General features: G+C 38.4%; 3 protein-coding genes across 6 annotated transcripts; 2 read left to right on the forward strand and 1 right to left on the reverse strand.

Annotated features, from left to right (window-relative positions):
- Positions 1 to 23661: 23661 nt before the first annotated feature.
- LOC138907812 (uncharacterized) lies at positions 23662 to 24311 on the forward strand. Its single transcript, XM_070198428.1, has 2 exons — positions 23662 to 24051; positions 24231 to 24311. The coding sequence occupies exons 1-2, from the start codon at positions 23662 to 23664 to the stop codon at positions 24309 to 24311; spliced, it is 471 nt and encodes a 156-aa protein (XP_070054529.1).
- A 750-nt stretch (positions 24312 to 25061) lies between these two features.
- On the reverse strand, positions 25062 to 25784 carry LOC138907813 (uncharacterized). Its single transcript, XM_070198429.1, has one exon. It carries the CDS (start codon positions 25782 to 25784, stop codon positions 25062 to 25064), a length of 723 nt encoding a protein of 240 aa, XP_070054530.1.
- Positions 25785 to 31422: 5638 nt separating this feature from the next.
- Positions 31423 to 35903, forward strand: LOC104102608 (uncharacterized). 4 transcript variants are annotated; one of them, XM_009610366.4, is made up of 3 exons: positions 31423 to 31627; positions 34325 to 34467; positions 35026 to 35903. In XM_009610366.4, exons 1-3 carry the CDS (start codon positions 31423 to 31425, stop codon positions 35704 to 35706), a joined length of 1029 nt encoding a protein of 342 aa, XP_009608661.1. In that variant the 3' UTR covers positions 35707 to 35903. The 4 variants fall into 4 exon arrangements, with proteins under 4 accessions (XP_009608661.1, XP_070053056.1, XP_070053057.1 ...); XM_070196955.1 differs by having other exon boundaries at positions 35029 to 35903; XM_070196956.1 differs by having other exon boundaries at positions 31423 to 31621; positions 34310 to 34467.
- The last annotated feature ends 36186 nt before the right edge of the window (positions 35904 to 72089 follow it).

The raw sequence follows: 72089 nt of genomic DNA on the forward strand, positions 1-72089 counted from the left end.
TTGTTTCCAGGCCATCAAATCACTATCCCGTCTTACCATGCACGTACCCGGGGGTGATCTCACGTCACCCTATTCTATATAGGCCTGACCACACAACATAACTGAAAATTATTAATTTAACCTTAGCCCAAAAACCTTGGAGCCAAATTTCTAACATCCATAATTCCGTTCAAGACCCGAATCTCACATCTACATATTGTATAAGTCTAAACGAGCTGCATCGAGCCATAACTATAACCACAGATATAATCAACTAATATTTTACACAACTCGCATGCTCGTGGTACCATTCCTGGTCACAGTAACTACTCCAAAACCAACCAAGTACTAGTATTAAACCCCATATCAAACCAAACATCACCCCAAAAACTTCGTACATTGTCGATAATAAAAGAAACACGCAGAATCTCATAATCTCTCATCAGATCAACACGTCATGGAGCTCTCTCGTCCCAACTAGAACCATAATCCCTTTCTTAGTCGACTTTCAATGTCATATTCCCAAATATACTGTAATCAAACCTGGCAGTACCCATTCTGGGTCCAATGACCTTATATTACTAAACACAACTATCACATAGACATGCCATACTAATATAACTCAAGGCCACAAACCGTGCCATCTGTGCACCATTACGCAACATGGGATAGCATTCAGTCATGGAAAATGTCTCAAATGAGAGAACTGCCCTGCCAGATTAACAAGTACCGCCACAAAAAAATGTTGAAAATCCATCACACACCGAAGAACCATCACACGATTCTAATCGCAAGGTTCATACCTTAACATAACTCCGCTGCAATACGTGACCCCATCCAAAAGCTGGTCCATATTATATACCTCGAGCCACCCTGCTCAAAATCAATAATGACGGAGATGCAAATGAAAAAAATGCCACACAAAACCTGAAAGAACATAATCAATACGCAATCGATCATGCAATACCCAAATACTCATATCACTCAAATTTTGCCATAAGGCCCCCAATAGGACCGCACCATGTATGCATATAACCAATGAAACACAATTTCTTGTAGCATAGAAGAGTAACTCATAGGTCATTTCAGACCACGAATATGTTGAACATCAACCGAATGGCACATCACTCAATAATAGCAGTATGGAGCCAACCAGTCAGACTCGGTGTAGAATACACATCCTAATTGGCCTATCATTGGACCTCAAATCAACTCTGGTTACCCACAAATAGATAAATAATCCTCCGAAAGTCAAGAATGACTGAATCATAACACATACCATCATCTGGCTAACTTCGGCCATGACTTCACAGTCCAAAACCATGAAACAATATTCTCCTGAGAAGTCCTAGTCTCCAAATCCATATCACACACGAATCACCATATCTGATCCTAACTCCACTGCCGAATGTCTAACACATCTCTCATATACGATCATCCCACGAGGAATACTTCTAAACTTCTCCCGTGCCATTTAGCAAAATTTGAATATCAACAGTCGATCAACCAGGGGAGTGCCGCAATATCAATGAAGTATCCATGAATCAAAATACATTACCCCTTCTGAAATGTATACTCTCATTAGGCCATACCGATTAGAAAAATCATTTACCTAGTCATCTGAAATCATCCATGCTGCCTACGAATTTATGTCCTTCCCTTCAAAACTGAACTGTGACCTTGCACATGCAAATCTCAATCCCACACAATACACTGCATCTACCATGACATCCTGTGAAGAGTACAAAAATCTCATATTCACTCTGAGTCACAAGTAGAATACATACCCGATCAATCAAATCCTTCCATTTGATCTCCTCCAGGAGAAAATCCCAATATGCAACATTTTCCTTACGCCGACAGGAAATATACTCCTCGAACCCTGGTAAAAACTATTAAGAACTCTTCGAAACCCATTTGCACACCACCAAGCTATTAGAACCGAATCTCTCTAACTCAACCCAGCCACGCAGGTCGCCAAATCCAAGAGTACTGCCATAAAGCACCTGTAGAAAACCCTCACATCATAAGTACCCAAAAGAATCGATCATGTTTATTACCCTACTGATCCAACCTACTACCAAGCTGTCCTATTTCCCTGAGTCCCTTCCGAATTTATCTTCAGATTGATACTTCTCCTTGCTAAATCGCCACACTCTTTAGCCACAACTCACCCTACAAACCTTAGCATAGAACCACAACGCCCTACGACCCTTAAGCAACTGTATTCTTCTTAAGCACCTCCATAAATACCACAACTATAACACTCACTCTGAAAATACCTTATGTGAATTTAAAATTTTTCTTCTTACCTTCCTTATACAAAAATGTAGAATCCATAGTCATACAGAATTTCCGTAAGTTCAGGCACGATCAAATGCAAATCTCAGATTTTATCCATACACAAGTTTGGAGAAATTCTGAATTGCTATATATAAATCTTGAATCCATTAGAACCTTCTAGAGAGTCCTCCACTCTGCTCAAATCTAAATTGCACTACCTGAACGAGTCGAAAGACACGTGCTCCCTTAGCTTGACCACACTTAAAGAAGTAACCATGCCTTAACATCACCAATCAAATTTATACTTCGTGCGTACTACATCCAACAATAACAACTCGATCCTCCCATGATTGTCATATACTCATAAAGTGAAATATAACCTGTATTTAGGAATTTCTTTACTCGAGTCATCCTCGATCTCAACCTCTGCAAGTCATAACTAATCCACAAGTATGCCTCGTACCAAGACTAAAATTTAGCACCTCCCCCACTTACCTTTAAGCTACAATTATATAAAATTAGAACCCGCAAGGATTTCTCCTTCTTAATTACCAAGATCTTGTACCGTTAATCCGCCAGACTTCTCGAAGTCTTTTGTTAAGATTTTCATGAACATTCTGAATCACCAGCCACAGTCACGCACTCGATCTCTAACCGGGTAGCAAGTAGTATTCCTCGTAAAAGCTTCATCAACATCACACCACTGCTAACTGCTCATAGGAGATAACCTACCTGTGGAATTCCTTACCGACATCTTCCAACGATGCTGCACTGGGTGCAACAACTACGTAATTAGTAAATTCTCCTGAGCTCATGCTCGCCCACCATTTGTATAAGTCTACACTTTCCCCATTGACATCAACTGAAATTTCAACAATACGTTCGAACTCAAGTCATATTGCGCCTGAAATGATAATCAGATCTTTATATCCCCCTTCATTTCAAACAAACTCCTTTCTACCATATTCAATCTTTCTTCGTACAATAACCATCATTCCAAATAAAGTCTATAGGACAAATCATATTCTATCACGATTCCAAACCGTTATACACTTTCTCAAGGTGCACGACTACCCTACCATTTAATTTATATGCCAATCTGCCACTCTTACTTCGGTTAAATCATCTCCTTTAAGAAACTTCTCAACCTCTACTTCTCCTACTTGACCTGCTAGTACTTCAACCACCGCGAAACACTTTCCGGCATGTCTTCCCTCATACGTTGCTACCCAACTACCTCATCAAATCAAAATGCATCTTTGTCGCACCTGAACCAATAAAATATTACGGACTCTAAGTCTCTTCGAAGATCATCTTTCTCGAGCCATCAACATCAGAAATACCCATTCGCAACCATAATTACTACACAATCACTTACTCTTCTTAAGTCCAAACTCATTGACAAGACATGAGAATTTAATTTATCCCAAAATTTAACAACGTGAAAGATCCTTCAAAGCATTCACACTCGAGACCGTACGTCACATCAAAACGAAAATCAAGCGCCCAATGGCCTTCCTTTATATTTCAAGGAAACACTTCTCGTCACATTCAAATCGTCTTAACACATCCCGCAGGTACATCATACTCATCACAAATCCATTCCACCGCTCATCGAGTCACAAATTCCACTCGTAGGGGCATTATCGGACATATGAGTCCAAATGTAAAGGTTACAACTGAAGCTACCGAGCCAAAGCTGCGGTCTAAACCTTGCCTCAAGTCCTACAGACTGGCCCATCACTAAAACACATAATACACATCTCGAACCTCGTTCATAAAATCACAAGCCGGCGATGCACAACTGATATCGAGCGCTCATATGCGCATACGAAATGTGTGGAAGGAATTCAAAGAGTTATGTTTCAAGCTGAATCAATTCCGCATGATAGAATACAAGAAAGTGAAATTTTCCTAAGGGTTTTGCAGCCTTTCGAAGATAACTACGGACGTCTCTGTACCGATCCACAAGACTCTGCTAACCCGCCCATGACTCATGAGACCTATGTAACCTAGGATCTGATACCAACTTGTCACGACCCAAAATCTCACCTGTCGTGATGGCGCCTATCGTGGAACTAGGAAAGCCGACTCATTTCCAAAACAAATCGATATTTTCATTTCAAAGATAATTTCAAGGCTATTTAACATAAAACCTTCGTAAAGGAGTTCAAATAAAAACAAAAGTGCGGAAAAAGAAAAGCCCGACATCGGGGTGTCACTAGTCATAAGCATCTACTATAATTTGTCTGACAATATCAAGACTAACATAGTATGGAAAATAGATAAATACAACTAAAGGAAGATAAGAGGGAGAAGAGCAGGGCTGCGATCGCCAGACAACCACCTTGCTATCCCCGAGAAAATCTGCAACCGGAATAGTCAACAGTCGCTATCATGTCCAGCTACACCTGGATCTACACACAAGGAGCAGGGAGTAACATGAGTATGTCAACTCAGTAAGTAACAACAATAAATAAAGACTGAGCAGTAGTGACGAGCAATAAAGCATATAAAGTTCATATCATGAAATCTCAGTAAAAAACAACATGCTTTAAAAATCAGTGTTTGAATCAAATCATCTCGTTTAAAACCCAATTACAGTAAAAATCATTTAAAGATATTTTTCAATAGTTTCAAATAGACGCTCAATGCAAAGATGAGCAAAATGATGAAATCATAAACAATCCCTCGGGCAAAACATCACTCATATATAGCCCCTCGGGCAAACCTCGCAGTCACTCATGCCTCCCGGGCATACCTCACAATCACTCTTGCCACTCGGGCATACTTTACAATCACTCATGCCTCCCTGTCACTCAGCACTCGGCACTCGCACTCAGTAGGTACCTACGCTCAATGGGGGAGTTGTACAGACTCCGGAGGAGCTCCTTCAGCCCAAGTGCTATATCAAGACAAATCATGGCATAAATCACTCAGGCCCTCGGCCTATATCATACATGTTGTGGCGCACAGTCTGATCCCATAAATATCTTCACAAATCAGTACCTCGGCCTCACTCAATCATAAACCTCTCAAGCCACTCGGGCATTTCAGTAAAAACAGGATAATCAGCCCAAAATAACATTTATATGCATCAAAATATATACTGAGTTATGTAGTAAACATATATAACTTTGACTGAGTATAGATTTTCAATCGAAACAGTGAGAGGATAGTAAGAAAAGGCCCCTAAGGGTCCAAACAGCACTGGCACAAGGCCGAAAATATGGCATTCAGCCTAATTTACAGAAACTCTTTCTAAAACATATAAGTATCACATAGTTTCAGCAAACTATGCAACTTTACAGTTGCTACGAGACGGGCCAAGTCACAATCCCAAACAGTGCACGCCCACACGCCCGTCACCTACCATGTGCGTCACCTTAAAATAGTAGAATGATACGAAATCTGGGGTTTCATACCCTCGGGACTAGATTTACAATCGTTACTTACCTCAAACCGATCAAGTCCCTACTCCGCGATGCTCTTGCCTCTCGACTCAGCCTCCAAATGCTCCGAATCTATTCACAATCAGTACAGTACCATCAATATATGCTAATGGAATGAATTCCATAAGCAAAACTACAAAATTAGGCCAAAACCCGAAATTGGCCAAAATCCGGACCCCGGGCCCACGACTCAGAATCGGGTAAAAGTCACAAATTATGAACACCCATTCACACACGAGTCCAACCATACTAGTTTCACTCAAATCCGACTTCGAATCGACATTCAAATTCCAAATATTTATTTTATAAAGTTTCTACAATTTTCCCCAAATTTCCACCTCAAAGTACTAATCAAATGATGAAATCATTGATATATTCATGTATATTGACCAAATGCAAGTTAGAATCACTTACCCCGATGAATTTCATGAAAAACCCACGAACAATAGCCACAAACCGAGCTCCCTAGGTCCAAAATATGAAATAATTCCCTAAACCCCGTTTATATAGTGCACCCTCTGAACTCCCACTATGCGGTCAGCGAAATTCCAAGCGCGGCCACGCCTCCCAGGTTCTACGGTCGCGAAACAATAGTGCGGACACACTTTTTGGTGGCTGCACTGCCAAGCTTTAGTATTTTGTCCATATCTTTCTCTACAGATGTCCAAATGATGACTTATGTGCCTTTTGGAAACTAGAAACAAAGGGCTACAATTTTCATTTTCGAATCATCTCAAAATGCCTTGTAGATATAAAGATATAGGCTTCCGAAGTCGGACCAGCGGATCTGCAGAACTTTTCCCCGTAGTGCGGCCGCGGCAAAATTATGCGGTCCGTGAAATTCTGCTGAGGTCCACGAAATTCAAAGCACCAGAACCATACCTGAGTTCCGGAAATGCCCGGACTCGATCAAAACTCACCCCGAAACACACCGGAGGCCTCCGGAACCTCAACCAAAGGTACCATCAAGTCCTAAAATACCATGCAAACTCAATCGATCTCTCGAATCACATCAAACAACATCAAATCAACAAATTATCCTCGGATTCAAGCCTAAGAACTTCTAAACTTCCAAATTTGACAACCGATGCCGAAACCAACCAAACAACATCCGAATGACCTCAAATTTTGCACACACGTCAAAAATTATCCTACGAACCTACTCCAAATTTTGGAATTCCATTCCGACCCCTATATCGAATTTTCCACTGCCAACCAAAATTACCAAATTTTCAACTTTCGCCAATTCAAGCCTAATTCTACTACAAACCACCAAATCACATTTCGGACGCACTCCTAGGTCAAAAATCACCTATAAAGCTAATGGAACCGTCAGAATTAAATTCCGAGATCGTTTACATATAGGTCAACATCCGGTTGACTTTTCCAACTTAAGCTTCTACTTTATAGACTAAGTGTCTCATTCCACTCTGAAACCACCCCAGACCCAAACCAACCAACCCGATACAACACAATACAGCTAAATAACACATAAAGAAGTAGAAATGGAGGAAACGAGGTTGTAATACTCAAAATGACCGACCGGATCGTTACAGTAAGTGTATTGTATATCCCTCTAAATTCATTCCGGTCGACGATGTTCAGGTTACAGAGCATCTATCATATGAGGAAGCTTCCATTGCTATACTAGATAGACAAGTTCAGATATTAAGAACTAGGGATGTAGCTTCGGTTAAAGTACTTTGGATTAACAATGATATGGAGGAGATGACTCGGGAAGCTGAAGAAGAAATGAAGACTAGGTATCCTCTCTTGTTTCCACTTCTGGAGGAGGATCAGACTGAGACATCACAGCCTTTAGGTACATATATGATACTTGATTCTTATGTTAGTTATTGTTATTAGTCGTATGAGGCCATTTGTGTTATTGATGATTGTGGCCCTATGTGGTTTTGTATTGTTGGGTTTCTTGTGTGACAGGTTGGTAGTAGTAATGTTACAGAGGAGACTGCCAAAATTTCTATAGATTTCTGGGAGTTTAACATTCGTGGACGAATGTTTCTAAAGGGGAAAGATTATTACACCTTTTGCGTCCCAAGGTGACGAAATGAATATAAGACTTTTTAATCATGATTTAAAATATTTTAAAGTCATAATATGGCTATATATTATGTTTGGATAGAAAATATGAAGTTTGGGAAAAATCGGATTAAAGTTGCGAAAAAAGCGACTAAGGATTTGCCTTGTAATAGAGCTTTTTGAGAAATAAATTTCGTGTGCTATATGAGGTCTTTTGGAGACATATTATATACCAAATTGAAGGTCTTGGAATGTAATTTCCAACGCTCTTAACCTTTTTTTCATACGACACCCGGATAAAACGTTATAAGCATTGGAAGAATGACCAATGATAGGGTGCCAAGTAGCACCTTTTGACTTTTCAAACAAAATGGATATTTATATCCTTATCTCGTTTCTTTCTTCAATTTTCCAGAACACACAATCAAATAAGATCCCTAACTTTACTCTTAAGCTCTCTGCAAGAGCTTCAAAACAAGATTATTGTCCCGGACATGGAATCAAGAAGCGATAACATTAAAACGCTCCCTACGATGTAAGTATCGCTATATCGCCTCTCTTTTTCTTTGTAGTTTGAGTTTTGTAATGTAATTTATAGTTATGAAAATGTGTATTTTCTGTATTTAAGTGTTTAAATATCAAGGAAGGTTGATAAATTTGTTTCCTAATAGTTAGAACTCATGGGACGGTGATCGGAAGCCGTGAGTTCAAGTTATTTACTTGTAGCAGACTATTTTGTGGATTATTTTGTGCTGTTGTTGGGCTGCATGTTTTACTACTATTTTGTGGAGTTTTGGGGGAGTAAGGTTTTGGAGAAACACCACATAAATTCAGGGTGGTGGGCTGGTTGTTCGTCGTAATATTTTTTCGGGCCGTTTGACACTACTACGGTGGTCGTTTTGTGTATGAAGAGATTGGGGTGTGTTGGGCTGTTTTGTAGTATTTTGTGGTGTATATAAGGTTGGAAAATAATATATAGATGTTGATATTTTTGTATTTGGTGTTATCTTGAATTTGAAGGAAGTAAGGATTATAGGGGAGATGTTGCTCATTTTAATACAAAAGAAGCTTGTCGTTCGTTGTGCGATAGTTGTACCTTTCGTAACTTAATGATAGTATTATTATTGTTGTTGTAGATTAAGGTATGAACAGGAGAGTTCAACTTGGTGATTGAAAATATAGTGATAATGTATGTTAAGGCTATCTATCCCATCTTTCCTTTTGGCATGATTTGTACGATACAAACGAAACGAACAAATGCACAACTTTCATAAATGACTCTATTCATAGAAGTATTAGAGATACCTACGTTCTTGATTTTCCATGTGAATTATTATTGTATCTTCTGTTCATGGGTCTCATAAAAATACGTAGTTGATAAAATTTATCCGAAAGGTATATTGATCTTATTAACGTATTTCTTATGTATTTCATTTATTTATACATGTACATTGACCCATGACCAGATGGCATTATATACACATATAGTTTATGTATATAGGATATGGGAAAAGGTTACGGCATTATATACACACCACCACCTGATCAACTGGTATATGTTGAAGATTTCGCCCACAGTGGCTGAGATGATATGATGGGATGCCCTCAGAGGCTTGATGATGTTATGTACGCATATACTTATGCATGGTATGGAATTTATACGCATATGCATGACATTATAAATATTTTCATGATTCACAGAGCTATTCAGACTTATAGGTTGAGTTCCTTACTCCGTGTTTCTTTCATGCCTTACATACTCGGTACTTTATTTGTACTAATGTCTCTTTTGCCTGGGGATGCTGCGTTTCATGCCCGCAGGTCCTGATAGACAGGTTGAGAGTTCTCCTAGTAGGCTATCAGCTCAGCAGAAGGTGTTTGTGCACTCCACTTACTCCGGGATTGCCTATTTGGTCAGTATGATTTGAATATGTATTAATTGGTATGACGGGGCCCTGTCCCGACCTTTATGATATTTATGTACTCTTAAGACTTGTAGATAGATGACATGTATATGGATACTTGTATGGATTTATAGGCCTATGTATTGAGTATACAAATGATTTTGTCGGCCTTATAGGCTCGTATGTCACATGTATAAATTTCTATATCATGTTGGGTTGTCATATGTCTAGTATTCTCTTATGGTTTCTTCTAGTTATCTCATGACGGCCTTTCTGGTTCATTTACCCATGATAGTATGATGAGAATGATATGTTATGTTGGTACTCGATTGAGTTAAGCATCGGGTGCTCGTCGCGGCCCTACGGTTTGGTTCGTGACACTCTAGTTGGGGGAAGGCATCTGAGGCGCCAGTGTCCACCCCTGCACTTCAAGAGACCCTTGCATAGTTTTGAGAATGTTTGGTAATCTAGCTCAGGCGAGGTTGTTCCCACTTGCACCAGCGATATCTCAAGCTGGGGGAGGAGGTTAGACTCCCTCGGCCCGTACTCCATAGCAGCGGGTCCAAGTCGATCAGGTCCCAAAGGTTATGCCAGTGCAGCCCGTTGTTCCGGTTTAGACCGAGGTTAGGGAAATTGCATCTGAGGAAGAGTAGCATAGACTTGAGAGGTTCAAGAAGTACCATCCTCGTACTTTCAGTGTCTTAGCTTCAGAGGATGCACATGATTTTCTAGAGAAGTGCCACGATATTCTCCGCACCATGGGTATTGTGAAGACTAGCGGAGTTGCTTTTACTAATTTCTAGCTGTCAGGAGTAGCACATAAATGGTGGCAGGTTTACGAGAAGGGTAGCTCAGCTGATGCATCTTCACTTACATGGACCTAGTTTTCAGAGATGTTCTTGAGAAAGATTGTTCCCTATACACTCCGGGGTGCATGGCGCGCGGAGTTTGAGTAGCTGCACCTGGGTAATATGTAAGTGTCAGAGTATGATGTTAGATTCAGTGATTTGTCTAGACATGCACCTACTTTAGTTTCTACAGTTAGGGAGGCCGATTCATCGAGGAGCTCAACTATGGTATTAGATTCAGCATGGCTCGAGAGTTGGAGACAGATACCACATGCCAGCATGTGGTAGAGAATGAATGGAGGTTGGAGGGTATGCAGGGCCGTGAGAGAGAGGACAGGAGGCCAAAAAGTCTCGAGGTACTGGAGGATTTAGTGGTGGCCATGCTGCAACTACATCCCGTCATGGTAGAGGCTATATGAGTCATCTAGTTCACTCAACACTTCCAGCTTCTAGTGGTGCTCTTGTTATTCCAAGGTCTCGGGTTGCACACTTTGCTCAACCACTTTCTAGTGCACCTCCTGCACGGGGTGCCTTCAGCGGCCAGTCCAACCGACCAGGTCCTCGCCTGTCCCAGCAACTATGCCCATCAAGAGCTTACATTGAGTGTGGTGATACCCATCACATGGTTAGAGACTGCCCCAAACTCATTAGGGGTGCACCTCCGCAGACTACTCGAGCTCTACAGATTCAGTCAGGTCCGCAGATTTCTCAAGCCATGGTTGTTGCCCTAATTGCCGCTCCACCCGCACAGGCAGCTAAGGGTGGGGGACGGATGGGTAGAGGTCACTCTAGAGGGGGAGTGCAGGCCAGATTCTATGCTTTTCCAGGTAGGACGGAGGTAGTCTCTTCGGACGCAGTCATCACAGGTATGGTTCCGGTTTTTCATAGAGATGCATTAGTCTTATTTGATCCAGGATCTACGTATTCATATGTGTCATCTTTCTTTGCTCCATATTTAGATATATATCGTGAATCTTTGAGTTTTTCTATTTGTCTATCCACGCCTTTGGGAGATTCTATTATTGTGAACCGTGTGTATCTGTCGTATTTAGTTGTTATTGGTGGTTTTGAGACCAAAGTTAATCTATTATTACTCAGTATGGTAGACGTTGATGTGATCTTGGGTATATACTAGTTGTTGCCATATCATGCTATTCTAGATTGTCACATCAAAACTATGACATTGGCTATGCTAGGTTTGCCACAGTTAGAGTGGAGGGGTACATTAGATTATCTTCCTAGCAAGGTTGGGTCATTTCTAAAGGCTCAGCAGACGGTTGAGAAGGGGTGTAATGCATATCTAGCCTTTGTGAGAGATGTTAGTGCTGATATTCCTACCGTTGAGTCAGTTTCGGTAGTGAGAGACTTCCCAGATGTATTTCTAGCAGATCTTCTGAGCATGCCGCCCGATAGAGATATCGATTTTGGTATTGACTTATTGTCGGGCACTTAGCCCATTTCTATTCTACCATATCGCATGGCCCTAGCTGAGTTGAAGGAGTTAAAAAAGCAGTTGCAAGAGTTGCTTGATAAGGGTTTCATTCAGTCTAGTGTGTCGCCTTGGGGTGCTCCGATTTGTTTTCTAAAGAAGAAGGATGGTTCTATGCGCATGTGTATTGATTATCGGCAGTTGAACAAGGTTACAGTGAAGAACATGTATCCATTGCCGCAAATTAATGACTTTGTTTATCAGCTAGAGGGTGCCAGAGTGTTTTCAAAGATTGATTTGCGCTCGGGGTATCATCAACTGAAGATTCAGGATCCGGATATCCCAAAGACTACCTTTAGGACTCGGTATGGTCACTACAAGTTCCTTGTGATATCATTTAGGCTGACCAATGCCCTGGCATCATTTATGCACCTAATGAATAGTGTATTCCAGCCATATCTTGATTCATTCATCATTGTGTTTATTGACGACATCTTGGTGTACTCCCGCAATCAGGAAGATCATGAACAACATCTAAGGATCATGCTCCAAACCTTGAGAGAGAAGAAGTTGTATGCAAAATTCTCAAAGTGTGAATTCTGGCTCAATTTGGTGGCATTTTTGGGTCATGTGGTATCGAGTGAGGGGATCAAGGTAAATCCGAAGAAGATTGAAGCAGTTCAAAATTGGCCCAGACCGTCTTCAGCTACTGAGATTCGAAGTTTCCTTAGTTTGTCCAGGTATTATCGTCGTTTTGTAGAGGGTTTCTCATCCATTGTTGCACCTATGACTAGATTGACCCAGAAGGGTACTCCTATTAGATGGTTCGAGGAGTGTAAGTCGAGACTTCAAAATATCAAGACTGCTTTGATTATAGCCCTAGTGTTTGTGTTGCCTACGAGTTCAGGGTCTTATACTGTGTATTGTGATGTGTCACGTATTGGGATTGGCGCGATGTTGATGCAGGACAGTGGGGTGATTGCCTATGCGTCTCGGCAGTTGAAGGTCCATGAGAGCAATTATCTTGTCCACAACTTGGAATTGGCAGCTATTGTTCATGCATTGAAGATTTGGCAACAGTATTTGTATGGTGTACCTTGTGAGGTCTTTACCGACCACCAGAGTCTCCAACACTTGTTCAAAATAGAAATATCTTAACTTGCGGAAGTGGAGATGGTTAGATTTGCTTAAGAACTATGATATCATTATTCTATATCATCCCGGGAAATCCAATGTGGTGGCCGATGCCTTGAGTCGAAAGGTAGAGAGCTTGGGCAGTTTAGCATATCTCCTAGCAGTAAAGAGGCCACTAGCCGTGGATGTTCAGGCCTTGGATAACCAATTTGTTAGATTGGATGTTTCGGAGCCCATTCGAGTTCTTGCTTGTGTGGTTTTTCGGTCTTCTTTATATGATCGCATCAAAGAGGTCAGTATGATGACCCCCATTTGCTTGTCCTTAAGGACACGGTACAACACAGTGATGCCAAGGAGGTTTCTATTGGATATGATGGGTTATTGCGGACACAAGGCCGATTATGTATGCCCAATGTGGATGGGTTGCGTGAGTTAATTCTTGAGTACGCTCACAGTTCGCGGTACTCCATTCATCTGGGTACCGCTAAGATGTGTCAAGTTTTGAGGCAGCACTATTGATGGAGGAGAATAAAGAAATACATTGCAGAGTATGTAGCTTGGTGCATATATTGTCAGCAAGTGAAGTACGAGCATCAGAGGCCAGGCGGTTTGCTCCAGAGACTTGAGATTCCCGAGTGGAAGTGGGAGCGTATCACTGTGGATTTCGTTGTTAGGCTCATACGGACTCAAAAGAAATTTGACGTTGTTTGGGTGATTGAGGATAGGTTGACAAAGTCGGCTCATTTCATTCCTGTGGTGATCACCTATTCTTCAAAGTAGCTAGCTCAGATATATATCCACGAGATTATCTGACTTCATGGCGTGCTGGTATCCATCATCTCTTATCGGGGAACGCAGTTTACATCGTGTTTCTGGAGAGTTGTGCAGCATGAGTTAGGCACATGGGTTGAGTTAAGTACAACATTTCACCCCCAGACAGACGGACGGTCCGAGCGCACCATTCAGATATTAGAGAATATGTTTCACACCTATGTTATGGATTTCAGGGCTTCTTAGGATCAGTTTTTGCCGTTTGAGGAGTTTGCCTAAAACAACAGCTACCAATCGAGTATTTAGATGGCTCCTTACAAGGCCTTATATGGGAGACGGTGTCATTCTCCTGTTGGTTGGTTTGAGCCGGGAGAGGCTAAGATGTTGGGCACAGATTTGGTTCGCGATGCCTTAGAGAAAGTCAAGTTGATTTAGGATTGGCTTTCGTACAACCAGTCTAGATAGAAGAGTTATGTTGGTCGGAAGGTTTGTGATGTTGCATTCATGGTTGGATAGCTAGTTTTTCTCTAAGTTTCACCCATGAAGGGTGTGATGAGGTTCGAGAAGAAAGGTAAGTTGAGTCCTAGGTATATCGGACTTTTTGATATCCTTGAGATGATTAGTGAGGTGGCCTACAAGCTTGCATTGCCACCTATTTTATCTGCGGTTCGTTCGGTGTTCCATATTTCTATGCTCCGAAAGTATTATGGTGATCCGTCTCATGTGTTAGAATTTAGCACAGTCCAATTGGACAAGGATTTGACTTATATTGAGGAGCCAGTGGCTATCTTGGACAGACAGGTCCGGCAATTGAGGTCAAAGAATAATGATGTAGTGAAGGTTTAATGGAGGGGTCATCCGGTCGAGAAAGTGACCTGGGAGACCGAGCACGACATGCAAGGTCGTTATCCCCATCTATTCATCACTTTAGGTATGTACTTATGCATATTCAAGGACGAACGTTTGTTTTAGATGGGGAACGTGACGACCCGACCGGTCATTTTATGTAATTTCGTCTCATTTTCCCTTTTGATGCTTCACACATGTGTCTTTATGGTTTTATGACTTACGAGGTTGATTAGTTTCATTCCGGAAAGATTTCGGGTTGATTTATACCTTTTGATTCTTTACTTAGAAGCCTAAGTCAGAAATGTTGACCAAACTTTAATTTTTCTAAAAGAGACCCCGGAACGTTGTTTTGATGGCTTCGATAGCTTCATACCGTGATTTTGGACTTGGGATATGCCCGAAATTGAATTCGGAAGTCCATAGGTTGATTTGTGTTGTTTTGCCAAAATTTGGCAATTTAGAGTTAAAAAGTTTGACTGTGGGTTGACTTTTAACTATCGTGTTTGGAATTTGATTCTAGGATAGGGAATATGTCTGTTATGTTATTTAGAACTTGTCTGTTAAATTTGGTATCATTTGAAGTTGAATTGATAGGATTCAGACGCTTAGTTGCAATTATAGTAGTTCTTGAACTTTACATTGAAACTCATGCTCTTTATGGATGTTTGGTTTGGAGCCCCGGGGGCTCGGATGAGTTACGGACATGTTTTGAAATAAATTGAACTGAAAATGAATTGCTGGTGTTGATGGTGCTCTGTTATTGCAATTGCGAGCACCAGCCTCGCAATTGTGAAGGTGACAGTGGGGGATCTAATGTCGCAATTGCGACTGACCCCTTCGCAATTGCAAAGTCAGCAGGCATGAGGCTTGGGTCGCTTTTGCGAAGAAGTCCACCTTCGTAATTGCAATAATTATTGAGGGTGTCAGGGTTTGAAAATGCGATCCTTGGTCCGCAATTACGAGCATTTGCAAATGCGAACCCTATGTCGTGAATGAGACATATGCAGCTGGACAAAAGGGAGCTGGGCGACAGGATTTTTCAATATATTCTCTCATTTTAGAACCCTAAACTCAGTAGGAAGCAATTTGGATATGGGATTTTCATCTACAAACTTTGGGTAATTGATTCTAATCTATTTCCAACTATATTCCATCAGTATATCTTAGATTTAACTTCAAAATCATGTGAATCAAATTGAAAATTTGTCAAGTTTTTAAAAAATAAGAATTTGAGTTTTGAGAGTCGATTTGGACTCGGATTTTTGAACTAATCATATATATGAACTCGTGGGTTATGGGTAATCAGAATCTACTCTTGGACCCACGTTTCGACCGGGCAAGCCCCGGGTTGACTTTTGTTGACTTTGTGGGAAAAGTATAAAGATCGTAGCTTTATCCATTGTAATTATTTTCCCTTGCATTATTTGATTATATTAAGTCAATTTTGGTTAGATTTGAGCCGTGTGGAGGAGAATTTTAGGGGGAAAGCTATTTTCGAGGGTTGAGTTGGCCTAGTTGAGCTAAGTACACTGCCTAACCTTGTGTGGGAAAACTACCCCTTAAGATTTGGGATTGAATGTGTCATTTGTGCTATGTGAAAGTCGTTTAGGCAAGGTGATGAGTGGGTACATAGTTTATCTGTGGTATTTGACCATCTTAGGCTACTTAGACTCTTTCCATAATTTAATTGAATTGTCATATCATGTTTTAAATTCTCATAGTCAATCTACTCTTAGTTGTGTTAGTTTATTCTTACATGCCTTAATTTACTATGTTAACACTTATTCTACATCTTACTTGATATTTTGCTCTTATGTTTAGTTGAAGTTGTTGCCTCTTTCGTTGTTACATGTTATCTCTTACATTGTTGATTTATCATTATTCGAAGTCATTATTACACTTATCTCCTCATTGTTGATTTATCATTATTTGAAGCCATTGTTACATGTTATCTCTTCCATTATTGATTTATCATTATTTGAAGTCATTGTTGCATGTTATCCCTTCCCTTGTGAGTTATTCTTATTTGATATCGTAGTTACACATTATCTCTCTTATTTTTGAGATATTGGTGTTGAAATTGTGAAAGTCATTATCACATTGAAGCAAAGTTGTTTATTGTTGAGATATCATTCTTGTTGAGAAATTTACATTCATTTTTATTGCTGACATTCTTGTACATATTGTGATTGATCCATGGGCTATTGTTGTGAAAATATTGATATTGTTGATTATTGGCAAGTTGTGGCATATGAGCACTTGTGGTGTGAGTTGTTATTTTGATGTGATATTGATGCGCATGTGGCGGTATAAGGATAGGGGTTAATGTGCATGCGACGCATAAGTTGGGAAATTTATGTGTGTATTGCTTGTAAGTGAATTACTTGAATCCACACGGCGTCATAAGGTGGGCTAAAGTGCATGTAGCTATTTCAGAAAAACAATATTTTCAAAACTATTTAAATGTAAGGCTCACGCGGCAGTATATGGAAAGATTGTGATTGAAATTGAAAAATGTGAATACGAGGCGGTACCTCGGTTGTGATTCTTGTTGTATATAAGATGGTACCTCAGTTGTGATTCTTGTTGTGTACAAGGCGGTACCTCATTGATGATTCTTGTTATTTATCTCATGTTGTGAAGAGTTATTGGTGAAACACTTCTTGTTGAGTTTACTCTTCCTTGTCTAATCCATTTTGATCCGTATTTGACTATGATGGTTCTCTTTAATTTCTTCCCTTATGTTATCTATATACTTACAATTTTGGTATTAGTCTATGTTATTAATTTGTTTCGTATTAGTTATTTCTCCTCCTTCCATTACTTGTCGTTATTATGTTTTTATTTTGTTTATTATTTCCTAGTAGGTGTCTTGACCTGGCCTCGTCACTACTCTACCGAGGTTAGGCTTGATAGTTACGGGATACCGTTGTGGTGTACTCATAATGCATTTCTGCACATTATTTTGTATAGATCCAGGTACGTCTGCCCGTGCCGGACGCTAGAGGTTGATTGAGTAGCTGCTTTTGGAGACTTCAATGTATACATGCTCGACGTTCGCAGGCCTCAGAGTCACCTTCTGTTTTAGACATTCTACTATTTATTTCTTGTTTCAAACAGTATTGTATTTTGAGACTATTAGTACTTTCTTGTAGAGCTTATGATTCCGTTCCACCAGATTTTGGGGAAGTGTTGGCTATTGTACTGTTGAGTTTATTATAATAGTGTGAAGGTTTAATTTGAAATTTTAGTATTATTTCCGCTATTTCTCTATGCATGTTAGGCTTACCTAGTCGTAAAGACTAGGTACCATCATGACATCCTACGATGGAAAATTGGGGTCGTGACAGAAGTAAACTTTAGATATACTTTAAGGATCGATTTTAATCTTGTATGCAAGATTAGAAGAAAATCGTTTGAAGTTCGTGGATCGCGACTGTATCCGCTTGGTTTTTAGAAAAAATTAATTTTGAAATTATTTGCCTGATTCTAACTTTTAAATGAAAGAGGATTGTCAACTTTTCAAATCTGTTTTTAACTTCAAAAATTCCATGCAAACAGTTAGTATGAAAGTGAAAACTGTATAGCAGAAGTAATTTAAAATGCTGAAATTCAACTAGTATAAGATATAGTAATTCTTTTAGTTACCTACTATTTTTAGCTTGCCTAAGAATAAAAGAATAATAAAGAAGAAAAGCATTCATTCAATATCGTCAATGTTATATACACATAGAAACAACAGCATATTTTTGTAAAGTGATAAAGGAAAAGGAATAGGACTCATGGTATGGGCCTGAAGAATGTTAGGCCCAGCGGACAACGAACAGCGGTAGCAGCTTCAATGACTTCAAACTCAAGGGCTGAAACTTGGGCCTGAGTTCTTGAGAACTCAGCAGGCCCAGTTCGGTTACATTTACAAAAGAGAAAGGCAGACATTAGTGATAAGTCCCAACATAACATTTAAATACAAATGAGATCAACACAAGGCCCAAAACATAACTGTAACAAATACTGGTAATAAGATATGCAATAATATTAATGTAAGGTCAAAGAGAGTAAGAAAATTAACAGTGAAGCCTTTTCTTTCAATGAGCACTAAACCTAAAATGATTAACAAATGTCAATGATTAAGAGCTTAAGGTAAAATTCCATTAATGGCCAAGACACCATTTGGGTCCTGTCACTTCAGAGTTCACAAGGGTCTCAGGAACCTCGAGTAGTGCTTGTATCAGGGAGGGTATCTCAACCATAAACTAAATCTTACTCCCAAATACCCCTAACCACTCACGCTTACTCTTCCTTATAGGTTTAAATACCAATGAGGCATACACTGTAACTTTCAATGTAATAGTAACAATAACACAAAGATTTACAGAAGCTCCTAGTTGTAGTCACAAATACCTTAGTTATGCTCAAACTTAGTAAATGTCCACACATATATTAAACCCTTCATCTCTTACTAAGTATAGGAGTTCACAGCCTATTTCAGAATCTCTAAAGGGTATTAACATTGATACATAAGCAAATAAATTGATCCTCACTTAAGCAGGTGACATGATCCTTAAAGAATCTTACATTCATACCAGGCTCATTAGGAGTTAAATGCACAGTGTTATACTCAAATAAGGGAGATAAATATTAGGGAGTTTCTCTTAAGTCTATAGCGGAGTCACAGTTAATTTATGTCTCAAATTCTACATGGTCAGTCTTTTAGAATAAACAAGATGCAGTTTTCTTCTTCATAATGAGATATAATTCTAAGAAAGGGTGTGAGAGCAAAAGCATAGCATGAAAGACAAGCAAGAAATCCGTTTTAAAAATAAGAATGAGTACAGAGGACCAAGAGAGGATAATCAGGTTCATACAAAGATATTCTAAAAGAGTACAAGGCTACAACATGGTATAACATAGGATTAGACCAACAATTTCATTACAAAATAGCTAGAATAATGACAGTTTCATATTAAGTAAGCATGGTTCAGTTACATAGGTTGAGTTATTATTCTAACATTATGAAGTTTGGCACAACCAACTCAACAGGTGCTACTCAGCCATAACAGATGCAACTTCAGTCAAATTTTTGGGCATAGCTTAAGCTGACAGGATACACACAAGACTACATGCAGAAAGCTCATTAGAACTTAGTCTAGTTTCTTCAAGTCATTATTTATACAGTGAAATTCAAGATATGATCACACAGTCGTGAAAGTAAGAAAATATTTACAATAATGTCTCAAGAGATCTCAGAATCATACATGTGAAGAAAGAAGGCAACTCAAACAACTTAACTAATATGCTTTAACTAAGATGCCAGCCTTGTATTCAACTTAAATATTCATATATATTTTAGTTAAGTCTATCAGGAAAACAACCTCAAGCGTATGATATAGGTCAACAGATAACACCAAGACAGAATCAGTATGGCAGGCATGAACGCCATAGTAGAACATCAAGGAAGTCTAAAGTCAGAACAAGTGTAGAAGGTCATTAAGGCTCTTTAGCTAGTCATAGGAGTTTAAATCATATAGATTGTTCAATCCAGAGCAGTACTCATTAAGGTCACACAATAAACGATTAGTAATGACATGAGACATACAATACAAAAGCATAACAATTGATTATAAAATAATAATAATTCATTATGAGCAGAGACAATCGATTATAAACATGACTTCAGCTTGAGTAGTCTAAAGAAGAGGAAGAGTCGACATATACTAACCTTCCTTTGAGCAGCAAATCAAACAATAATTTTCTTAGCCGTTTAGGAATCAAAGACTTAAACCCCAATCAGTGAGCAAACTCAGAACTGGAAAGAGAAAAAGAGAAATCAAAAAATCAATTAAGAGACTTCGATTTTTGCTACTGTGAATTAAAATTTCAGGTGTAGTTGGTGATGTTTTCGTTGTTAGGTCGTGTTAGGTGTGAGCATTGAAGTCTCCCTTTTATAGTGGCATTCAATCCCTTAGGGTTTCAACAAATTTGAATCTGGGTAGTAGAGAGTGACGATTGCCAGGTGATCCAAGGAAAATTGAGTGAAAATCTAAGAGAGAGGGGAAAATCAACGGGGATTTACCTGGGAGGAAGAAGTTGATCGTTGAAGGCAAAACCCATCAAACAAAGACCAGAAACCCAGAGGTTATTGCATTTGACCTCTGGACCTCGAATAAAATATAATGAAACTCTGAGATATGCTCATGCATACTCCAATTTGATAGAGTAAAAGATAAATCTAGAGACTCAAAGTTTCATCTTTGAGTCTAGGGTTTCAGGTTAGGGGTTATTGAATTTGTGTGATGAAACATGAAGAAAATAGCGAGATTTGCGGAGTCATAAGACAAACGAGATAATTTCTTGGTCGATTTGAGACCTTGCACGAATTTGTGCAAGGTTTTTGACTGACTAAGGTGATGGGAGTTGAGAGAATAGAAAGAGGAAGGGGAAAGGGGGTGGTTGAGTCAAAGAGGAAAATGATTTTAGGGTTAGGGGTTAGACCGACTAGTGTCTAGGTTAAAGTGGAAGGGAAAGATCTGGGACGTTGGATCTTTTGATCAATGGCTCTAATAATTCAAGGGTTAAAGGATTATTATGGCAAAATATGCGGGTCGTTGGATCTCCGCATTTCAACGGCTGAGATTCGGTGTGAGAGGAGTTTAAATTAAAGAAACAATTGCGATAAAGTGTGGGCCATTGATCAAATGAATTAACAGCTCAGATGGATATGTGCTTCTTATGTGAGTAGTGGAGACGGGTGACGTGGCACGATCTGGTTGGTTTGGGGAGGGTGGCATAGATTGCGAAAGTGGAGTAGGGAGTGGACCTGGACTGGGTAAGATTTGATTTGGGCTTTTGTATTGGGCTAGTTTTAATTTATCAAATAGCCATTTCGTATCTAATTGGGCAATTGTAATTGTAGCTTATTTAGCCTTTAACCTCGCTAAAATTAATTTAATTAAACTTAATTAATTTTAATAAAATACAATAGAAATTATAATCATCAAATATACTATTAATTACTGTAATTAATTAACTAATTATTAAAATATCTTAATTTTTAATTTATGACACTAATTTCGGATTGTTTTGAAATAGTAGGCTAATTTACTAAAATTAAGGAATAACATTTAAATCAATTACAAGGCCTATGTAATGAATACAAAATTGATTTTAATAGTTTCAAAATAGTAAGAGTAATATATTTACAATTATATAATACTAAATTATTGATTTTATCATTATTAATTACTTTATTTATATAAACATAGGTGTTATTGATTAGAAAATATTTTCAAAATATTTATTGTAAATCAATAAGTATAAGTAAATTAATTTTAAAAAGGAAGGTCAAAATTGGTCATCAAGAATGCTTACTATCGAGTATGAGCTTTTCAAGATAAAGGAGGATGAGTCCATTCAGGACATGCACACACATTTCACCTCCATTATTAATGAGCTTCACTCCCTTGGAGAAGTCATCCCAACAAACAAGCTGGTTCGGAAGATACTCATCATCCTACCAGGTTTTTGGGAGAATAAAGTGAATGTTATCACTGAAGTTAAGGACCTGCAGAAGCTGACCATTGATGAACTCATTGGAAATCCCAAAACATATGAGATGAAGAGGAAGAAAGATCTTGAAAGAAGAGAGCCTAAGAAGGAGAAGAGCATGTTCCTCAAGGCTACTAATAGTGACTCAAGTAGTGATGAGTTAGACATGGCTTATCTTACTCGAAGATTCCAAAAGATAGTTCGAAAAAATGGAGGAATTCCCAAGAGAGGAAGCTCTAGCAGAAACTCCAAAGGAAATTATTGTTGTCATTAGTGTGGAAAGCCAGGACACTTCATCAAAGAATGTCTTCTTCATAAGCAGGACCACTACAAAAATAATGGTGACATGGTGGCCAAGAGGAATTCGGCCCCTAACAGGAAGTTCAAGAGAAAAGATGTTGCTGACAACATTGTAAAGCAAGCTCTAGATGCTTGGGGAGATTCCTCCAGTGAATCTCAAGGTGAGGATGACCAAGGATACACATCTATGATGGCTCTCGAAAATGGATCTACAGAGTATGATTCCTCTCTTGAGAATTCCCAAGAGAGGAAGCTCTAGCAGAAACTCAAAAGGAAATTATTGTTGTCATAAGTTTGGAAAGCCACAACACTTCATCAAAGACTGTTCTTTTCACAAGTAGGGTCACTACAAAAACAATGTCGACAAGGTGGTCAAGAGGAATCGGTCCCTGAAAAATGGATGAATGCCCCTAAGGGAAAACAAGTGGCTAGTGAGGCTCAACTTGAGCTTGAAAGCGAGCTCAAGAAAATTAAAACAAGTTTTGATATTGAGCTTGAAAAGAATAGACAATTTCTGGAGGACTAAAAAAGGGTTAAAAAATTATCTTGATAAGTCTCTTAAATGGACCTGGTCCTTTGATGTAATTACGTCTATGTACAAGAGTAATGGTAGAAACATGCAAGGAATTGGGTTCCACAAGGCTAAAACTCCTTATAATCCCCATAGCAAGTATGTAAGTATGACTGATAATTAGCTTTGTACTCATTGTGGTCAAACTTTACATTACAAGAACTCTTGTAAAGCTAAAATTCAGTCTCAGCAGAAAAATAAAGTTTTTGCTGAAAACAAACCTACGGCTAAGGAACCTGGTTCTCTGAAAATGAAATATGTGCTTCCTACATGGACAAAAAAAAGTTTAATTCATCCGTTCTATCAACAAGGGACCCAAGTTGTCTTGGACACCTAAGTCTAATCACTGATTCTGTGTGCGGGTTGGAGTGAGAGGTAGCAATCAAGAATGGTACATAGATAGTGGCTACTCTAAATATGTGACCGGAAAAATGGATAATTTTCTCTCACTCAAGGCCTTCCAAGGTGGGAGTGTGTCTTTTGAAAACGGAAAGAAGGGTTATATTCTTAGTGTTGGTAAAATTGGCAAAACACTCTCCCATGCAATTGAAAAAATATGTATTATGTAAATAGTTTGAAATATAGACCGTTGAGTGTGTCCCAAATATGTGACAAAGGAAACAAAGTGGAGTTCTTGTCAAAGTCTTGCACTGTCACTAATTTCTTAGATGGTGAAGTGGTCTTGAGAGCAAAAAGATTCAAGAATATCTATGTTGCAGATTTTAACTCACTAAACGATGATGATCTAACTTGCCTAAGTGCCATTGATGATGATGCTGAATTGTGGCACAGACGACTGGGGCATGCAAGCTTCTCCTTGCTGAATAATTTTATCAAGAAGGACCTGGTTCGTGGGCTGCCCAAGTCAGAGTTCAAGGATCACAAGGTGTCTGATGCTTGTGCAAAAGGAAAGTATGTCAGGTCCTCATTTAAACCAAATAAGGAAGTACGCACCTAAAGGACATTGGATCTCTTTTATATGGAACTTTATGGACCTATGAGAATACCTAGCAAAGGAGGAAAAAAGTATATCTTTGTAATTATGGATGACTATTCTAGATGATAGCGATGAAATACGAGAAATGTGTGTCAACTGGGGCCTAGATTATGATGCCTTCGGTTCAGACATACGAACAAGACGTTGATGAAGAAGATAAAGACAATGACAATGAAATAGTTCCCGACAGTGACGATAATGGCGAATGAAAATCGTTATTTATTTCTTCAAGTTATTTTTAAGTATTGTATTGAATCTCTAATGCTAAATACCAATTATATTTAAGACTATTAGAAACATAATTTTATTTCATAAATATTGCAAGCACGCACCATTACAGACACTTAATACAACAAAATATACTGCTACAAATAACTAATCTTATGCTTGAAAATTGCAAACATTGGATGAACTGCCACCAGGAGCAGAATTTCCACCTTTTCCCAAACCGACTATAGGCATTTACAGCAATCGTGTCCTGTTTGGGACATATACCACATTTACACGCACAAATAGTATCACTAACAGCCAATTGGTTCTGTATCCGTATTCTTTTCTGCACTTGCCGGCGACGCACAAAATCCTTGTTACACACCATTTTAAATAGTTCCAACAGTCAATAATGCTCAGAACCCACTGGTTGGAAGTGGACACTATAGGTGTTTATGTATGCATCCACGCTATTTTCTTTATCAACATACCTCGTCTCTCAAACCCAACATGTTGAAAGCACTTCATGGCATGTGAGCGTGGCAAGTGATAAATCGGCCATTTTTCACACGAACATAATCGCATGGATTCATTGATGGTGTGGATATTATTACCGTGATTTTGATGCAAACCGGTGCGAACTTCAAAAATATTTCGATCGCTGCAATATTGCAAATATGTATTCCACCATGCCCGCTTCCTATATTTCTCAAATAATTTTATCGGTTGTGGAATAAATTGAAAACCCCTTACAACAAGGACGATGCACTGCAGGATCTTTCAACAAACCTCTCTGCCATCTGCTTGAATGACATATGTACCATGGCAGTGACAGGCAATCCACGAACAGACTTCAACAACGCGTTGAAAGACTCTGACACATTTGTAGTCAAAATTTCCCATCTTCTACCACCATCCTTATGCAAAGTCCACTTATCAATCTCATGTTGCATCAACCAACGATAAGCTCCTTCGTATTCCTGCCTAATCAATTCCATTTGCATCCTGAATTTACACTCTTGATAGTCTGTTGTAGCCATCCACATTAAATAATGTAAGCTCTTGTTCAGATGAGCCCGCTGGATGTTGGCCTTCAAGTGCCTAACACAGTAATGGTGGTAGGCATACGGCTCCTTCTGTGCATCCAAAGTCTGCACATAACTTAAAATCCCACCATGCCGATCAGATATTAGACAAATACCTGAATGTTGTCTCACAACGTGCTCCTTCAAGTGGTTTAAAAACCATGTCCAAGTCTCTTGACTTTTATTGGAACAAATAGCAAATGCGATGGGAAATATGCTTTCATTAACATTTATTGCAACGACAATCAATATCTTTATATCATACTTTCCATATACATGTTTGTTGTCTATGGATATTATCGGTCGACAATAAACAAAACCATCAATGGATGGTTTAAATTCCCAAAACACATATCTAAATATGTATTCTGGTATGTTAAGTGTCATGCCCCGACCTCGGGGAGCGCGATTGGCGTTCAACAGAGTTACCTCGGTCAAGCAAGCATGCACAGTGTCGTCTACCCAATTCACCCACTCATAAAGAGAAGAATATATTTCATTAATAAATCAATAAGACTCATGTGAACAACACCGGTTCATTTCCATTAGTTTCGTCATTAACAAGTCTTCAAAACAGTACGTTGTACAATCATAGTTAAAGTGGAACAGATGATACCATTACAACATTTTTAGTTTAACTTTCCCAAAAATAGGTACAATCCACACTATGTCCAGGAACAGAAGAGTGCTATGACAGTGTCGGCAACAAGGCCCCGGCTATACCTCAAAATGCTATGTACAAGGGATAGAAGATGCAGGACCCCGAAATGAAGTAGGGCTCACCAAACCAACTGAGGAGAGGGTGTGCTGCTATCACTGATCAATACCACCTGGCTATGGAACCACATGCATCCATTAAAGATGCAGCGCCCCCCGGAAAAAGGGACGTTAGTACATATGAAATAGTACTAGTATGCAAAACTAAGCACCCTCTCAATAGAATGAACAACAGTAAACGAAAAATAAAACATGATATCAATAAGAGACTTAAACGGTATCAAAGTGTCACATTAAGGGAAACGTAAATTTCAAGTAGGTTTCGGTAATTTAAGTTGGGAGATCTTTAGCACCGATATACCACCGTATTTTAGTACGGAGTACGATCTCAGCCCGACCGGCTAAGCCATCTCACCCCGAGACATACACTCATAATACCACTATGTGTGCGGCATGGCGTCCGAGCTCAGCCCGATCGGCTAAGCCGTCTCACCACAATGTCGTGTGGGTCGACATTACATCACATCTAGATAGCAATAATCTCATACCATTTAAGGGGAAAACATTTCATCACATTAACACGGGGATTTACCCCTTAATCACTCCTACACCGGCACGTGTAATTTCGGGGTTAGGTTGTTCCGACCTACCCTTCCTCGGTGACTAATCGATACTCCCAAAGCATTTGTTATTAAAGTATTTACCACTCAATTCATATTCTTTTACATGTCATTCATTTTATTGATATCATTGGCCATAACGCAATATAATTCTTGGCACATTGGACGTACTTCATAATTCAGCTCATTATTCCATTTTCAACTGTTATCATGAATAATCAACAAGGCCTTTCAACATTAAGGCTTTAATCGCATACTTAAGCAAATTAGGGTCTTAGGCACATATGACTTCTTACACAATTGACATGGTAGCTTTCATAAGAATTCACGTTGTCAGATCATAACATAGTAACACACACAACCCATACCTAAACTACATCCTCAAGCATTAACTTAACATAACAAGAATCTTTGGAATACATATTGAACACATAATTATTTCGACACAAGGCTTATTTGACAGAAATTCAATTTATAAAGGGCATCACGAAACTTACAAGGACATTGAGGGTTCAATTCTAAGAGAAGAGTTTAGCCAACATACCTTGCTTGAGCTTCCTTAAACTCTAAAATGTTCCGAAAGTCTTAGCAACTTCAATCTATTGTAGAAATGTAACAAATTTAACCAAAATTAGGAAGATACTCATGGTTCTAGCTCCTTTGAGCATTTTATCAAATACTAGGTGTGCATTAAGGTTTCAAGGCCCTTTCATGAAAGATACCCTCATCCCACAACCCATTCTTTACCATTTTAGCTCACAAATATCCCTACCTCCATTGATAACACATGCATGCAAAATAAACAACTCCCATACCCAAAACTTATCTTACCAATTACCCATTCCTAGTTAAATTTCGAAATTGAGGTTTAAGGTGTAGAATTTTACCTCTAGGATGAATACATAGTGTGGTTTCATTGATAATCTTCCAAGATTTGAGTAAGAATTAAGGAATAATTGGTTGATGAACTCTCTACCTCTCTAGAGCACTTTCTTTCTCTCAAAATATCAGGTTTTTGCTCAAAAGATGGTACATATCGTCTATTAAACGAAGTAGGGTCAGGTTATAAAGACCCAAAAAATGAAGCTACAGAACAGGATTTGCGGTCGCATATGCGACCGCATAATGCATCTGCGGTCTGCGAAATGAACCTCCGGAACTGGGCAACTCTGCCTGGGTTTGCAGTCACTATGCGCCCCGCAGACCTGTTCTACGATCGCATTATGAACCGCAGAACAGTTATGCGGTCGCATAGTCGACCGCAGAATAGCACCCAAACCTGCCCAGTCCTGCCTCACTCTGCGGCCGCATAATGGACCGCAGAAATGCCTTTTTTCTGCCAAAAATTTTTCTTTAACTCCTCAGCGCACTGTTCAACCCAAAAAGTTTGTACCTACAATCCTTAAACACGTAAGCCTACTTCGACACCACAAAAGCTTAAATTACCTTGCAAATGGGCCCTACATTAAGACTCCGCTCAAGCTTCCATTCAACAACAATATCTGGGTTAAAATGTTACACAGCAGCCATGTACCTCGGTAGAGCTGCAAATGACTTATCTCAGTTACCATAAATAATCTCAAACACACATTTATGCTCGAGAAATACCTTTCTTTTGGTAACGGTACACCCATATACCTGCACAATTGATGTTATACACTCTTTCACCTTGTACATTATGGACGATTCAATATGTGGAATCAAGATAAGGGAAATCAAATCAACGTTCAAGTTAAAATGATTCTCATTGAATGTGTCCATATCACAAGTGTGCTTGTCAATGTATTTTCCCACCATCCACATATTAGTTTTCAACTTTCTCGCACGCAACATCCACTTACAACCTTGATCACATCTACGACAAACAACCTTATATATTTGCTGAGATGACTTATTAACCTCGATCTCACGATAGTTTTTTATGCTGTAAATTCGCACCGCCTTACTAAGGCGCATTTTATCAACAAAAAGTATATTCTTACAGAGCTGCGTTGGTCTAGATTCATCCTATATTGTTGTACGAATGTCATCAAGATCCCTTGAGAGGGCATCCACATCCGGCATATTGGGAAAGTGATCAAGGTAGGGAATCTCCTTTGAATGAAAGGGCACATGGGACTCGTACATTGTGGGTCTAACGGTCGGTGGAGTCTGCATATATAGAGCATGCTCAATTCTACTCCCTCATCAAATCGGGTTGCTCATTCTCATTCTCATTAGCAAAGTGTGGTTCCTCATCATCGTTGCTCTCATTAGGGAAGGGTGTATCATCTCTAGACTCATCAGTGTTGTTTTCATAATCACTGTCATCTTCCTCATTCTATACATCTACCAGATCGTGATTAAATATATTGTCTTCGGGCAACTGAGTAAGGGCAGGACCATCATGTTACTCGTTTTCACTGCACAACAAATAAAATAATGAGTTTCACAAAGTCATCCCAACATAATATATTAACTTTATCTCTTAACTTACAATTCATAATCTATAGATAGCCCATGATGCACATTATCGAGTTATTGATGATTCGCGAATACACCAGCATGATCCAAACTTCCAAAATTAGGTATATTCCAACTGTTGGTTGGTTCAAAACTTGTAAAATTTATATCTGGTCGGAACCCCCTTTGAAAAATATAAGTATTAGTACGAATATGATACATAAAAAAAATAATCATACTACAACAAGAAAAATTGAAATTTATCACTCGGCCTGTGAATTGTGTAAACTTGGCAACACTGCATGATGCTGCATTGGGGAAAATTATGTCATCGCTCCTCATTCGCCGGTGGAGATAAGTTTAGATCTGGCCAGACTCTTTCATACGGAACCTGTTCGGATAAAACTTCTCAAAATACCACTAGATGATTGAGGGTTATCCATATTTTGCGGAACATCAATATTGTTGACGTCTTCAGACTTGACGTACATTTTAAGCATTTTTATCACAAGAAGATCCCGATGTTCATCCGGAGTCCTCAAAACATCTTGAAGAGTTTCATCGTCTTCGATGTTAAACTCAGCATAACAAGTAACCCTTTGCGGAGTAAGCGAATAAGAATATCTTTCGGTAACCTTAATATTAACCGAACGTTTACTCACACTCATTCTTTTACAAATCAAAGATATCAATCTATCGTACTTCAATGTGAGTGGCAACTTAACAATACTCCCTGGAGAACAACTATAGTGTACTGAGTTATTCTCCACTACAATCCCTCCCCCCCCCCCCCCAATATAATACAACCCTACATTTTCGCTCTTCAGACATTCAAGCAGAATGCAGAAAAAATTGAGTAAGCAAATATTTCGGATGAGTTAGCAAAATATAAAGAATGCAGAAGAATGAATTTTTGAAGAAGGAATGTTGGACCTTAAGTAAGCAAATAATCAGTGCGAGAGGACAATAATTGGTGGGTACAACGCATGTACTATATGCGCCGCACATATAATATATGCACTATACCCACCAATTATTTTGGGTCAGATAAATAACATGCATAGCGCATGAATTACATGCTATACCTTAACGGAGAAACTTGCCGTTTAAGGAATTCATGCGCTATATATAACAATGTTCTCAGATTTGTTTTCACCTATTTTGGTATTTTGAGTCCAATTATGCAACATTTTAGTTCCAGACTCAAGGTAGAGAGGCTGTTTTTTGAAGACTCTCAGCTCAATTAGAAAAATCACAACAGTTATGTCAAAGAATTACGAAAAGCGAAATAGTAACAATATAAAAAAAAAAATTAAAGCAAAGAAAAAAGTGAGGATAAAACTAGTACTACAACCAAAAGGAAATACAATTTTGGTAAGGAAGTATGTTCAACTAGTTACTAATCTACTACCATAAGCATCGATCTTCACATCCTCTAACACGAGAATAACATTATAGCTATAAATAAAATATAGATTTGAAAAGAAAATACGTTCTACTACTTACTAACCACTAGTACTTGTAGAGTGGTACTATATGTTAAATAAATCTGAAACATTCAAAAACTGTTTGTGTTTGCGAAAGATTTGAAAAGTGAAAAATTTAAAATTTTCAGGAAAAGTTAATTTTCTAAAACATGTCTGACAACCGTAATTTACAAAGTAAAGAATTGAATTTGCACTCAGACTCGGTGTTTGAAAACTTCAAACACATTGATACCACTTTTGCTTCTCCAGTTTCTTCTATTTTACTTTGTTTTATTATATTTCTTGAGAAAAGAAAAACACTACATTACTTTTCTTGTAAATTAAATTAACCACTTAAATAATAAAAAATATCAGGGTTTGGGCCCCAACTAATGGATGATCCATCCCCAGAAATCCCAATTTGATCATGCCACAGCTATACTATTATTTTCACCTCAAACCATTTGCTTTGATCATCAAACCAAATCCCCTCTGTATCAAATCGGTTAAAATAAGCATATTCTTCCCCCCCCCCCCCCCCGCACCCCAACCCCCCAAACAATTTTTTCTTGCTGTGTCATTTTCTTTCATTTCCTCTCTCTCTCTCTCTCTCTCTCCCTCTCTACATATCCCATTATCAATGTTTCCATCATCATTGTTACTAACGTCCTGATAAACACAGAACCCGTTTCAGTTCCAGTGGAAAATATTCAAAGAGTACCAAAAAAACAGAAAAAAGATTCAATTTATTTTGGGGGTTTTCATTTTCTTGGTGAAATCATGGATCTTTGGTCTGTACATGTGAAAAACACCAATCTTCTACTAAGAAATTCAATTTGTGAGAAACCCTTTGTTTCAAATTGGAAGGTGTTTGAGATCAGAGTACCTAAAAGACATACCTTTTATTCATCTTCTGGTTCTGGGTATCACTCTTTACTTGTTAAAGCTATGGGCAAGAAGAACTCTGACAACTCCAATTCTTCGGGTATTTTTGTTTTGTAAATTTAGATTTCATCTCTTTTCTTAAATGTTTGAGCTTTTCTTCAGTAAGTGAAAACATTGGTGCTTTTTTCAATTGGTAATTTTAGTGTTGTTGCTTGAAAATTAGGCGAGTTTGTTATGAGTAATTAGATGTGCTTCTGAAAGGGTTGATTTTTATTTTTTAGCTTTGTAGATGAGGAAACCTAGTTGTCACTTTCTAATCTCCATTGCCTTCATTTTCAGTGTATGCATTAAACAGGCCACAATGTTTCTCTTGTAGTTCAAGACTCTATGGCCTTGGACTTGTTGAATAACTAATATCTTCTTAGCATTGTTAGTAGTTCAGCTGTTTTAACATAGGCAATTATTGACTGCCTTGATGTTTGGTTTCTAAAGTTGAGGTTGTCCAATAAAAAGCTGTGTTTTTACTTATCAGAAAGATCAAAAAATTTGCACCCAAGGTTGTGGCATAGTAGTCAATGAAGTGGGAGGAGAACCCTGAGGTCTTAGGTTCAAATACCAAAGGAGGCAAAAAATAATAGATGATTTATGCATCTGCCTAAACCTTGGGGGCAGAGTTACCACGTACGTGTGCTAGCGGGAGGTGGGAGGTGGGATGTTGAATAGTCGAGATGCATGCAAGCTGTCCCGAACGCCACTGGCATAACAATAACAAGAAAGATTAAAAAATTAAAAAAAGTTTTTCTTTTTTCATCAAGTTTTATTATAAATTAAAAGAAGTCGTCTCTTTTTTCATCAGGTTATATTAAAATATTTTAAAAAGTTTTTCCTTTTTCATCAAGTTTTATCAGTTGCTAATAATTTGATGTGAAGATCGTGATTTACCTTTTTCTTTCAACTCTTCCTTAGAAAAGTTGTGAAAAGGAACATGGAGGAAGTGTTTCTTAGTTTTACTCTGGAAAAGGGATAATGTCTATAGGGACATAACATAAGAAATTTTTGAGCCAGCTAGCTTGTACCTGGGGCTGGAGAAAACTGAGACTGCTTTTATCATAGAAGAGAAGAGACAGATACCAGCAACTTTAACAAGACTCTTTCTCATCAAAAAGTTGAAAAAGTACAAAAAAAACTGTTCTATTCTCTTTAAATTTTGGACGTCGTGGTAAATTAAGAGGGATGTTGTAGATCTTAGTTTGAACAAAAAGTCTACTTTTTTCATCAGTAAGAAGGTAATGTTATCTATCAGAAACTGCACCAAGGAAATGCAGCATATGTACAGTTTAGGAAAACTCAGCACCCCTTATAAATGAAGGGAGCTAAGGAAATCTAATAGGGTGTCTATGTCATATACATTCAGTATTTAACACCGAAGAGCAAAACAATACAGGCATTTGTATCTAATTCTGTTCATACTTTCCCTTCAAAACAAAACGTCTCTTGTTTCTTTCCCACCAAATAAACCATAAAATGATAGCTGGAACGCTACCCTAATTTTTGTTAATTTTTCTTCCTTGCTTGGTAACAGCTCCTTAACTGTATTAGGCATCACACAGCAGATACCAGAAATGATTAAAAATATCTTCAAAATCTGTCTTGTGTCGTTGGATTTGGATTTGGATTGCGGCGTAGTTTTCCTATTGTTGCTATTAGATTTATAAAAGGCCTAGCTGATGTTGCTATTAGATTTATAAAAGGCCTACCTGAAGGAAGAGTTGGCTATCTTCTCATAAAGCCAACCTTAACTAGCTTTGGATTGCGGCGTATTTTCTCTGTTGTTGCTATTAGATTTATAAAAGGCCTAGCTAAGAGTTGGCTCACTTGACGTAATTGAAAGACTTCTAGATTGGAGCGTGGAGGGCTAAACGATCTAACTTCTGTAGTCTGACGAATAACTGGATGTTTTGTTAGCCAATGAATAGGTAGATAAAGTAAAGTCTATGATGATTAGCTTTGAGAAGAACAGATCCCATGCAAGGAAAGGTTAAGATGTGCCTTAGGGAGGTTGCTGATATTGGGGAACCTATGCAAATAACCTCTAAGCCACAAAACTTTTTGCAATATCTGAAAAGTAAAGAGTCATCGCGTAAGCTTGCTCTCCCTAGAGAAGGGCGTAAAAGTTACAAGCTGGTTATCAGAGGCCCAGAGCAAGGCTGCTGGCTTGGGTTCTAGACTAGTACATATACAACGGTGTCTTATTGGTGTTAGGCGTTCATCTTGGAAAGTGCCACCGTAGTGGTAGCTATTTTCTTTAATGGGATCTAATATGATAAGCCTGAGAGGTGAAAAGATTTGCTGGGACAATAGATAAATGACTCAGTGTTTTCCAGATCTGTGTCTATTATCAAGTTGTTTTTGTGATGTGACGTTGACTAGCTTAATGTACAAAAATTGATGGATTCACAAAATCTCTTTTAGGACCCGGAAATATTTCTTATCCTACAACTTAGTAGCATCCTTTTTTATGATTAACTTTGGTTTGTCATAGTAATTCTGTCATAACGATTCATGGCAAACTTGATCAGCGCAATAGAAACAATAACAGCTTTACGGTTTAAACAAGTGTATACATGTCAAGGAAACACATGTATTTCTTCCTTATCTTACTCTACTGGTTTATTAGGTTGTAAAGTCCTTTCCTAATTGATACTTCTCATAATGTTTATGATTATTTCACATTTTGTAACATCTTGATTAAGCATAACTTGTGCCTCTCTCTAATGTGGACGCTCTTATACTGAAGGGAAGGGCCCAGAAGAAGATAGCCTAAAAGGGAGCAACCCCTCTTCTGGAAACGATAGCTCAAAAAATACTGGTGCACCAAAATCTCATCAGAAGCCCTTGGACTGGAGGGAATTTCGAGCATCTCTCTACATTCAGGAGCAGGTATGATTTATGGACCACCTTTGCAAGTCTGAATCATCTTGTAGACTAACAAGGCGCCTCACTGCCCTTTAGCATGATAATATTCCAATGTTGATAAACATTTCTTAATGTGTCATTCATATGATTCACCATGAACTCCTGTTTGGATTGAAGCCTTATAGATTTCTCTAGGATACTTCCAAGTTCTAAGATTTTGTTCTGTCATTACAAATGGAATAACATTCTGCAAAGACTGCACACCTGATGACCACAGTTCCTGTCTGTGACATGTTCCACGAAAACATGTCGGAAGAGTTACAGATCCGCTCTACGACATATACTTCTTAGTTCCTATTTTTCCTAGGACTTGCGCGGTATCATTCTGCTATGAGTGCGGATTGATTACATTCTTCTGAGTTCTGAAAAGCATTTATCTTTTCGTTTCTTTATTAAAATCTCTCTCTCTCTCTCCCCCCCCCCCCCCCCCTCTCTTTCTGTATAGTGGAGTTTGTTAAGTCATTATTCATATTTGCTAAAACTTGCATTAAACGAATAGGGTTTCTTCTAAAACTCTTACAGCAGGCGGCAACTGCAGTCTCTGACACTCACAAGCAAGAGGGCACAAGTTTTGGTCCCAAAGCTCTTCCCTTGAAGTGGGCACATCCGATTTCAGCACCTGAGAATGGCTGTGTTCTTGTTGCCACTGAAAAACTCGACGGAGTTCGTACTTTTGAAAGAACGGTCGTTCTCCTCCTCAGATCTGGAACCAGGCACCCACAAGAGGGTCCATTTGGTGTAGTCATAAACCGCCCACTAGGCAAAAAGATCAAGCACATGAAACCCACTAATCTCGACCTGGCAACGACCTTTGCTGATTGTTCCTTGCACTTTGGCGGGCCCCTTGAAGCAAGTATGTTTCTTTTAAGATCAGGCGCTAGTTCAGAGCTACCTAGGTTCGAAGAGGTCATTCCTGGTGTGTGTTTTGGTGCTCGAAACAGTTTGGAAGAAGCATCTGCATTGGTAAACAAAGGGGTGCTTAAGCCACAAGATTTCAGATTCTTCGTTGGCTATGCGGGGTGGCAGCTTGACCAGTTGAGGGAAGAGATTGAATCCGGTTATTGGTACGTTGCCTCATGCAGTTCAAATCTAATTTTTGCAGGTTCACAAACTTCATCATCAGAGAGTTTGTGGGGAGAGATATTGCAGTTGATGGGTGGTCAGTATTCCGAGGTAAGTCGGAAGCCTAAACAAGACATATAGCTTCTCAGTGACTGTCAAACTGAGCATTCAGGTTGAGTCAAATGTACATAATGGTGGCAAAGGTCCTAATCCAGTAGAGTTCTCTTCTACATTTCTGCATCTTTCCTAGACCTTGCTAATAAGTAATGATCTATGTATGTAAAGGTAACTCTTTGGAGGATCTTAGTATGATTAATTTAACGTGGCATTGCTTCTTATATTTTTGTCCTTCCATTTCTTGTTTTAGAAAGCTTGAATGGAGCTACTTCTTGCAGACTTCCGTTGTTGGTAGCATTTCAGTTCTAATGTCAAACTCATAATTATGCTGGCTTTGAGAGAAATGATAAAAGAATTTTCATAAGGTAATCATGAATAATATAAAAAAAGGGAACTGTTTGTCAAAGTTCAAAACTCGCTATACCAATTTCGAGGCATCCAATATGTAGAGGGCACCTCTCTGACTCTCTTCCCTATTTTATTTCCTTTTTTCCTTTGAATTCTCTCCCTTGCTATATCGCACTATCCAAAAATTGTAAGATCAATTTAAAATGGACGCAGATTTAGTCTAAACCCGGTTTTTGGGCCACTTTTTAACCTATACCTGCTTTACAAAAAAGAATTGCAAGCGTACCCACTTTTCGGGTAACTTTAGACATACGAGCCTGAAATAGCAAAAATTTATGTCTGAAGTTTGAACTTCAAAATATTTTGCCTGAAGTGTAGCCTTATCAAAGCAAAATTTCAGATATTTTTGCTTAAAGTTTGGCCTGACTTGCAAAGACAATCACGCAAACTTCATGTCATGACCCGAAACTCCCACCTTCGGACCGTGATGACGCCTAACATTTCACTTGCTAGGCAAGCCAACGTTAGAATAATATTATCTATTTTTAAAATAATTTTTAAATTTATTAATAATCAAAGAACAAATGCGGAAGTAATTATGAAATGTAGTGAATAATCCATAAAAACAACGGTGTCTAAATACCATCCCAGAATTGGTGTCACAAGTGCACGAACTTCTAGAATAATACAAATAAAGGTCTGAAAAAAATAAAGTTGTCTGGAAATAAACACACAATTAAAGTAAAATAGACGGGGACTTCAGAACTGCGGACGCCATGCAGTTATACCTCAAGTCTCCTCCGAGTAGCTGAAATCCAAGCAAGTCTATGGCACGCCGCTGGGACCAACTTCGAAATCTGCACAAGAAGTGCAGAGTGTAGTATCAGTACAACCGACCCCATGTACTGGTAAGTGTTGAGCCTAACCTCGACGAAGTAGTGACGAGGCTAAGGCGGGTCACTTACATTACCTATATGCAATATTAGTAACAACAACAATAATAGAAATAAATCAGGTAACTCATTTATAATAATTGAAGCCAACTCAACAGTCATAACCAATTATCATTTCCATCAATTCTGTTGCAGCGTGCAACCCGCTCTCACGATATATTCACATTCAATTCTGTTGCAGCGTGCAACACGCTCTCACAATATATTCACATTCAGTTCTGTTTCATCGTGCAATCCGCTCCTCAAATATATTCATTTTAATCAAGTCTGTTGCGGCATGCAACCCGATCCCCCAATATATATATATGTATGTCGACTTTTAAATAAGTCTGTTGCGGCATGCAACCCGATCCTCCAATATGGACTTTTAATAAGTTTGTTGCGGCGTTCAACCCGATCCTCCAATATATTCATTATAATTAATTCTGTTGCGGCGTGCAACTCGCTCCTCCAACGTATTCATTTACAATTTCTTATAGAAGAAATTTTCCCAATAAATGCAACAATTAATATAAAATTATAAGACAACAATCATACAATAATTATGATTTAATTATGAAACAAACAAAGGCAAATAGCAAATTATTATGAAAATTAGAGAGAAAATATGCAGTTTAATATTTAATATGCTAAATGTCAAATAACAATTAAGGCACATAATTCAAATAGTATGTAACAATTAATGTAGGAATTCAAAAATTAATATTTGACAAAGAATAGGAGAGAAACAATTATTATAATAATTAATTCATGATTTAAAATAATTTATGATTTTTCAAGTATGCAGGCAAACAATTAATTTGACGACGTATAGACACTCGTCACCTCGCCTATACGTCGTTCACATACAATTCACATAACAAATAATTTGAGGGTTGTATTCCCTCAAGTCAAGGTTAACCACGACACTTACCTCGCTTTGCAAATTCCAATCAATTACTCAACCATAACTTTTTCTTTTAAATTTATCTCCGAAAGCTTCAAATCTATTCACAAACCATTCAATATACTCAATACGAAATATAGGAATTAATTCCATATGAATTTACTAATTTTTTGGATAAAATCTAAAATTTATTAAAATATTCGGCAGTGGGACCCACGTCTCAAATCTCGAAAAAACTTACGAAATCCGAACATTCATTCCGAGACGAGTGCAAGCATACAAAAATTATCCAATTCTGATGTCAAAGGGACCTTCAAATCTTAAATTTTTATTTTTGGAAGATTTTATAAAAATCTAATTTTTCTTCCATAAATTCACGGATTCATGATATAAATGAGTATGAAATCATGAAATATAATCAATATAGGATAAGGAACACTTACCCCAATATTTTTCCGTGAAAATCGCCCAAAAATCGCCTTACCCGAGCTCAAAAATAGAAAAGAGTTAAAAATGGGTCGAAATCCCATTTCCAGAACTTAAGTTCTGTTTTTGGGATTTTTACCCTTCGCGAACGCGGTTAGTGCCTCGCGTTCGCGAAGCACAAATTCCTACTGCCCAATTTTACTCTTCGCGAACGCGAGGCTTTGATCGCGAACGCGAAGCTTCGCACCTCAAGCCTTCGCGAACGCGTTCTATCTGTCGCGAACGCGAAGCACAAAATGTGCCAACCCCAATTTGCTCTTCGCGAACGCGAAGAAGGAAACCAGAAGCAGGTTTCTGCAGTTTCCTCAAATCCAAAAATGATCCGTTAACCACCCGAAATCAACCCGAGCCCTCGGGGCTCCAAACCAAATATGCACCCAAGTCCTAAAATATCATACGAACTTGCTCGCGTGATCAAATCGCCAAAATAACACCAAGAACTACGAATCAGACACCAATTCAAAGGAAATTTTTAAGAAAACTTTAAATCTTATATTTTTACAACCGGATGTCCGAATCACGTCAAATCAACTACGATTCTCACCAAATTCGGCAGACAACTCATAAATATTATAGTGGACCTATACCAGGCTCCGGAACCAAAATACGGACCCGAGGTCAATAAATCCAACATCAGTAATTTCTTAGAAATCATTAAGCTTCCAAGCTTTTATTTTTTTTATCAAAATTCTATATCTAGGGACCTCAGAATTCGATTTCGGGCATACGTCCAAGTCCCAAATCATGATACGGACCTACCGGAATTGTCAAAACACTGATCCGGGTCCGTTTGCTCAAAATGTTGACCAAAGTCAACTTAGTTGAGTTTTAAAGCTCTATTTCATATTTTAATTCATTTTTCACATAAAAACTTTTCGAAAAATTGTACGGACTGCGCACGCAAGTCGAGAAATAATAAATGGTGCTTTTCGAGGTCTTAGAACACAGAATTACTTACTAAATTTAAAGATGACATTTTGGGTCATCACATTCTCCACCTCTAAAACAAACGTTCGTCCTCGAACGGAGTTAGAAAAAAAGTACATGAGCTGGTGAATAAGTGTGAATATTTACTCCGTATGTCCGACTCGGACTCCCAGGTAGATGCCTCTACCGACTGACCTCTCCATTGTACCCGAACTGAAGGATAACTCTTAGACCTTAACTATCGGACCTGCCGGGCTAGAATAGCCACCGACTCCTCCTCGTAAGTCAAATCTTTGTCCAATTGGACTGAGCTGAAATATAACACATGGGACGGATCACCATGATATTTTTGAAGCATAGACACATGAAACACCGAATGAACCGCTGATAAACTAGGTGGTAATGCAAGCCTGTAGGCTACTTCACCCACCCTTTCAAGAATTTCAAAGGGTCCGATATACCTAGGGTTCAACTTGCCTTTCTTTCCGAACCTCATTACACCTTTCATAGGTGAAACCCGGAGCAATATTCTTTCTCCAACCATGAATGCAATATCACGAACTTTTTGGTCGGCATAACGCTTTTTCCTAGACTGAGCTGTGCGAAGTCGATCCTGAATAATCTTGATCTTATCCAAGGCATCCTGTACCAAATCGATACCCAACAACCGAGCCTCTCCCGGTTCAAACCAACCAACTAGCGATCGGCATCGCCTTCCATATAATGCCTCATATGGAGCCATCTGAATGCTCAACTGGTAGCTATTATTATAAGCAAACTCCGCAAGTGGCAAGAAATGATCCCAAGAACCTCCAAAGTCTATAACACAAGCGCAGAGCATATCTTCCAATATCTGAATAGTGTGCTCTGACTGTCCGTCTATCTGTGGATGAAATGTTGTACTCAACTCCACCCGCGTGCCTAACTCACGTTGTACAACCCTCCAGAAATGTGAAGTAAACTGCGTACCTCGATCTGAAATAATAGACACTAGCACACCGTGAAGGTGGACAATCTCACGAATGTAAATTTCAGCTAACCTCTCTGAAGAATAGGTAACTGCCACTGGAATGAAATGTGTTGACTTGGTCAACCTGTCCACAATGACCCAAACTGCGTAAAATTTTCTCTAAGTCCGTGGGAGCCCAACAACAAAATCCATAGTGATACGCTCCCACTTTCTCTCAGGAATTTCTAACTTCTGAAGCAAACCACCAGGTCTCTGATGCTCGTACTTAACTTGCTGACAATTCAGCCACCGAGCTACATATGCAACTATATCTTTTTTCATTCTCCTCCACCAATAATGTTGCCGCAAATCTTGATAAATTTTGGTGGTACCTGGATGAATTGAATACCTGGAACTGTGTGCCTCTTTAAGAATTAATTCACGAAGCCCATCCACATTAGGCACACAAATACGACCCTACATTCACAGAACCCCATCTTCCCCCACAACAACCTGTTTGGCATCACCGTGTCGCACCGTGTCCTTAAGGACAAGAAATGAGGATCATCATACTGCCTCTCTCTGATGTGCTCATATAAAGAAGACCGAGCGACTGTGCAAGCTAGAACCCGATTGGGTTCTGAAACATCTAACCTCACGAACTGATTAGCCAAAGTATGAACATCTGCAGCTAATGGCCTCTCACCAACCGGAATATATGCAAGACTGCCCATACTCACAACCTTTCTACTCAAAGCATCGGCCACCACATTGGCCTTTCCAGGGTGATACAAAATGGTGATATCATAGTCTTTCAACAACTCCAACCATCTTCTCTGCCTCGAATTAAGATCTTTTTGTTTGAACAGGTACTGAAGGCTACGATGATCAGTAAATACCTCACATGAGACACCGTAGAGGTAATGCCTCCAAATCTTCAGCGCATGATCAATGGTTGCCAGTTCTAAGTCATGAACAGGATAATTCTTCTCGTGAACTTTCAACTACCGCGGCGCATATGCAATCACCCTGCCATCTTGCATTAATACTGTACCAAGCCCAGTGTGAGATGCATCACAATATACTATATACGATCCTAAACCTGTGGGTAATAACAACACTGGCGCCATAGTCAAAGCGGTCTTGAGCTTCTGAAAGCTCAACTAACACTCGTCTGACCATCTGAATGGGACACCCTTATGGGTTAGTCTGGTCAATGTGCTTGCTATAGATGAAAACCCTTCCACGAACCGACGATAATAACCTGCCAAACCCAGGAAACTCCGGATCTCTGTAACTGAAGTAGGTCTAGGCCAATTCTGAACAACCTCTATCTTCTTAGGATCCACCTTTATGCCTTCTGCCAATACCACATGCCCCAAAAAGGCAACTGAGTCTAACCAAAACTCACATTTTGAAAACTTGGCATATAACTGATTATTCTTCAAAGTGTGAAGCACACTTCGAAGATGTTGCTCATGCTCCTCTCGACTGCTGGAGTAAATTAAGATATCATCAATGAATACAACCACAAAAGAGTCCAAATAAGGCTTGAACACCCGATTCATCAAATTCATAAATGCTGCTGGGGAATTTGTCAACCCAAATGACATCACTAAGAATTCGTAATGCCCATACCGAGTTCGAAAAGCTGTTTTAGGGATATCAGATGCCCTAATCTTTAACTGATGGTGACCAGACCTCAAATCAATCTTCGAAAATACCTTGGCATCCTGAAGCTGATCAAATAAGTCATCAATTCTTTGCAACAAATATTTATTTTTTATAGTGGCCTTGTTCAACTTCCGATAATCTATACATATCCGCATAGAGCCATCTTTCTTCTTTACAAATAATACTGGTGCACCGCAGGGTGAGACACTGGGTCTAATGAATCCCTGATTAAGCAAGTCTTATAATTGCTCTTTCAATTCTTTCAACTCTGGCGGGGCCATACGGTATGGTGGAATAGAAATGGGCTGAGTGCTTGGAGCCAAATCTATGCAGAAGTCAATATTTCTGTCGAGTGGCATCCCCGGCAAATCTGCAGGAAATACTTCTGGAAATTCACGAACAACTAGTACTGAGTCCATAGAAGGAACATCCGCACTCGGATCACGAATATAAGCCAAATAGGCTAGACACCCTTTCTCTACCATACGGTGAGCTTTCATATAAGAAATAACCCTGCTGGCAGAATGACCAGGAGTTCCTTTCCACTCTAATCGAGGTAACCCCGGCATGGCTAGAGTCACTGTTTTGGCATGACAATCCAATATAGCATGATAAGGTGACAGCCAATCCATACCCAAGATGACATCAAAATCTACCATATCAAGAAGTAGAAGATCCACACTAGTCTCAAGATTACCAATAGTAATCACACACGAACGATAGACATGATCTACTATAATAGAGTCTCCCACCAGTATAGATACACACACAGAAGTACTCAGAGAATCACAAGGCACAACCAAATATGAAGCAAAATAGTATGACACATAGGAATAAGTAGATCCTGGATCAAATAGAACTGAAGCATCTCTATGAAAAACTAGAATAATACCTGTGATCACAGCATCAGATGACTCGGCCTCAGGCCTAGCTGGAAAAGCATAAAATCGGGGACGGGCTCCATCATTCTGAACTGCGTCCCTAGGACGACCTCTAACTGACTGGCCTCCACCTCTAACGGTCTGACCTCCACCTCTAATGGCCTGACCTCCACCTCTAGCTGCTTGACCCCTATCTCTACCTGGCTGAGCATGCGGTGAAGCAACCGGTACCGGTATGATGGCACGCGAATCCTCCCGAGATCTGTTACTCGCCAATCTAGGGAAATACCTCCTAATATGACCAATGTTCCCACACTCATAACACCCATCCTGATATCATGGCTGCTGAAGCTGAAGCTGACCCAGATGGGCCGGATAACCACTGTAGTAACTCTGGAGTGGTGGTGCACTGATAGGAGCTGAATGTGCACTAAATGCTGGCTGCCCAGAGTAATACATAATAAGACCGTGACTCCCTAAAGCACCGAGAGATGCATAAAGTGCTGAATAAAATGGTCTGGGAGGATGACACCTACCAAAATTACCCCTGCCTCCAGACGAGGCACCACTGAAACCACCGAACTGACGAGGCCTCTTATCGGACCTCTGCCCTCTCTCCTGTATAAGAACCATCTCAATCCTCCTTGCGACATTAGCAGCCGCCTGAAAAGAAATCTCACTTCCGGTCTCCTTGGCCATCTGAAGTCTGATAGGGTGAGTGAGTCCCTCAATAAACCTCCTCACTCTCTCTCCCTCCGTAGGTAGTAAAAGGAGAGCATGACGGGCCAAATCCATAAAACAAAACTCATACTGAGTAACAGTCATACTGCCATGCTGTAGACGCTCAAATTGCTTGTAGAGTTCCTTTCTCAGTGTGATAGGGAGAAACTTCCCCAGAAATAGCTGAGAGAATTACTCCCAGGTAAGTGCAGGTGATCCAACTGGTCGTGTCAATGTATAATCACTCCACCACCTCTTGGCGGAACCCGTCATCTGAAATACAGCAAAATCAACCCCATTGGTCTCAACTATACCCATGTTCCATAGCACCTCGTGGTAGCGTTCAAGATAATCCTGTGGGTCCTCAGAAGGTGTACCACTGAAATGAACTGGAAAGAGCTTAGTAAACTTATCCAGTCTCAATAAGGCCTCAAAAGACATGGCGGGCCTATCACCGGTCTGTGCTGTAACAACTGGCTGAACTACCCCAACTAGCGGGGCTGCTGGAGCCTGATTCTGGGGAGCCATCTGCTCCAGAGCGGGAGTAGTGGGAGTTTGTGCTCCTCCCCCAGCCTGTGAAACGGTTGGTGCCATTGGAAATGTACCATTTTGGGCCACGCCCTCCATAAGACTCACCAAACGGACTAGAGCGTCCTGAAGCACTGTAGTAGCTATGATTCCTTCCGGGACCTGAACTGGTCCAGCTGGTACATTCTGAACTGGAACCTCCTCCTGAAGGTCCACCTGAGGTTCTACCACAGGTGCATCTGCTCGAGCTCCGGACTGATCTCTACCTCGGCCTCTAGCACGACCTCGACCTCGACCTCTACCCCTGGCCATAGTTGCCACCGAGGGTTCTGGTCCTTGTCCATCGGTAGAGGTATTACGTGTTCTCACCATCTGCGAGAGAATAAGAGTAGAATGGTCCAATCATCGATGATAGAATAAAATCGCACGACAGAATAAGAAAGAAGTGATATTGTTCCTAAACTTCATAGCCTCTAAGAGATAAGTACATACGTCTTTGTACCGATCCTTTAGACTCTACTAAGTTTGCTCGTGACTCGTGAGACCTATGTAACCTAGTGCTCTGATACCAACTGTCATGACCCGAAACTCCCACCTTCGGACCGTGATGGCGCCTAACATTTCACTTGCTAGGCAAGCCAACGTTAGAATAAAATTATATATTTTTAAAATAATTTTTAAATTTATTAATAATCAAATAACAAATGCAGAAGTAAAGTCTGAAATGTAGTGAATAATCCATAAAAAATAATGGTGTCTAAATACCATCCCAGAATTTGTGTCACAAGTGCACGAGCTTCTAGAATAATACAAATAAAGGTCTGAATAAAATAAAGTTGTCTGAAAATAAACACACAACTAAAGTAAAATAGACGGGGACTTCAGAACTGCGGACGCCATGCAGTTATACCTCAAGTCTCCTCCGAGTAGCTGAAATCCGAGCAAGTCTATGGCACGCCGCTGGGACCAACTCCGAAATCTGCACAAGAAGTGCAGAGTGTAGTATTAGTACAACCGACCCCATGTACTAGTAAGTGTTGATCCTAACCTCGACGAAGTAGTGACGAGGCTAATGCGGGTCACTTACATTACCTGTACGCAATATTAGTAACAACAACAATAATAGAAATAAATCAGGTAACTCATTTATAATAATTGAAGCCAACTCAGCAATCTAGAAAAATAGCAAATTTCTAAGTCCCCGGCAACGGCGCCAAAAACTTGTTGCGACCAAACACACTCACGCAAGTATACGCGGTCGTCAAGTAATCAAGTGACTAAAAGTCGGATGTCGAACCCACGAGGACTTATGATTAACTATTAACTAAATTAGACTATCCTAATTATCTAAACAAGAATTAAACCTAAAAATATTTTATTCTAAACTAATTAAATAAAAAAAGTATAAATAATAAACTTTGAACAGAGAAAGAGCAGATTTTTATGATATCAATGTAATAAAAACGATCTAGGGTTATGGGCTATCTAACAATCCTATTGTATTCTTCAATTGAATTGACCGACTAATTTATCTAGCTTATTGGTTGACAGGGTTAATATTGCTCATAAGAATCTGTCGAGTTCTTACTCGCCTATTCAAGCTAACCTAACGCCTATATGTCTATGGAGTTAGAATCAACAAGAACGCATTTATAATTCCTGTAAATCAACCAAGCAAGGCAATTAGGTATATGTCTATCCTAACCACGAATCCGTTCCCCGATGCCCGAGTTCAAGAACTTGCCCTACTCAATCCTATATGCAATATAGAATTCCCACTTTCGAGTTCAATTCTAGATTCGTAGATAATATTCAATTGGTGATCAAGCAATTAAATAATTAAGTGCAAGATTGAATAAATAAACTAATATGATAAATCAAGAAGTTAAAATCAATATCCGAATAACAATAGTCATGAAAGAACCACAACCCTAGAACGTGAAGTTTAACTCCACATAGACATGGTAGCCAAATAACAAATCATACAAAGAAACATAAAAATTACTAAGTTTGGTGGGAGAAAGAAGAAACTTGATGAATTCCGGCCTCCACAGCTTTGTCGTGGCTTTTTCCCTCTTCCCAATATGTTAGATGACCTAAAAGAGGCGTTTTTGGCTTATATATTGCGTACCAAAGTCGTGGGCCAAAGTTCTCCTATTTCTAATCCAAATCAGCTTCAGGGATTGATGCTAGGGTGGATGCGTCGCATCCACCTCGTCCTCCACTTCTCAGCTTCGGATGCTACGGTGGATGCTTCGCATCCACCTCGTCCTCCACTTCTCAGCTTCGGATGCTACGGTGGACGCTATGGGCCGACTTCACTGCTAAGGGTGCACGAAATCTGATCTTTTTCTAGATTGGATGCGACGCATCCAATCTCTCTTCCTCTACCTAGAGCACCTTTTATTCATATTTTTGCACTCCAAACACCCTAATTCACCACACACAACTCAATTAGTCATAAAACCAATAATTAAACCATGTTGGGCATTTTAAAGATCAAATAACATCAAGAAGCAGTTAAAACATGGGTAAAGTAACATCAACACATATCGAAATATGCCAAACATCACTACCCCACACTTAAACCTTTGTTCGTCCTCGAACAAACCATCATATAGTAGACGAAACAAAATTAAGCTCTTATCATTCAAAGCACACTGCACCTATGACCATGGTTATTTGCAACAATTAGGCTCTAGACTATGCATCACATACACTTCCCTTTACTTATGCCCTTCTTTAAACATATTCGAACAAAGACAACATGCTCACAACAACCCTAACCTCAAAAACCGACTCAATGTCACTATGTACTCATGGCTTGAACACCCAACATCATAGAGAAGTCTAATAACGTTACCTATCCCTCGTGAAACCATGTGCCCTCACAACAAGAACAATAGAGCGAGTTCAATCCACACATTCGAATCTCATGATCAAATATATTTTAATGACTCACATATATCAAAGAAAATCGCTCACTCTCACAAAGAAGTCACATGCATGAAATTAGTACCATAGGCTTGCCCTTAATGTAAATCTCTACTAATGTAAGCTCGCTCGATCTAAAATCAATTAGGACTTTTTCATGGTTGTAATGTGGGCTAAGGGACGGGTAGGATATATTTAAGGAATAGTGACTCACCCTCCTAAGCACTTTAATACATCACAAAATTACTTTAAGCGCAAATTCTTCAACACCACTTCAATTTCACAAACAATATCACCCCCAAAACAGTCCCTTTTTCTTTAAGCACTACTTTAATTCATACCCACTAGCAAGAACAAGATAACAATTTATTCATTTATATTTTTCTTTCTTTTTTTTTCCAGATTTTTCTCTTCTTTTTTTTTTCTTTTAATTTCCGCTAGTGGTGTATTATTTTACAAAATAAGTGCACCCTTCTTTCTTTCATTGGTTCCACTCAAAAGTCACCCCACACTTAGTCCCTTCTTACTTCTTTTAGCGCTCATCTAACAATTAAAGTGCTTTAAGAGGTAAAAGGATCAAAACAATGTCAATTAAGAATAAAAAGGGTATAGGCTTGTAATGTGGGTACCAAATAAAAGGTCTACAGGCTCAAAAGGGTTAACTAGGGATAGATTTTATTTGTGATAAGCAATAAGCTCAAAAAGATCAAAGAAAGCCTAAAATTATTTTTCAAACCGAGCATCACCTAAAATTTCGCTTCAACTCACATACCGGGCAAGTTCTAGACACAAGTACAATACATGGACTACACAAAAACCTCACCACACATGGCACATGACTCATTAAGGACGGTTACATTCCGACTCTCAAGTAATGCAAGTATTCACGGAGCCACGAGATATTAAGCATTAAGCGCAAAGTGAACACAAGTCAAGAAAATGAGAAATAAGCGCCACAAAACATGCTATCCATTTTAACAAGGCATCATCAATAATTTCAAATCATACAGAAGATACTACACATGCGAAAGTATAAATATGTTACTATCAAACAAGTCAAGGGCGCCTAGGTTCATCATTCTTGCTCCTTTTATTCCCTAAATTCCTAATCTACTCGGAAAGAAAAAAACTACCCGGTTCAAACTACATCCCATGGAAAAGAACCGAGGCACAAAGAAAAACCACAGGGGATTATTACTACCTAAAGAAAGCTAAAAGATATATTTTGGATTTTTGTTTAGACTTTAATCCCTCAAAAAAACTGTCTAGGAGATCAATCGTCGGGAAAAGTCCAATTTTTCTAATTTTTCATTTTTTTTTTCCTTCACAAAAGCTACTGCACTTAAGAATGAGTACTACAACTAAGCTAAAATAGCACAGAAACTTATCCAAACGATCTCCTCACCCCACACTTAAAATTTTACAATGTCCTCAATGCACATTATAAATAATAAGAGGGTAAACGAGACTCCCTGGTAGGCCAAAGGCCGATGCAATAGCGGCTCACGAGGTACTCAGACTTCCCCCAGGCATCGTCCTTTGTGTGGGCACTCCACACTTAGTCCTCACCATCTAGCTCGCTTTTGCACTCTTCTAATGGCTTTGCTTCCTATGCTCATAATCCTACAAAACAAAAATAAATACTAAAAAATAATAAAAATAAAATAAAATAAAAAGTAAACAAAAATAAAAGAAAGCAGTAACGCTGGGTTGCCTCCCAACAAGCGCCTGATTTAACGTAGCGGCACGACGTGAACCACTTTTTGCCTCCACCTCGAACTTATGAATTGAGCCCCTAACATGGCATCCAGTTTGCGGCTATGCTCCAGTGGTGGGGCTACAAAGATAACCAGGCCAAGTAATAAATTTTTCACTCTACACTTCTCGGCCTTTAGATGAGGAATGTATTTTTTGCTTTTTGGCATGACAAATTCAAAAATATAGGCATCATGTTCCTCTTCCATTGACTCCTCCAAAGGCTTAGATGACTCGATTTCCATGTCATCATCCAAATACAATGTCGAAAAATGTTTAGAATGAGGACCAACACGCCCCAACTTTAGAATTGTATTACTATTTATATCCTCATATGTGCACACATTAGAGTCTTCAAATATAACATTATCTGCTACCTCGCATGGCTCTAGTGTACTTTTCTCAACATGGGCATCATCAACAGAAATATGCTCGAATGATTGGCTCTCCACTTTTAGCTCCTCAATTTGGCGTATAAGCTCCTTTTCAGCTTCTGACAACTCATTACTATTTTGTTGGGAGATAGACGCAACAACCTTTGCATTTAATTTATCTTGCAAGTCGTGAATAGTAGTGACAAATTTATAGATCCCTTGTCCCAGTTTAGATCTTCCCTCTATAAAGTGTCTCATCCCATCAGTAAGTTCCTCATGTTGAGCTTCATATATTTCTAACTTTTTAGCCTGTTCTGCCAGCCAAGTTTGGCTCAAAATCTCCTCTTTTTCAAAAATTTTCTCTTGCTGGTACTCGCTCTCTTCATTCAATTCTTCCATATTGGCCTTCATTCTTGTGATTGCTGCCCTCATTCTTTTCATATCTTTTTTGAGTTCATCCTGTTGCTCTGCTACTTGCCTCAGAATATCCCTAATATATGCATCAGGCTCCATATCCTGCACTTCATTGCCCCTATCAAACTCAGAAATATCATTAGAAAGATCATAATAAGGGCTCAGAGAAGGATGAACAAAATTAGGACAACCATCCCAATGGCCATCTTGACCACCACACATATTACAAATATTCCACTCAAAGGATTGAGATTGTGCGCACAACTCGCTCCTGGGAACATTCTGACAATTTTTCCACCAGTGGGGTCCTCCACAATATGGACAAGGATCATCAAAATAAGAATAACCATCATTCGAACAATTTTTATTCCAAGATGCCATGCTAAAATAAATAAAAAATACTAACTAAAATAAAATAATAAAAAAAAACATGAATAGATAAAAAAAATGTCTAATCTAGAAAAATAGCAAATTTCTAAGTCCCCGGCAACGGCGCCAAAAACTTGTTGCGACCAAACACACTCACGCAAGTATACGCGGTCGTCAAGTAATCAAGTGACTAAAAGTCGGATGTCGAACCCACGAGGACTTATGATTAACTATTAACTAAATTAGACTATCCTAATTATCTAAACAAGAATTAAACCTAAAAATATTTTATTCTAAACTAATTAAATAAAAAAAGTATAAATAATAAACTTTGAACAGAGAAAGAGCAGATTTTTATGATATCAATGTAATGAAAACGATCTAGGGTTATGGGCTATCTAACAATCCTATTGTATTCTTCAATTGAATTGACCGACTAATTTATCTAGCTTATTGGTTGACAGGGTTAATATTGCTCATAAGAATCTGTCGAGTTCTTACTCGCCTATTCAAGCTAACCTAACGCCTATATGTCTATGGAGTTAGAATCAACAAGAACGCATTTATAATTCCTGTAAATCAACCAAGCAAGGCAATTAGGTATATGTCTATCCTAACCACGAATCCGTTCCCCGATGCCCGAGTTCAAGAACTTGCCCTACTCAATCCTATATGCAATATAGAATTCCCACTTTCGAGTTCAATTCTAGATTCGTAGATAATATTCAATTGGTGATCAAGCAATTAAATAATTAAGTGCAAGATTGAATAAATAAACTAATATGATAAATCAAGAAGTCAAAATCAATATCCGAATAACAATAGTCATGAAAGAACCACAACCCTAGAACGTGAAGTTTAACTCCACATAGACATGGTAGCCAAACAACAAATCATACAAAGAAACATAAAAATTACTAAGTTTGGTGGGAGAAAGAAGAAACTTGATGAATTCCGGCCTCCACAGCTTTGTCGTGGCTTTTTCCCTCTTCCCAATATGTTAGATGACCTAAAAGAGGCGTTTTTGGCTTATATATTGCGTACCAAAGTCGTGGGCCAAAGTTCTCCTATTTCTAATCCAAATCAGCTTCAGGGATTGATGCTAGGGTGGATGCTTCGCATCCACCTCGTCCTCCACTTCTCAGCTTCGGATGCTACGGTGGACGCTATGGGCCGACTTCACTGCTAAGGGTGCACGAAATCTGATCTTTTTCTAGATTGGATGCGACGCATCCAATCTCTCTTCCTCTACCTAGAGCACCTTTTATTCATATTTTTGCACTCCAAACACCCTAATTCACCACACACAACTTAATTAGTCATAAAACCAATAATTAAACCATGTTGGGCATTTTAAAGATCAAATAACATCAAGAAGCAGTTAAAATATGGGTAAAGTAACATCAACACATATCGAAATATGCCAAACATCAACCCGCTCTCACAATATATTCACATTCAATTATGTTGTAGCGTGCAACCCGCTCTCACAATATATTCATATTCAGTTCTATTGCGGCGTGTAACCCGCTCCTCCAATATATTTATTTTAATCAAGTCTGTTGCGGCGTGCAACCCGATCCCCCAATATATATATATATGTATGTCGACTTTTAAATAAGTCTGTTGCGGCGTGCAACCCGATCCTCCAATATGCACTTTTAATAAGTCTGTTGCGGTGTGCAACCCGATCCTCCAATATATTCATTATAATTAATTTTGTTGCGGCGTGCAACCCGCTCCTCCAACGTATTCATTTACCAATTCTTATAGAAGAAATTTCCCCAATAAATGCAACAATTAATATAAAATTATAAGACAAAAAGCATAAAATAATTATGATTTAATTATTAAACAAACAAAGGCAAATAGCAAATTATTATGGAAATTATAGAGAAAATATGCAGTTTAATATTTAATATGCTAAATGTCAAATAACAGTTAAGGCACATAAATCAAATAATATGTAACAATTAATGCAGGAATTTAAAATTTAATATTTGACAAAGAATAGGAGAGAAATAATTATAATAATAATAATTAATTCATGATTTAAAATAATTTATGATTTTTCAAGTAAGTAGGCAAACAATTAATTTGACGACATATAGACACTCGTCACCTCGCCTATACGTCGTTTAGATGCAATTCACATAACAAATAATTTGAGGGTTGTATTCCCTCAAGTCAAGGTTAACCACGACACTTACCTCGCTTTGAAAATTCCAATCAATTACTCAACCACAACTTATCCTTTTAAATTTGTCTCTGAAAGCTTCAAATCTATTCACAAACCATTCAATATACTCAATACGAATCATAGTAATTAATTCCATATGAATTTACTAATTTTTCGGATAAAATTCGAAATTCATTAAAATATTCGGTAGTGGGACCCACGTCTGAAATCTCAGAAATACTTACGAAATCCGAACACCCATTCCGAGACGAGTCCAACCATACAAAAATTATCCAATTCCGATGTCAAAGGGACCTTTAAATCTTAAATTTTCGTTTTTGGAAGAATTTATAAAAATCTAATTTTTCTTCCATAAATTCACGGATTCATGATATAAATGTGTATGAAATCATGAAATATAATCAATATAGGATAAGGAACACTTACCCTAATATTTTTCCGTGAAAATCGCCCAAAAATCGCCTTACCCGAGCTCAAAAATGAAAAAGAGTTGAAAATGGGTCGAAACCCCATTTCCAGAACTTAAGTTCTGTTTCTGGGATTTTTCCCTTTGCGAACGCGGTCAGTGCCTCGCGTTCGCGAAGCACAAATTCCTATTGCCCAATTTTACTCTTCGCGAACACAAGGCTTCAATCGCGAACGCGAGGCTTCGATCGCGAACGCAAAGCTTCGCACCTCAAGCCTTCGCGAACGCGTTCTCTCTGTCGCGAACGCGAAGTACAAAATGTGCCAACCCCAATTTGCTCTTTGCGAACACGAGACTCCCCCCGCGGACGCGAAGAAGGAAACCAGAAGCAGGTTTTTGCAGTTTCCTCAAGTCCAAAAATGATCCGTTAACCACCCGAGCTCTCGGGGCTCCAAACCAAACATGCACCTAAGTCCTAAAACATCATACGAACTTGCTCGCGCGATCAAATCACCCAAATAACACCAAGAACTATGAATCGGACACCAATTCAAAGGAAATTTTTAAGAAAACTTTAAATCTTATATTTTTACAACCGGACGTCCGAATTACGTCAAATCAACTACGATTCTCACCAAATTCGGTAGACAACTCATAAATATTATAGTGGACCTATACCAGGCTCCGGAACCAAAATACAGACCCGAGGTTAATAAATCCAACATCAGTAATTTCTTAGAAATTATTAAGCTTTCAAGCTCTTAATGTTTCATCAAAATTTCATATCTCGGGTTAGGGACCTCGGAATTTGATTCCGGGCATACGCCCAAGTTTCAAATCACGATACGGACCTACCGGAATTATTAAAATACTGATCCGGGTATGTTTGCTCAAAATGTTGACCAAAGTCAACTTAGTTGAGTTTTAAAGCTCTATTTCATATTTTAATCTATTTTTCACATAAAAACTTTCCGAAAAACTATACGGACTGTGCACGCAAGTCGAGGAATGATAAATGGTGCTTTTTGAGGTCTTAGAACACAGAATTACTTATTAAATTTAAATATGACATTTTGAGTCATCACACTTCAGTTCATAGTGCAATGGAAAACTTCAGTTCAATAATTGCTGAACTTCAGCAATTTTGGCTGAAGTTTTTGTTTTGTAATTGTTGAACTTCAGTATTCTAGGAGCTGAAGTTTGTTTAGTATCTGCTGAACTTCAGCATTTTAGGAGCTGAAGTTTGTTTAGTATTTACTGAACTTCAGCTCCTAGAGGATGCACTTTAGTTCAATAATTGCTGAACCTCAGAAATTTTGGCTGAAGTTTTTGTTTTGTAATTGCTGAACTTCGGCATTCTAGGAGCTGAAGTTTGTTTAGTATCTGCTGAACTTCAGCATTTTAGGAGCTGAAGTTTGTTTAGTATTTGCTAAACTTCAGCTCCTAAAGGATGCACTTCAGTTCAATAATTGCTGAACTTCAGCAATTTTGGCTGAAGTTTTTGTTTTGTAATTGCTGAACTTCAGCATTCTAAGATCTGAAATTTGTTTAGTATCTGCTGAACTTCAGCATTTTAGGAGCTGGAGTGTTTTTTAGTATTTGCTGAACTTCAACTCCTAGAGGATGCACTTCAGTGCTTGGGTCCTTTTGGGTAATATTCCAAGGAGTCAACTTGAACTTCCCGTCGTCCATCCTCATACTATGAAGGAAGGTATCAGTGGGTTCATCAAAACTTTGCCATAATGGCTTCCCTGACAAATAATCAATTAAACCAAGTTTCCTGAATCCAAGAGCTTCGCTTTATGTGAAGAAGATGAACTTGTGCCTACTTGTGTTCAAAACTATGAGTTCCTTGAAGTTGTTTAATATCACCCGAAGAAGAAGAAGAAGAAGGAGAAGAAGAAAATGAAGGAGGGGAAGGAGGAGGAGAAATAGGCCTGGAGTTGTTTAAAAAGTGGGTACAAGTTAAAACGTTTTTAAAAAGTGGGTATAGGTTAAATGGGGGCGACCAAATAGGGCGCCCCGTGCAATTTTTACGTAGATTTGGCTCGTATACATGTAATCCAAAAAGGTTTCCATAGTCAGCCTAAGTTGTTTATAAGACTCTTGTCCAAGCTCAATAGTGTATCAAATATGAATACTTTAATTACAGAAAGATCTAAAAAAATTCATGTATTAAGCATAACTAAAATACTGTTAATATAACTACATTTGATTACATTATTTTTAGCACATTTAAAAAAAATCAGTAAAGTTAAAATGAATTCTTGAATCATGAGAATTTGAATACAAAAGTATATCAAATAAATGAATGTATTCATATTAACCGTTGATGTAAGGCAAAAAACACATTCATGTATTCAAAACAAAAAGATTGCGTAAAACTATGATCAATTCAGTAATAAGACAAAAATACAATCAGAAAAATAGAAAACTATTCTATAACTATCTTCACAGAAGTATCCGATTCTGTGATTTGCCTAACAATCTTTGCCGGTGCTTGATTGTCGCTTATCGCATCAGCATCTAACTTCCGTATAGCATAGTCCCAAAGGAGTGCATCATATCTTAACCGGAGTAAATTAGGATCAAAGATTGTTTGTGGAACCAAACCACAAGTGCTCAAATATTTTGCATATGTTGCGACATATAACCCATAATCCCTGCAAAAAAGTAGAATGATAACACTTAAATACAATGCATATATATATATATATATATATATGAGATTATAAATGATACAAGAATAAAAAAAGAATTGAATGCATACATGCTCCCGGATCTTTGTTGAGGCACATTTGAAACAAACACAACATCAAAGGCATCAATTTGTGCCTTGTCGTTGTATGCTGGTTCCCGGGACCAATCTATGCCTTGCTTGTCTCTGTAAAAACTACTTATCGATAGGTACAGAGGTATAAGCTTAGCAAGCTTATCTATCTCAGAGCTGACATAAGCATTATGACCTGCTGATCGGTAGGAGTCATATACATTGATACATCTGTCCTTAAATGATACAACTGCCAAAATCCAATGAAGTTTGTCTTTCAGGTTGACTAGTATCAAAACATTGTTGACTGTATGCCATGATACATTAGCTAGCAACATGTAGCCCCTTATGTATTCGCATACAACATTTTCTTCCTTGGCTACACTTGCATCATTACTTTTATCATTGTACTTGTCGAAAATTTCAGCAATTCTTGTCTTGAATATACAGTTGACAGTGGTGTATTTGAATGTGTTACTTTGGTTATACTTGCCTTTCTTTCTCAAATAGTAAAATATGATATCAATATGCTGTGGATTAGTAATACATACTGTCAATATATTGAATACAAACAAATTGAAAATCAAAATACAAACAGTGAATACAAAATATTAAAATACACTAAATACAAACACTAAAATAAAACAGAATATAAACAGTGAATTCATTTAATTTTAAAATACAGTGAATATAGTAGAATACACTGAATACAATTAGAAATACAGTAAATACAACCAATGAAATATACTGAATACAACAGTAGTAACATGTATTAGAAATAACTAAAATATTATTAATACAAATACATTTGAATATATTGAATACATTTAGTGCATACAGTGAATACAAACATTAAATGTAATGAATGCAATAGTAAAAACAAATATTGAAACACCCTGAATACATCGGTTAAATACACTGAATACAAATAGAAATACATTGGATACAAACAATGAAAATATTGAATATAACTAAATTGAATATATAAGGGATATATCTTACACCGTCATTCCATAGTTACCCTTCAAATGATAGAAGGTAAAATCAACTTTTGCAAGTGACTTCATGAACTCCAAAATCCAACGGTTTAGGCAGTGTTGACTTATGTTTCTTGTAATGGTCATCCTTATCCTTTCTACAAGGATTTACAAAAAAACCTATTAATTATTCTTCACATTATAAAAGGTAAAACCATACATTATACATCAAACAAAACTTACGTTTGATCGTGTTTAGAAATGTATTAAATGTAAAAGTTGAATACAAATACTGAAATAAAATAGAATATAAACAGTGAATACATTTAATTTTGAAATACAGTGAATACAGTAAAATACGCTGAATACAATTAGAAATACAGTGAATACAACCAATGAAATATACTGAATACAGCAGAAATAACATGTATTAGGAATAACTAAAATACTGTTAATACAAATATATTTCAATACACTGAATACATTTAGTGCATACAGTGAATACAAACATTGAATATAATGAATACAACAGTAAAAAATAATATTGAAACACCCTAAATACAACAGTTAAATATACTGAATACAAATATAAATACATTGAATACAAATAATGCAAATATTGAATATTACTAAATTGAATGTATAAGGGATATATCTTACATCGTCATTTCATAGTTCCGTCAAATGATAGAAGGTAAAATCAATTTATGCGAGTGACTTCATGAACTCCAAAATCCAACGGTTTAGGCAGTGTTGACTTATGTTTCTTGTAATGGTCTTCATTACACTTAATGTAAATCATATTTGTTGTATCACTCCTAATGTACTCTATATCTGTATATGGGCAAACATGTATATACTTGTATTCACATGTATTCTGTAAAATATTTATAGCAATGTATTAAATGTAAAAGTTGTATTATTGTATTATGTATTCTACTATATTTCTGTATTTGTGAAAACATGTACATAGCTGTATGCTGTATTCAATTGTATTTTGAATTGAACTTTAACAATGTATTTAATTAAAGAAACATATGTTATATAAAATATCATTCAATTAAATAATAATAAATTACCACGTTTCCATCATCGTTGAACATGCCGTTCATCAAGTAAGTTGTCACGACCCAAAATCCCACCACAGGCGTCGTGATGGAACCTAGTCTCTAAGACTAGGTAAGCCGATTTCAATTATATTTTTGGAGCCATTTTTTTTAATTAAATAAGTAACCAAAATTAATAGCGGAACAAATATGAATGTACAACCTCCCAAGACTGGTAGTACTGAGTCACGAACTCTAACTGAATACATAGAATGATCACGAGGACCGAATATACAATACTGTTTGATTAAAATTAACAGTACAATGAAATGAAAAGACTCCAAGGGACTGCGACGACCAAGCAACTCTACCTTGAATTCTTACGATCCGCTTTAACTCTTCTCAAGTCCGATGTCTCCAATACCTAGCTCTGCACAAAAATGTGCAGAAGTGTAGTATGAGTACACCACGGTCGGTACCCAGTAAGTATCTAGACTAACCTCAATGGAGTAGAGACGAGGTACAGTCAAGACACTCACTAGTCTAATAACCTGTGCAATATAATATACAAAATAATAGGAAACAAATAATAATAAGGGCACGATAAAACAACCAGTGATATGCACAACAAACAATAAGAATACCATTAATTTCACTCAATAATTAATAAACACAATTACACCCAATTAAATCAAGTCCTTCAAATAAATGTCTTTCACATATAATTCTTCCAGATAACTCTCTTTCAAATATAATTTTCTCAAATAATTATTTTCCAAATATAATTCTTTCAATAAATCTTTTCAAATATAATTTTCTCAAATAAATATCTTTCAAATACAATTCTTTCATATAATACTTTCTATGTAAAAATCCTTCCAAATAAATATTTTGAATATAATTCTTTCAATTAAAAAATCACCATGTGACACCTCATTTCATAATCATAAAAATACGGGTATCGGCCTTTTTTCATATTTTTACGGCACCTCGTGCCCATAATTAAATCATTATATTTCCCCAGCACCTCGTACCCTCATTTCATATTACAACTGCACGGGCAATTCACATGCCAATTATCATTATCATTTCATCACAGCACCTCGTGCCCACATTTCATATCACAACTGCACGGATAATTCACGTGCCAAATATCCTCATTATTTACTCACGGCACCTCGTGCCCACATTTCATTTTATAAACCGCCTGGCAATAGCCACAGGCTCTCAATTTCAACATAAATCAGATTGTTATCAATTTAACAACAACAAGACAAATTGCACAAGGTATAAAAGTAAACACAAGAAAATCACAACATCACATGAAAATTATCAACATCACAACCCCACATCATCACATATCGTCCCTGACAATAGCCACCCTTATCACTCCTATTGCCACCCTTATCACTCCTATAGCCACCCTTATCGCTCCGCCCAGACAATACCAATAGCCACCCTTACCGTTTCTATAGCCACCTTATCGCTCCGTCCAGACAATATTCCAACAAATACAACAGTGAAATGTCACCCTTATAACCACATAATATCAACGGTGAAATGCCACCCTTATCTCCCCAAAATAACAACTTACACAACACAACAATTTACACGGGAAATTATCACAACAACATAACAAAATCAATTCATATCACAATTTGCCCAATGGCCACAACTAAATTTCAAAGCTACAATCAAGTCAATTAATTTCACAATAAATAGCCAAAAGCTCCACACAATGTGTACAATACCCAAAAACAATCAATAGAGATAGAAATTACTTAACATAAAGCAAAGTCTTCATTAAATTCAAATTTTTAATAATTATATAAACACCTCTTCTTACGCTCATTTAATTAATTATTTGCAGAGGAAAAATTCATAATGAAATTAAATTTCAATAATTATCAAACCAAAAAGTTCACGGAATTACATAAATAATCAAGTAACAATCACATCAAATTGTCATATAACAACAGATTCAACAACAACAAGGATTTAGGCACGACAATTAGATGATTAAATATATACCAACAATTACCCAATTTACTAGACAATATGCTCAGGACTTTAACTCAATTAAATTTACACATATAAGCCGAGTACGTACTCGTCACCTCACGTACACGGCTTTTCACATTTCACAAATGGCACATAAGACTCGATGCCTAAGGGGTAATTCCCCCACTCGAGGTTAAGCAAGACACTTACCTTTTTGAAGTTAGGCCGATATTCCAAAATAGCCTTCTTGCTTGAATTGACCTCCTGATAGCTCAAATCTATCCAAATTAATTGTATAACTTCATTAAAATTCATCGAAAATAATTCCGGATAATAATATGTCGACTTAAAATTTTATTCCAAAAAGTCAACGCAGGACCCGCCTCTTGGAACCCGACATAATTTTCATGAAATACGAACACCCATTCCGATACGAGTTCAACCATACCAATTTTATCGAATTCCAATAACAAATCGACCTCCAAATCTTAAATTTAAACCAAGAGGGTTTTCTAAAATTTTCAACCCAATTCACTAATTTAGTAATAAAAACAATAATAGATTCATGTAATTTAACCAAAATCAAGTTAGGAATTCTTACCCCAATATTTTTCTTGAAAAACTCTCGAAAAATCGCCTCACCCGAGCTTCCTTGGTTCAAAAATGGAAGAATGACACGAATTTGGACTTTATTCTGCTGCCCAGGGTTTTGTTATTCGCGTTCGTGAGACTCCCCTCGCGTTCGCGATGAACAAATTCTTCAAAAGTCATTTTCAAACTCTTCTCAGATAACCTTTAGTATAATGGTCATAAAATTTTGTACAAAACTCTAAATGATGAATGGTTTAACTTTCTGAAAACTAGACTCCAAGAACTATAACTTTCATTTGTTGCTCATCTCCCAATTCTTTATATATTACGAGATATAAGCTTCCAAAGTCAGCCATATGCAATGGAGATTTCTAAAATCTTCCCGGATAGCCTATAGTGTATCTACTATAACTTTTTGTACACAATTTCAAATGGCAAATGGTTTACCTTTCTGAAAACTAGACACAAAGGACTACAACTTTAATTTTTGGATCATCTCCAAATTCCTTATAGATTGCGAGATATGAGCTTTTAAAGTCAGACGACGAACAACAAAATTTCCTTCTTCACGAACGCGAGAACCTCTTTGCGAACGCGAAGAACAAAGTCCTAATAGCAAAATCCTTCTTCGCGTTCGCGAGGAGCGAACCAGCAACCAACAGTATCAAAACACCACCCAAACTTGGTCTGAAACCACCCCGAATCAAACCCAAGGCTCCCGGGACCCCGTCCAATTGTACCAACCAGTCCCAATACATAACACGAACCTGCTCGAGGACTCAAATCATATCAAGCAATATCAAAATCATGAATCATACCCCAATTCAAGCCTAATGAACTTTGAAATTTCAAATTCTATATCTTGTGCCGAAACACATCAAATTAATCTGGAATGACTTCAAATTTTGCACATAAGACATAATTGACATAATGAAGCTATTCCAATTTCCAGAATCAAATTTCGGCTCCGATATCAAAAAGTCAACCCCCCGGTCAAACTTTCCAAAAATTCATCTTTCACCATTTTAACCCAAATTCCTCTACGGACCTCTAAATAATTTTTCGGACACGCTCCTAAGTCCATAATACCATATGGAGCTATTGACATCATCAAAATTTCATTCCGGAGTCGTCTTTACACAGTTCCGACTACGGTAAAAATCCTAAGACTTAAGCTTCCGTTTTGGGGAACAAGTGTCCCAAATCACTCCAAATCATCCGGTAACTGAATTCAACCACGCACGCAAGTCAATACACATAATAAGAAGCTGCTCAGGGCCTTATACCCCAGGCAGGGCTTAAATTCTTAAAATGACAAGTCGGGTCGTTACATAAGCAAAAGTTAGTTAGTTGTCAGTGGACTTCCAATTGAGTATTCTGGGAATCTGGTAATCAACTCGGAGTGCAATTTTGGGGTCAACCTTTGAACAACACTCGTATAACCATACTTGCATAGCAAGAGGCATCCCAGTTATCCTGTAATACTTCTTCTAGGAATCCATCGTCTTGCTAATAGATTTGAGAAGGGCATTGAATGCCTACTTATCCTATGGGTAATCACAATATCTCCCGCTCTCGACCAAGTCAAAATGTAGCCTTGGGATGGTTGTGCAATTATTCTCACTAGATAATATGAATATATATATATATGAAATATAATACAACTTTTTTAATGGCATCACCATCATTGTCAAAACCCCAATTCTTGTCATTAAAGCATTTCAATAAATTATTTTTCTTAACAGTCTTTGCACCGCCAAAGTATGTTTTCACAATCCTGTTAGGCCTCTTTGTGTTAAACTTAAAATCCTCAACATCACTAACATAATTTAGACCAGTAACTAACGCAAACTCCCTGAGTGAAAAGCACAATGTTGTACTATTCACATGTATTCGAAATGAGTCAATAGAACTTTCTTCCAACTCTAGAACCATGAAGCACCTGAATAACTGATGTTGAACCTCACAATGCTTCATACCGAGGAATATACCAAAACAGGTAGTACCAAATAGTTTGTACTGCTCTGGACTAAGCTGTTCTTTGAGGTCGGAGATTATGTTGATGTTAGTATAGGAACTGCTATGCGGCGATGAAGTAGACGGGTGTTTAACAAAAAAAATTATTTCCTGCATACAAACACAACAAAAAAGATAATTACATGCTTGAAAATACAGATGAATACCGTTAGGTTGGTACATTACTTTAATTATTTTTAATGTAGGTTGTTTATGAGTTCAAATACATATAAATACATGTATATATAAAATATATTATTTTCATTGTATACAAAATACAGTACATACAAAACAGTGAATACATGAATACAAAACTTAGACATGCATACATCAAAATACACTGATTATGATTAAAAAAAAATAACTTTGAGTTATGGCAATAATGATAGAACTGTTGGTGTATTTTAAAATTATTTTTTTATGAACTCAAATACATATAAATACATATAAATATAAAAAATAAAAATCAATGTAAATACACAAAAAACAGTGTATGCGAACTCAAATACATATAAATACATCTAAAAATACCTTATTCTTCCGTGTTTCCGAGCTACTTCCTTTAGAAACCTCTTTTCCCTTGCTCCCAGAAGCAACATCCATAAGTTTTCTTCTCTTTTTCACATTTAAGTTTTGTACAGAAACTTGAGGAACATCATGAACTGTTGATTTTTTCGAAGATTTCTCATCTTGACCTTGTTTCATAGGATCATTACGTATTTTTGTTCGCCTTTCGACTTTCACGATTGCTGATGAACCTGCAAATACAGGTTCCTCTTGAGTGATTCACAAATTGAAAGATAACAAAATTGAGTGCTTTAGTGGGTATACCTCGTGTAACCCTTTTCGGAGTTGTTGAATCGGCCATTAAAGACGAATTTTGAAGTTTTATGCTGAAAACCTAACAATGGTGAAAATTTAAGGAAAAAAAAAGGGAGATGAGAAAAAGAAGAAGAAGCGTGAATCGGCCAAATATTTTAACACTTACCATGAATTTTTGGAGCAAAAATGTTGAATGTGAGAGAGAATCATACTTTAACAATTAGCACAATCTTGCTATGAGAGAGAGAGAGATCGTGGAGAGAGAAAGAAGAAGTATTTTGCTGAGATTTTGAGAGAGAATAACTGAAATAAAGAGAGAGAAAAACATAAATAGCGTATTTAACGCCTTAATGATAGTGTATATCATAAATACCTATTTTGTTATAAAAAAATAAAATGTAGCTATAGAAAATAATATTTTAAAATAATTTTGGTTTATAATAAATAGGGTGTATACCTTTATTATAGGAGGTAAAATTTTCTTTAAATATTTAGTGAGACAGTATCACATTTTAGATTGAGGGAATAATATGTGGATCCATTAATTTTATAAAGTGGGTTCAAAAAATATTTTAATAAGGGAATTCAAAAAATTCAAACTTGTGATCTAAAATAATTATTGAACTACCTTTGCCACTATAAAGGGATTTAAAACTTAATTTATATAAAAAAAAAATATTTTTGCCTAATTTGTATAGTACTATAATTTTCCAAGGGGATTCAATTGAACATGTGCCCTCTGCTAGCAGTAGCATCTCGCTGGATGAGTATTATCTAACTGTTCAAAATATATCTAAAATTTTCTGATCTACAAAATTATGATGAGCATTGCATAGCAAATAAAGTTACAATAAGATATTGAAAATCTTAGCTTAAATTAAACGTCATCTCTATCCGTATCTGCCATCGAATTGTTTGAACACTATCAAAAGTATACAATGACATCATCTTTTTCTACTATTAGCCAATTTTTTAAAGTTTTTTGTTTTAAAATCTTTTAAAGGTGGTTGGAGTTCGAAACAAACAGTCTGACGTTATTGTGTTTGTTCCCTTTTACCGCATTTTGGGATTTATCTTTTGTTTTTGAGCATTTTTGGATTTATATACATATTAATATTTAAATAAAATGATCAAATGGGAAAAAGTTTTTAAGAAGTTTGAAAAAATTTTGTATCTAGTTTTGTAAGACTGATTGTAAATAGATAGATTGGACGGGGAACTACTAAGTAGCAATAATGGTTTTGTTTGGATCTAGCTTTATAACCCATTGCAGCTAGCGAATGTAAGTAGTTATACTTGGTTCAATAAAATTGTAAAAATTGCACGGCGTTCTATTTGGTCCCCCCGTTTAATATGTATTTACTTTTTAATTTTTTTTAACTAATACCCAAAGTTTAAACAATTTCAGATATTTTTCTCTTCTTCTTCTTCTTCTTCTTCTTCTTCAGGTGACAGTGATTTTATATGGTGTTTGTGAACATAGTTTATGATGTTTTACAGTGGTGAACTGTTGTGACGCTTTATTTTTTACTATTGCTTAGGGTTTTTTTTTCTTTTCTTTTTCTTAATTACAAAATGGGTTCGTTAGATTTATTGTTGTTTTGACAAATTGATGATTGGGGTTTGTACTTGATGATATTTGGAGGTTATATTTCAAATTTGAGCTCATTTGGAGTAGATTTATGTGTTAAGTCATATATTGGATAGTTAAAACTCGAAAAACAAATTTCTGTTTCTAGGCAATTTGCACATCAGGCCTATTTGGCCTTAAGTGCATGAAAACATTGGTTGCGCTTCAAACTTATTTGGCCTTAAGTGCATCTGAAATGCAATTTTTTCACTTCAAATTTTTTGGCCGTAAGTGCATGAAACCATTGGTTGCATGTCACGACCAAAAATCCTAACCTGTCGTGATGGCGTCTATCTCGGTACTAGGCAAGCCGACAACATCAATAACCCACGATTTCCTTTAAATTTAAAAACGTAACGTTTAATACAATACCAAAGATCTAGCAATTTTCGATATAATACTCCCAAAACCTGGTGTCACTGAGTACATGAGCATCTAATATGAGTACAAGTCTGGAAAATACGGTATATAATAGTCTGAGACTAAATACAGTAAAAAAGGAGATAGAGAAGGAGAGACAAGGTCTGCGGAACACGGCAGCTACCTCAAAATCTCCTGAAAGTCAACTGCGCGAAATGATCAATACCCGCTATATTCAGGAACACCTGGATCTGCACACGAAGTGCAGGGTGTAGTATGAGTACAACCAACTCAGCAAGTAACAATAATAACTAAGAAACTGAAGATAATGACGAGTTACGCAGTCATAGTTCACTTTCAGTAGTTCCAGCAAGGAATAGACATGCTTTCAAATCTGGCAGTTTAAGTCAAATCAATTTTATACAGTTCAATTTCAAGTAGTCCGGATATAAATTCTTTCAGAGATTTCACAACAATAATAGATAGCAACCAAGTGCAACAACAAATGCAAAGCAAGTACAGCCTCTCAGGCAACAGTCACTCAGCTCATCACAACAACTCAACCACTCGGCTCTCAGCTCTAAGCACTCACACTCAATGGGTACCCGCGCTCACTGGGGTGTGTACAGAATCTGGAGGGGCTCTTACAGCCCAAGCGCCATAATCTTCACGGATAACTCACGTGTTGCACGGATAACTTACGTGCTATAATATCCTGCACGGACAACTCACGTGCCATAATGTCCTCGCCTCACTAACAGGCCCTTACTTAGTCCTTCACCTCTCTAGTCTCTCGGGCTCACTGAAATTACAAAGATCAGCCCAAAAAAAGATAACGTAGTACATCAAAAAATATCAAGAAAGACTGAGGTATGATTCGCTAATAAAATCAAGACTGAGCACAAGATAGTAATTAGCAAATAATTCAATAAGTTCGTGACCTCTATAGGTCCCAACAGTACTATCACATAGCCTAAGCATGATTTTTAACATGATTTACAGTCGAATTTCTTCAACACAAAGAGAGCTTATAGCTAACAACAGGTTATTCAACTTTACAGTTTCACGGGACGGACCAAGTCACATTCTCTTCGGTGCACGCGCACACGCCCGTCACCTAGCATGTGCATCACCTCCAAAATAATCACATGACATAAAATCTGGGGTTTCATACCCTCAGGACCAGATTTATAATTGTTACTTACCTCAACCCGTGTAATTATTTTATTCTCCTATGCCCTTGCCACGAGAATTGGTCTCCGAAAGCCTCGTATCTAGCCACAATTAATTCGAATCAGTCAATACAAATTATTGTAATTAATTCCATAAGAAAATACTAATATTTCCAATAAAATCCGAAATTAACTTCAAAAATTGCTCGTAGGGCCTACGTCTCGGAACCCGGCAAAAGTTACAGAATATGAATTCCCATCCAACCACGAGTCCAACCATATGAATTTCACCAAAATCCGACACCAACTCGACCCTCAAATCTTCAATTAAAGTCTATGAAGATTTCTACCATTTTCAACCCAATCCTTACCCATTTGAACTTAACAATCTTTCCACAACCTTATTGGTATGTATATATGATACTCTACACCCAAGAATCATACTAGTAATCACCCATCTTTACTCCAAACACAAAATTGAAGAATTAGAGAAAGAAATTCTTACCTCTTTGAAGCCCTAGCAAGATCCTTGTGAAATCTTCAAACCTTGAACAAGAATTAATGGATAAATGACTAAGTCTTCACTTTCTCTATCTAAAATGCTCTCACCTCTCTCTAAAATATCAGATTTTGGCTCAAAAATGAGCTTCAAGGTCTATAAATCGAAGTTGGGTCGGGTGAAAAATTAGAAAAAATGGAAGCTCCGACGCAGTTATGCGGTCGCATATGCGATCGCATAACAGGAATGAGGTCCGCATACCAACCGCATAATTTGGCCTCCAAAGTTGGGCGTTACTGACCTGTTCTGCGGTCATTATGCGGTCCGCATACTTGTTCTGCGGTCGCATAATGCACCGCAAAACAGGTCTGCGGTCGCATAGTGCACCGCATATTTTCCTCAAATGTTTCCCTCCTCCAGCTCCACTTTGCGATCATTATGCGGTCCGCAGAGTGATTCTGCGACTGCATAGTAGTCGCAGAAATTATCATTTTCCGACAAAATTTTCCTTTACACATTGATGCATTGTTCAACCCAAAAAGTCCGAGCCGCTAATTGATATACCTCGGCACCACCAAACCTTAATTTCCTTAGCAAAAGTTTCTCCGGGGTCGTTACACATAAGTTGACATCCGGTCAACCTTTTTAACTTAAATTCTAAACCTTAGAACTAAGCGCTCCAAATCATTTCAAAACCTCACTGAACCCAAACCAATTACTCCGGCAAGCTAAATAACAACTGTAATTCACAATTTGAGCAGTAAATGGGGGAACGGGATTGTAATAGTCAAAACGATCGGCCGTGTCGTTATAATCTCCCTCTCTTAAACAAACGTTCATCTTCGAACGGGCTTAGAATCATACCTGGAGTCTCAAATAGATGTGGATATTTACTCTGTATCTCCTGCTCAATCTCCCAAGTAGCTTCTCCGATTGTCTGGCTTCACCACTGCACCTTCACCAAATCTATGTTCTTTGATCTCAACTTTTGAACCTGCCGATCAAAAATAGTTACCGGCTCCACATCATAAGTCAAATTATCGTCCATCTGCACTGTACTGAAATCCACAATATGAGACGGATCCCTAACATACTTTTGGAGCATGGATACATGGAACACTGGATGAACACCTGATATACTAAGTGGCAAGGCAAGTTCATAAGCCACATCTCAATTTTTCTTAAGTATCTCAAAAGGGCCAATATACCGAGGTCTCAACTTGCCTTTCTTCCCGAACCTCAACACACCCTTCATGGGTGAAATCTTGAGCAGAACCTTCTACCCAACCATGTGAACAACATCACGAACCTTCCTGTCGGCATAAATCTTCTGTCTAGATTGTGCTGTACGAAGCCGTTCCTGAATTACTTTAACCTTCTCCAAAGCATCCTGAACCAAGTCAGTACCCAATAGTCTAACCTCACCCGGCTCAAACCAACCCACCGGAGACCGACATAGTCTCCCATATAAAGCTTCATACGGAGCCATCTGAATGCTTGACTGGTAGCTATTATTGTAAGAAAACTCCGTGAGTGGCAGAAATTGATCCCAAGAACCCCCAAAATCAATGACACAAGCGCGTAGCATATCCTCCAATATCTGAATAGTGCGCTCGGACTGTCCGTCCGTCTGAGGGTGAAATGATGTACTAAACTGAACCTGTGTGCCCAATTATCACTACACTGCCCTCCAAAACTGTGAGGTAAACTGCGCACCCCGATCTGAAATAATGGACACCGGCATGCCGTGTAGGCGAACAATCTCGCGAATATAAATCCCAGCCAACCGTTCCGAAAAATAATTAGTACCAACTGGAATAAAATGCGCAGATTTGGTTAGCCGATCTACAATCACCCAAACAGCATCAAACCTTCTCAAGGTCCGTGGGAGCCCAACTACCAAGTCCATGGTAATACGCTCCCATTTCCACTCCGGAATTTCAAGTCTCTGTAGCAATCCGCCCGGTCTCTGATGCTCGTACTTTACCTGTTGACAATTTAAACACCGAGACACAAACCCAACTATATCTTTCTTCATCCACCTCTACCAATAGTGTTGTCTCAAATCCTGATACATCTTTGCGGTGCCTGGATGAATAGAGTACCGCGAACTGTGAGCTTCATGTAGAATCAGCTCACGCAAACCATCTACATTGGGCACACATAGCCTGCACTGCATCCGTAATACACCGTCATCTCCAATAGTGACTTCCTTGGCATCACTATGCTAAACCGTGTCCTTAAGGACAAGCAGATGTGGATCATCATACTGGCACTCTCTGATGCGATCATATAAAGAAGACCGAGAAACCATACAGGCCAAAACTCGATTTGGCTCGGAAATATCCAATCTAACAAGCTGATTAGCCAAGGCCTGAACATCCAATTCTAAAGGCCTCTCTGCTACCGGTAAGTATGCTAAGCTGCCCAAACTCTCTGCCTTACGACTCAAGGCATCGGCCACCACATTGGCCTTTCCGGGATGCTAGAGAATGGTGATATCATAATCCATAAGCAACTCTAACCATCTTCGCTGCCGCAAATTAAGATCCTTCTGTTTAAACAAATGTTGTAGACTCCGATGATCTGTATATACCTCACACTGGACACCGTACAAATAATGTCGCCAAATTTTTAAGGCATGAACAATAGCTGCTAACTCTAGATCGTGGACTGGATAATTCTTCTCATGTACCTTTAAATGTCTGGACGCATATGCAATCACCCTACCGTCTTACATAAGTACTGCGCCGAGACCAATACGCGACGCATCACAATATACAGTATACGACCCTGAACCTGTAGGCAACACCAATACTGGAATTGTAGTCAAAGTTGTCTTGAGCTTCTGAAAGCTCTCTTCACATTTATCCGACCACCTGAACAGAGTGCATTTCTGGGTTAATTTAGTCATAGGCGATGCAATTGACGAGAAACCCTCCACGAAACGACGATAATAACCGGCCAAGCCGAGAAAACTCCAATTCTCAATAACTGAAGAGGGCCTGGGCCAATTCTAAACTGCCTCTATTTTCTTTGGATCCGCCCTAATACCTTCACTGGACACTATATGTCCCAAGAATTCCACCGAACTAAGCCAGAACTCGCACTTACAGAATTTAGCATAAAGTCTCTCCTCTCTCAGCCTCTGTAATACAATACCCAAGTGTCGTGCATGCTCCTCCGAGTTACGTGAGTACACCAGAATATCATCAATAAACACCACGACAAATAAATCAAGATATGGCTGGAACACACTATTCATCAAATGCATAAATGCTGCTGGGGCATTGGTTAGCCCAAAAGACATCACAAGAAATTCATAGTGGCCATAACGAGTTCTGAATGTCGTCTTCAGAATATCCGAATCCCGAATCTTCAACTGGTGATACCTAGACCTCAAATCAATTTTGGAGAACACTCTCGCTCCCTGAAGCTGGTTAAATAAATCATCAATACGTGGCAAGGGATATTTATTTTTGATTGTAACTTTGTGCAACTGCCTATAATCGATGCACATCCGCATAGTACCATCTTTCTTTTTCACAAACAGAACCGGTGCACCCCAAGATGACACACTAGGCCTAATAAAACCCTTTTCAAGGAGTTCCTGAAGTTGCTCTTTCAATTCTTTTAACTCAACTGGTGCCATATGATACAGAGGATTAGAAATGGGCTGAGTGCCCTACACCAATTCAATAACGAAATTAATATCCCTATCGGGTGGCATACCCGAGTCTCGCACGATCGGTACTGAATATATATAGGAGTATCTGCATCAACATCTCTCACAAAGGCTAAATATGACAAACATCCCTTTCTAACCATACATTGGGCCTTCAAATAAGAAATTACCCTGCTAGGAACAAGATCTAGAGAACCCCTCCATTCAACCTTCGGCAACCCCGGCATTGTCAATGTCACGGTTTTTGTGTGACAGTTCAGAATAACATGACATGGAGACAATCAATCCATACCCAGGATTACATCGAAATCAACTATGCCGAGTAATAAAAGATCAACCCTAGTCTCCAGTTCCCCAATAGTTACCACACACGACCGATATACACGGTCCATAGTAATAATTTCACCCACCGGTGTAGATACACTAACATGTGAAACTAAAGACTCACAGGGCATATCCAGATAATGAGAAAAATACGATGATACATATGAATAAGTAGAACCAGGGTCAAATAATATAGAAGCCTCCCTGTGGCATACTGAAACAATACCTGTGATCACTGCATCTGAAGCAACAACATCTAGCCTAGCAGGAAAAGCATAGAATCGGGCCTGACCGCCACCTGATCGGCCTCCCCCTCTTGGGCGACCCCTAGCTGCCTGAGCCCTACCCCGAGCTAGTTGGGTGGGTGGTAAAACTGCTGGTGCTGGTGCCGTTGGTCGAGAACTCTACTATGGAGTCCCACTCAACAACCTAGGACAATCTCTCTTGAAATGACCCAATTCGCCGCACTCGAAACAACCTCTCCTCTGACAAAACTGTTGCTCCTGATAACCCGAAGAATGACCTGTAGAAGCCTGAGCGTACGAGGCCTGATGAGAACTCTGCGCAGGTAGTGCACTGAATGAAGACTGGCCTGAGTGAGCACTATAAAAATCGTGGCTAGCTGATGCACCACGATAAACTGGACGACCCGCCTGAGCGTGTCTGTAAGAATGGCCCCTACCACGATAAAACTGACCCCTTGAAGGAACATCACTGAAATCACCAGAACCACGAGGCCTCTTAGCCTCCCTTTCAACTTGTTCCTAGCTGCGAACCATCTCAATCTGACAAGCAATGTTAACAACCTCGTCGAAAGTAGCACCAGACACACTCTCTCTCTCTAGTCATGAGTAATCGCAGCTGAAAAGTGAGGCCATCTATGAACCTCCTGATCCTTTCCTTGTCTGTAGGAATCAACTAGATAGCATGATGGGCCAATTCTAAAAATCTCATCTCATACTGCGTTACGGACATGTCACCCTGACAAAGCTGCTCAAACTGCTTGTGCAGCTCCTATCTGCGGGACTGAGGTACGAACTTCTCTAGGAATAGACCGGAGAACTGCTACCACGTAAGGGGTGCTGCACCGACCAGCTTACACCTCTCGTAAGACTCCCACCATCTGAAGGCAGCCCCAGAAAACTAAAAAGTCGTGAATGAGACCCCACTGGTCTCCAGAATACCCGTTGTCCGAAGCATCCACTGATACTTATCTAGAAAACCCTGGGCATCCTCTGACTCAGCACCTTTAAAAGATGGAGGTCGAAGCCTCTCAAATCTCTCAAGTCTCCTTTGCTCGTCAGCTGCCATAACAGGAATTACCGGGGCCTGAGTAGCTGCAATCGGCTGGGCTGGCAGTGCCCCCGGTATCTGAAGTCTCTGTACTACCTGGTCTGAGTACCTTTCCCGGCCTGAGAAGTGGCAGGTGTGGCCTGAGCCGAAATCACCTGAGCAAAACCAGTGCAGGCTGCCAATATCTGGGCCAAAGTCTCCTGAAGGCCTGGAATCTCAATAGGTACAGCTGGTGCCTGAGCTGATCCTGCCGGCTCAGCTATATCCAGAATCTACTCCTGAGCTGGAGCAACTGGTGGTACTACAGGTGCTGGACCAACTGTGGTACGAGCTACACCTCGACCTCTACCTCGGCCCCGGCCTCTACCATGGCCCCGACCTCTCGCGACCCTAACTGGTGACACTGGTGGTTGACCG

The sequence above is a fragment of the Nicotiana tomentosiformis genome, chromosome 3, assembly GCF_000390325.3.
Source record: "Nicotiana tomentosiformis chromosome 3, ASM39032v3, whole genome shotgun sequence".
Lineage (NCBI taxonomy): Eukaryota > Viridiplantae > Streptophyta > Magnoliopsida > Solanales > Solanaceae > Nicotiana > Nicotiana tomentosiformis.

Coding starts and splice junctions, on each gene's coding strand:
- LOC104102608 (XM_070196956.1), top strand. CDS start 31,423: ATGGATCTTTGGTCTGTACATGTGAAAAACACCAATCTTCTACTAAGA. Junction 31,622..34,309: donor GAACTCTGACAACTCCAATT/CTTCGGGTATTT, acceptor TCTAATGTGGAC/GCTCTTATACTGAAGGGAAG. Junction 34,468..35,025: donor CTCTCTACATTCAGGAGCAG/GTATGATTTATG, acceptor AAACTCTTACAG/CAGGCGGCAACTGCAGTCTC.
- LOC138907813 (XM_070198429.1), bottom strand. CDS start 25,784: ATGACACTTAACATACCAGAATACATATTTAGATATGTGTTTTGGGAA.
- LOC138907812 (XM_070198428.1), top strand. CDS start 23,662: ATGTATTATGTAAATAGTTTGAAATATAGACCGTTGAGTGTGTCCCAA. Junction 24,052..24,230: donor CATTTAAACCAAATAAGGAA/GTACGCACCTAA, acceptor CCTTCGGTTCAG/ACATACGAACAAGACGTTGA.